This window comes from Onychostruthus taczanowskii, unplaced genomic scaffold, assembly GCF_017590055.1.
Source record: "Onychostruthus taczanowskii isolate IOZ18803 unplaced genomic scaffold, ASM1759005v1 scaffold8, whole genome shotgun sequence".
Lineage (NCBI taxonomy): Eukaryota > Metazoa > Chordata > Aves > Passeriformes > Passeridae > Onychostruthus > Onychostruthus taczanowskii.
Window position 1 is genome coordinate 8,575,833 of NW_024505892.1, and position 71,724 is coordinate 8,647,556.

General features: G+C 39.6%; 1 protein-coding gene across 1 annotated transcript; it reads right to left on the minus strand.

Moving 5' to 3' along the window:
• Positions 1 to 3,722: 3,722 nt before the first annotated feature.
• MOXD1 (monooxygenase DBH like 1) lies at positions 3,723 to 53,836 on the minus strand. Its single transcript, XM_041423879.1, has 12 exons — positions 53,518 to 53,836; positions 40,742 to 40,888; positions 39,206 to 39,373; positions 38,763 to 38,846; positions 20,921 to 21,100; positions 18,499 to 18,601; positions 15,740 to 15,906; positions 14,143 to 14,334; positions 11,444 to 11,503; positions 9,569 to 9,711; positions 6,819 to 6,987; positions 3,723 to 4,090 (listed from the first exon to the last, which is right to left on the minus strand). Exons 1-12 carry the CDS (start codon positions 53,800 to 53,802, stop codon positions 3,926 to 3,928), a joined length of 1,863 nt encoding a protein of 620 aa, XP_041279813.1. The 5' UTR covers positions 53,803 to 53,836; the 3' UTR covers positions 3,723 to 3,925.
• Between the last annotated feature and the right edge of the window lie 17,888 nt (positions 53,837 to 71,724).

Genomic DNA, 71,724 nt, shown 5'->3' on the forward strand with positions numbered 1-71,724 from the left:
TTTGCACCCTGTGCCTGCCTCAGTGCACCTTCAGGACACTGGTGAGGGGATGGAAATTGCTTGTGAGGGCATCCATGACTGAGGGAGACCTCTCTGGGGATGGGGGAAGTGGGCCAGAGGAGCTCTCTGTGTCACAGCTGTCATTTTCTTCTCCCAGCTTTACCCTCTGCTAAAAGTTTGAGAATGTTTGCTGTCTCTCCCACCCTTGTGGAAGACACAGATGTACCAAAAATCAGAAATAAGAGGCAAAGGGCAGAAGGAATGAAAATTCTTAAAATACTCCAGTAGTAATAATTGGTCTATAAATAGTCGCTTTCTGCTTGATGGGAGGAAAGAAGAGAATGAGGCCAGTGTTTCTGCTAGATTTTGTTTATTAAATTTGTGCCCCTATGGCATCTGGGATAATATGACCAAACAGGCCTATTTTAAACAAGCCAGACTCCCCAGTGAAATGAATTAAGCCCAATACCGTTGTACTCCCACCAGCTGGGATTCAGCCTCTCACCCTTGCACTGGTCCACACTTGCACCCAGCCTTGATGTCATGCTATGCAGCCAAGGATGGGCTGACATGGGGTTGTATGATGGGCCTCCAGGATGGGAAATGAGATCAGAGAATGACATGCTTCTCTACAGGGACAAATATTATAGCTGCGTAAACTCCAGTGTTGCTGTCTCAGACATCCTGCATCCTGTTCTTACTACACACATGCAAAATCCCAAACGGCTGTCGGTTTCGATGAGAGGGATATTTGAGGAGAGACACATGTTTAAATGGAAGATCTGTAATGGATAAATAATAGACCCAAAAGGGATTAAATACTATAAATAGTACACCTATAGATAGTCTGCAGGTGACAGGCAACTGGACCATTTTGTGAAGAAAATTATTAAAACAGAATGGGATTTTCAGCAACTATTGAAGAATGTAATCCACCAAATATTTAATCCCACTAAAATATTTATGTACCTGGCTTCTCACTATAAACTTTTGAACATTTTTTTTACGCAAAGAAAAGAATGAATGACATACTTGTTAAAATCACGTATTATGGGTAGTCACTTTTGGGCTCATCATCTACAAGTCATAGATTTTCCAGAGTATGCACATCTTCTCCTCCCCCATGGTCTGCTTGATAATAGTATTTACTGTATATGCTTTTAATTATAACTATTATGAATGCTTTGGGTAGAAAGAACATATGCTTTACTAGAGCTCAATAATGAGAGAAAACTAGAGTTTTGTGTCTGAGAGCTTTTTCTTGTGCGGTGTGACTAGGTATGTGCTTGTTACATGTTTTTCTTCAGTGACATAGAGTTAACCTGTGGCATTTCTCACTTTTATCCTTCTTTGAATTTTCAACAATTTCAGACTGTTTTTTATTTGTTTTCTGGTTTTAAGTTTCTGTAATAATGTGCTCACATCTGTTTTGGATTCTTTTATTTGGAAATATCCCAGAACTCTATCACCGATTTCTGGTTTTATTTACCTGTGAAGCAAAGTTTTCCTTTCCATTCCTCCAGAAATCATAAAACACTTGTGGGTTAAACAAAAATGAGTGTTTAGTGTATATGACAGGTCTGCCTGATATGCTGGCAGCTATCTCTCACAGACATCCTTTCTGAGCTGGCTTTGCTTTACATCATCTTGTGCCATACTGAATAGCAAAAACAAACACCCATCTGTTCATGTGTTCTTAGGATGGGTGCCCATGGAAAGGAAATCCCTGTAGATAGGAAACTGCATCGAATCAGAGAACAGACAGAATGGAAATTAACCATAGATCTGCTTTATATTTGTTGCAAATCAAGTCAGCCTAGTGTGGATGCTAGTAGTAGCAAATGAGACACAACACTTCGTGTGAAAGGGCTCCCCCGTCCAACACAAAAGCTCTTTTTTCATGTCATTCCCTGTTATTTTTCTGCTTGCTCCCTGAAGGAAAGCTGTTAAAACATGGCCAGATCAGTTCTATTGGGAATACAAAACAGAAAAACATAGCTCTTCTGGCAAGAAGAAGACACCTACATAGTTACATTTCTTTATTGAAACTTCAGGAACTTAATCCCAAAAAAACCATATGCTGTTTGGCATACACTATTTCCTTACCTTATCCAGGACCAAAGGGAAGAACGACAGAATATATCACTGTCCAGGTATATTTAGAGCAAATAGCTGCCCAACAATGATAAAGAATTTTCCCATGTAGGAGTTTTTCCTAGCCAATTACAGATACAGCATCAGGAAGATAAATCTGGCCCTATGAACTTTTACATTCACGGCTCATTTTAAACTCCCTTTATGCATAAGTTCTCTAATGAGATTGTTATAACTCCTAGAAAATTAATCTATCCTCCATTAAATCTTTCATCTCTACTTGAGACATCTAGCTGCTTCAGTGCCTCTCTTCTGTCACCTATCACATGCATTGTAATTTTGGCTACATGCAGAGGAGCCCTACCAGCTCTGCTCTTTCCTTTTTACTTCTCAAATTCAGAGAAGACAGCTGCCAGATCCTCTTCTTGTCTTCCCTCTTATGGGATATTTCTTTGCATAAAACAGCCTGCCCTGCTTAAGAAGAGGAACTGCATGGAGAGCTGATGTCTGTCGTTAACAGTTAATGAACAAAAATGAGCAGAAAACCATTTTATCTCAGCTCAGGTTCCTGATCTGCTCTGGACTCACCACACTGCACAGAAGTGCTCAATGTTATAAAGTGTACATAACAAAGCCTGTGTGCAACTAAGCCTACAGAGGTTAGTTGTAGAGCAGGTGTTGCAGTGATCAGGGAAGCACTCTCAGCATCCAGACTAACTTATTTTTACAGCCACACTCCAAAAATGTTTATGCAATACTGAAAAAATTATAGCTCACTGTAACTGCAGTGTGGCTACAAAAATGAATGTTTTTTTTTTTTTTTTAATGTTCAGTCCTTTTCTACTGTGTGGAATAATTTCACTGGGGAGCAATAAATTTTGTCTCTTTCAAGAATCTTCCCAACACCATCTGAGTTGAAAAGTTGCCAATTTCCAAACATAAATGAAACTTTGTACATATGAGACAGAAAAACAACCTCTTAATCAGCAGTTTGGCCTATTGCAATGCTCAGCATGTGCTAACAATAGCTCCTGGCAGGCTCAGTTCCCTGTGCATGGCAGAGCCTAAATGCGAGATAAGTTTTTATGGCTCCTGCTGTCCAGATCAAATCTAGAAAAGGAGTGCCTACTTCTCGCCAAAGATTTATTTACTGTGCAAATATCTTAAGACACAAGGAACACCCTGAACTACCTGGAATCAGGAAAAAGAAATGCCAGCCAAGCCAAAGGATTTGTACAGGATTCACTATGGGGAGCTTTGGGGTTCCGCCTGCGTTTTTCATCCCTTTAGCACCCATAGCTCCCATGTCTCAGGAGCTGAGATGGTTTTGCAGTGTGTTGCTCCCAGAAATGTCTGGACTGAAGGAATCCTTCCCATAGCTTTATGGCACATGTCAGCCAGACGTGCCCAAATTTATGTTTACAAGGCCTGTCCATACAACAGTAATTTCATTACCTGCAAATATCAACAACCAAGGTAAAATAATACAACACAGACCAGGCTGATTGTGGTTAACTAAGTTGCTTTTAGTTTATTAATTTTACTGATATACAGAGATGACTTTGAAACCACCACGTCAAAGAGGCAGGACAAAGTATAAGAAAATGGTACAGGAGAAGATATCAATATGCAATGTGTCAGTGTACCTACTGTATTTCATACATATTTTACATTGAAAACCAAAAACCCCACAGTTTCCAGAGGATGTACACGTTTTGTTTTGATACAGCAAATTTAGTTCATTAATAAGTAAAAAAATAAATCTACAATACCAACAGTGCAAACACATTGGAACTTGCATGGCATACAGAACACAGATGAATAAAAATTATTATACAAAGGACCCAGTGTTTCCTATGGTACTGGCTGTGATGTACACAATACACAACAGAGTAAGGAATAAACTGCAACTTAAACAGGAAGATGAACTGCATATTACTGGCTCTGTCTTGTATGGTCGCTCTATTTCAGGAGGTAAAGCTGTCATGCCTTGGATCTGAAATTAAAATAGCAAAAAATTATCAGTTTTGTCACATAAGATTAGAAAACTCTTTTTGCTCTCAAGATAATTGGCAGCTTGCCTGACAGTCTATTGATAGCTTTGTACTGGGGCTGTGACTCTCACTGTGGAAACATCAAGCTCAGTAAAAATATTAATATACTTCCTTGCAAATAATCAGCCAGTGTGCATATCCAACATTCTCAGCTTGAGAGAAGCAGTACACACTGGCATCCTCTCCAGTAAAGAAAGGTTAGACTTTAGCTGATTGATTTGAGTAGCCTTATTTTGCTTTATGGGGTTGTTTGGCAGGTTTGGTTGTTGTTTTCATCTTTCTGTCAAATAAAAATGAAAGCTGGCAGTGTCACTCTGCTGTAGGGATATAGGATGATATTTGAATGCATTCATTTCTGAGTGAAAGGCTCACACTTGCACGTACAAAACAGCTAAAATTGTGTACCCAGTTTTTGTTCCGTGGAACCACAGCGTGGTTGTGGTTGGAAGGGAACCCTGGAGGTCACTGGGTCCCATGTCCCTGCTCAAGCAAGGTCACAAAAAGCAGTGTCAGATTCTTTATACTGAGAATTTTTCACTCTTCCTGTAGAACTCAGTGCAATTTTATGGGATTTGATGTAGCTACATATTTGCTATGGTTTTGACATGAAATTAGAGACATTTGTGTACACTGCTCAGCTTGCTTTTCCTAAATTTACTCCCTACATGTTAAAGAAAATAAGCTCTGCAGAAAGTAAGCTCCTGTGCACATTTTTTAAAGTTTGAATGCCCACGTGTACAGCATATGCTTGCTTTGGGGATTTCATCTATGTTGCTATTATTTTGTATTGTAGAAATAAACCCTAACTGAATATTGAATTAATCTTAGCAAACACAGCACCAAACTAAAACTGAAATACAGACCAACTCTATAGAAAGATTAAGGTATTTTCAACTCAGTTCCTCTGCTTAAATTGTTTTCAGTCCTGTAACAACTCAGGGATTGTTTGGCCATTCAGGTTAAATTTGTCCCTAATTTTGATGAGGATGGTAATTTAAGTGTAATATCATTAATAGGGGAAGGGAAAGGAAGGAGTCCTAATCTTATCTTTGAAGAATATGCCCATGTAATTTGAAAAAGGAAACTATGATTAAGGAAGAGCTAAGAGCTCCCAGTTTCAATGAGCTCATTCTTTGACTACATCCTTTAAGTCTGAAGTATTGTTCCTTCATCCTGTACGATAAAGAGCAACAGCATTTTCCAGAAAGTATACCATTAAAAAAACCTTAGCTTATCCCCCTTGATAAAATTTCTGTGCTTTTCATCCTCTGGCAAATAATCAGTGAAAGGGTGGCTATGCAATTGCTACTACCCAGCAGCTGTAAATGTCAAGAAGTTTAACCAAAACTGGTGAAAAGTCACATGTACTGTCTGTCTACAACTACTTTTCACAGGAGGTCTACAATGGGACATATAATACCTAGAAAAAACCAGAACCTCTTTGATTACTTATAGCACACAGCATTCCTTTGACATCCAATGGGCAGAATAGTCTGACCTATGTTGGAAAAACCCAAGAATATGCTCCAGGAGTAGCAATTTCTTCACGACCTGAAAGGATTGTGTGACACACTATGTGGAAGCATGGGCTATCTTCTAGGGTGAGGAGGATGAGGCAGAAGTCCTTTCCTAGGAATTACTTCATCAGTAGTATCTCACAGCAGCTCTGCTACACTGGACTGAAATCACAATAGCAAATAAGCCAGTACAATGAGACTGCCTCTCATTCTGAACAGAAAATCTCAAAAAAGTAAAAGCCTAGAATTTGGAATCTGTAAAGGAGTTCAAAGAGGAATACATATTCTAAAGCATCCCTTTTAGGGATGATACGACATGCACTAACCATTCTTTTTAAACACGCATCAATGTTGAAGATGACAACTTTTCTCAGCAGTGTCCAGGTAAAATACCAAAAGATATTTAGAATAAATAATAATTTATTGGGGAATTATTTTTTGTCTTACAGGTTTTTTAATCAAGACAATAGGCAAAGTAAAATCACGGAAGATAAAATCTTACTAAGTTGCACAAAGGGAACAGACCATCCAATTTTATTTTTCTGGCCCAATGCTATAGACTATTCTAGGACCATTAAAAAAGCAAGACTTATTGCAAGAGTATTCATGCATTCAGTATTTAGATGTATGAATACTCTTGCAATAAGAGTATTAATTGTTGTCTACATGCCCACGTTAAGAAGGTAGATTCTTGAGGCTTCATTATACAGTCAATAAGCTTCCCCTAGAAGGTGTCTCAGAGAGGAAACCTGATTTAGGGATTTCAAATCATCTGTTGCAAGACCCTAATATAAGTCCCTGACCATGGAGGCAGCCAAAGCAGAACAGCTTCCTGGCATGGTCACTTCACCTGGACATACATGGCTGCTTTCTAACCAGTCCCAGCCCCACTGAATGACTCAATCTTCCTATTACTGATCCCAAGTGCTGATTAAAGCTCCAACTTTTCTATTCTTTTTAAATACTTCTAGAACTCAAGTCAGATGAAAACACTGGTAAAGCATTCTCATTATTTGTTATTTTATGTAAATGAAATATAGCTGTGCAAACATCCTGAAGATGTATAATCAGATATTTATTCACATGCATTGAAACATAGTAAATCAAATTAGTTTTGTGGCATTGTTGCCTCCTTTTCAGCACACAGACTTACCGACCATTCCGCATTATCTGTTTTTGAACATCTCACGTTCACAGGTAGTTTAAGCACAAGTTGATTATAGGAGAGACCCTCTGATCTGGACCATTTGAATTTGTTCATTGCATCCATAAAAGACAGGTTTTTATATTGCTTGGGACTCTTGATAATGAAAGGCCAAGTCCTAAAGAAAAGCAAATAATTACTTATAAAAAATAGATAAAAACTATCAAGTTGAAATGAATGGGGAAAACTTTTGGGGAATCTATTCAGAAAAATAAAGGCACAAGACCTATGTATATTATGCCCAGCTCACTAAGTTCTCTTTTCAACTAAAAACTTTCTTTTCTACTGAAAACTGATGCAGTTTCATTGACTTTGACAGACATGTGAAAGACTGTCAGCAGGTTAGTGCCCGCTGCCAGATGATTTTAGAAATGAAGGACTTCAAGAGTTACATTGCGCTTCTCTGATCACAAACTCAATGCACAAGCAATACAAAGCAGATCTTCTGCTGTAACTTCCTTAAAAAAAACAAAAACAAAAGAAAGCCACACCCTCTCCTAGGTTTGTCAGGCAAAGTTGCCAAGAAAACTTTGCCATTAGAAAGCTGCTTCCAGATGGTTCTGCCAAGCTCAGGTCAGAGCTGAGCCTAGCACAGGAGTTGCCCTGTTGTGCACTGATGGGCATTCTCTTGCATATTCCTACAAGCTGGCTGCAAGGGAGACCTGCTGCCCTGCTCTGAAGGATCTATCTGGCCAAGTGTGGGGGTGCTTTCCATGAACAAATGGGGACAATCTCATTTCCCACCAGCCAAAAACATGGAACGAGAAGGAATGAGATTTCATGTCTTTCATTTAGTAGAGGAAACTAAAAAAGTAACAAACAAAAATTAAAAAAAAAAAACAAGTAAACAAACACACACACACCAAAAACCAACAAATAGCAAACAAACAAAAAAACAAAAAAACAAAAAAACAAAAAAACAAAAAAACAAAAAAACAAAAAAACAAAAAAACAAAAAAACAAAAAAACAAAAAAACAAAAAAACAAAAACAAAAAACAAAAAACAAAAAACAAACAAAAAAAAAAAAACCAAAAAACAAAAAAAACCCACTTTTTCCATTGTTTCTGTTTTCTCCTTGTTTGACTTTACTGAGATGAACAAGGAAAAACATGGTGGAGGGATCAAACTTTTGCAAACACAAAATCAATACAGCTAGAGGAAGAACAGAAGTATCTAAAACTTTATCAAGCAACCTAATTAGTACTGTGATTGGAGAATCAGTTATCTTCTCAGAATACCTTAAACAGATCTGTGTTACCTTGTAGTAGGATGTCTCCCACTTGCTTTGGGGAAATTGCCTATGCCAGAGTTCTGCTCCACTCAACATCTAGGCATAGAGACTGTGATTTTAACCAAGTATTTTGGTACTCGGGCCACTATTATGGCCCAGTCACTTTTATCTCTGCTCCTCATGATTTAAACTATTGTCTGTGCCACCAGACAGAGGAAAAATGTTTTAAAGTGCCTTGATCCTACTCCCAGTTTGCATTTATAAGTCAAGAGAGACTTTGGAAGAGTCAGTGAAGCAATTCTAGTGTTAGACTGACACAAGAGAGATGAGGATCAGGTCATATATCCTTAGGCTGAGAGAGTTTAATGAAACAAGAATTGTGGATTAGGTCATAAATACTAGAGGCATTAATAATCTCCTCTTCTAATTACTATTCCATTTGTGGCAGACAGTCTGCATACTTACTCTATTCAGAACATCTTTATTTCCCCAGGCCAAATGTGCATTCTTTCCTTAAGTACAGTTATCATGAATGAACACTCAAGAGAGCATACATTTATTAGAATATTTTCTTTCTAAGCTCAGAAAGACTCTTTTAGATAGGACTAATTTAGAAACTCTGTTCTCCCTGTATTAAAAGAGGTTGTAAATGGAAATAGTGTGTAAAATTATGTAGGCATTGATTGCCCTGTGACTTCCTTTAAACTTTTCTTGAATATAAATTTCAGAACTAAGACCACTAAGCCTGTATGTCAAATTATTTTGCAATAATAGATTTATAAGGTTTATTAAGATAAACTGTATAGGCAAAGTTTTAAAATTTGTGATGACACACTATTAGTCTATCCATTTGATTTTAAAATCTTACTATTACCTTGGTTTAGTGCAACTAACAATACAAACATAATTTGCCTTTCACCACAAAATGTGCATTCAACTTTTATTTGTTTGATTATTTTTCTGTGCTTCATTCATTTGGGAACACTCCACTTTTGACTGTTCTCACTGTTTACAATCTCCTGTTGAGATGCTTGAATTTTAAGCACTATAAGGAACACATTTTTGTCCTCAGAATTCCTGTCCAGGGAAATTCAATAACCATGCTCACACACTCATTTTCAAATTATTTCTTATATATGAAACATTGACATGTTTTAATAAATTGATAGATTTAAAACCTTGAGATATATATATGCCTCTTTACAGATGTGGTAAAAAAAACCTCCAAAACAATGTGAACAGTATTATTTCCTTAAAAGAAGAAACTGCTTTTCTATCAGAGGAAAAAAATATGCAAAATAATTTGGTGGGGAAAATGGCAGCACAGCATATTGACCAAAACAAGTGGCACAGTGACTATGTTTCTTTTCTTTCTTCCACAAAGAAAGAAAAGTTGTATAAAAATGATCCAAGAATCCCACAGACAGAAACAGAGGTGCTGCACATATTCATAAAGATTTTACATACCTGACTGGTCGATAGATTTCCTTAACACCGATGAACTGGAGCTGTTCCATTATATCTGGAATACTCGCACAGCGGGTGAGGTTGATTCTCGGGTAATAGAGCAGGTATGACAGGCACATTTCATTCCTGGTGCTCAGACCACCCTGAAAATGGGATTTTTCTTTAATCAGGGTAGCACTGGAATCCCACAGATTAAACCACTGATTAGCATTTATATGCTAATGAAAGGTGTATCAGGAGGCCCAATTTGACAAGTTTATCTTGTACATGAGGTTATCAAGTAGCAAGAAGTTATTACATAATTAATTACAAAATACTCTGGAAGTTCAAGCAATAGCTTCTAAGTTAAAAGACATGAGAAAGAACACCTGTGAATAAAATAAGGCTCATGTTATATTGAAGTGTACTATCTGAGAAGTTCAGGTTTACTTTCAGTTGCCCCTGAGGTACTTAGATTTACCACGTTTCAGAAAAGTGGAACAGATAAAGAAAAAAATCTTTTAGGACAATTAATCTGTTTAATAAGAAATTAAAGTGAGCTTTGCCTAGTAAAACGGAGGCTGGGATGGAATATTAATCTCTACGAATTTAGGTTGTAAGTACATATGCCAATAAAAAGCAAGAAGGAAAATAATTATTTACATTGACAGATAATGTTGACTCAAGAAAAAATGAGTATCATTATAAAATCAGTTGTTAGAATAATATTTCTAGTTAACAGAAGAAATAGACTCTTAAACAGTCATCCATTGAGAACCATGGGACAAACAACTAACTTAAAATTAATCTTGGTAAACATGGACAAGATTATAAACTGCATGTTCCTAAATCCTGGGTAGGAACAGTTCCACAAGTCTCATGGAACCATAGGAATAGGAATGGAGAAAACAAAACACATGAGCCAAGAGTTAGTGTGGACACCACACAGGAAAACAGGACAAACACCCAAAAGCCTTCATTCTTGCTCTTTTGCTTTTCATTAAATAACTGCATGTGCCTATATGCAATGCATTATTCAGGGAGAAGTACCTCTTTGCTCTCTGGATGCCAGGAGCAGTTCTTCCCTGCGTAACAGACAGCCCTCAGGTCTCACTTCCCAGAGGTCTGGATCCAGCCACTACCCAGGAAGCAGAATCGGGCGCTGGCACAGGCAGACATATCCCTCCCATAGACACAATGGGTTTGGCATCACTCTATGTGTTCCTAGACAACTGGCACAGTCCAGCCCATGTCCAAGTAGCCAAATTTACTTCCCCTCCAAAACCCAGTGACTGCATTGCAATGGCCAGTGCCTCTGTTAACCTATGAAGCTGCTTCTGGGAGACTGTGCCAAACCAGAGCTGGACACCCTCAGTAGGGAGGGGTGGTTTCTCAATTCCTCTTCCCAACCCAAAGGACCTTCATTCTGACTGGATTCTATGTTAGGCACAAAACTAAATAGTTGAAAAACCTCCTGATCACAGCTTATCTAAAAATCAATATAAAAGAACTGGCAATTACAACTCCAGAGAAAAATGCATAGCAAGCTCATAAAAATAATTCATTAGAGTACGCAGAATTTGCATGTTAATACATGTTGTGAAGAAAGCACTCCTTATACCAGAAAAGTTTGACTTCTAAGGATTTTTTATGAGCTGACGTGCTTATTTTTACAAACTAGTCATATGAATGCTTGAAGCAAAAGATCAGACTAAGATGGCAATAGCCCAGATGACTTTAACACCTAAGAATCTATGAAAGAAAAGACAATAAATAGCTGTGTACACACAGACATTAGCAAGTAAATTCACTTTTTTAAAACAGGGTTCTGTGAAAAAGGTTTTAGTCCCCAATATTATCTATGTACTTATTTTGATCCACTAAAATATTACTTACCCACGTCATGCGAATTCGGTCCACAGTACTATAGTGGCATTCTGTGACTAAATTATCCCCCTGAAATACAAAATTTAGGAATTTCACAGTTCTGAACTTTATCAACACCGGCTTCAGATAACCACAAATGACAGCAAACACTTAAGTAATAAATATCATAGCAGTGGATATGACTTTCTCAAAGAGTGAAGGATTAGGTAATTGTCATATGTTAAGGCCTTGGCACTTAGCATTCATATTATCCCAGATCCTCAGGGATCCCCCATGGATTTAAACAGAGTCTTATTAAGTGTTGTCTGGATTCTTTTAAAATAGCAATGAAGTTACCCAGTTACCATCCAATTTTCTGGAAAATGATATAGTAGACAATGTAAACAAATGATTCTTGCTCCAAAACTCATCCAGCGCTACTTTACCCAGGCTAATTTACATTGCCAACTTCAATAAAAATATTTGGCAAAAGAGGAAAAGAAGGCTTTCCACACCACAAAAACAACTACATCTCTGCCAAGCCTGGGAGTAGAGGAGTGGCAGGCAAAGACTTCACTACATTGACAGATATGTATGGGAAAGGCTGTATACTTACCTTCTCAAGCACATACAATTAACTTTTTGGTGTCTTGACAAACTGATCTACAATTTGGTAATAGTTTCACTCCCTGTACCTAATCAAGTACAAATCCGAAAATCACCGTGATAATCAAGTGGATTTTTTTTGTATCATCGTCTTGCCTTATCAACCATTACACTTCCCTAAAAAAAAAACAGATCACCCTTCAAAGGCTGAGAATGTCTCCTTTCCTACAGGCTGTTTGTCCAGATCAAGACTGGCACAATCTGTACTCCAGACTGCTGGAAGAAGGTGCATCAGCCTCATGTCAGCCAAATGGAGACAGAGGTTTCTGAAGCAGCTTGAGTTGGCACAGTGTCACTGCTTCCAGTGGGAATACTCTGTTCCTGTCAATGAGGTCTCTGGCTCTCATATCTTACAGACTGGATAACATTCACTACATTTGTTCCTTCTGCAAGACTAGATCTGCTGCTTCCAAATGGAGAAGAGAGTGCTACTATGTGAAGAAAAAAAATAACCTGGACTCCACAAGCTGAAAGAAGGCTACACTCTTGGGAGACCTTATAGAAAGAGAGAATAACAAGAACTTACATGAAAACTCAAACTATTAGTTAACTGATTAAACTGTTCTCTGAATTACACCAGATGATGTATGTAAAGCTGCACTGGTAGTTTTGTATAAAATGAAAATGAAAGGCAAAAAAAATGGTTCTCTTCAGAGAAAGAATTCCATCTTCTACTTGAGCTGGCTTTTTTGTCATTTTGCTGATACTATCAAATACCTTTTATAGTTTTTCTGGTGTCTATTCCCTTATGTTCTTGAATTTTAAGAGGCCCTCTGTTATAATTGCATGAATTTTCCTAAAAATATTACAGGCTTTCTCTGCAAACCTGTCATCTTCTGCCAGCCCTCTTCCTAAATCCTTCAACCTTCTTTCCTGAAGGAGGTAACTTTGTCTTTGAAGCCCATAGACTACAAGCAATTTGACTTCAAAGAGTAAATTCTGCACTTGAACATCCAGGTTTTGCTGTAGAAATTAAACTATAAAGATAGCATTTTAGCTTCTGGTATTTAAAGTACAAATATCAAAGTCTAACATTTGATGAGAAGAGAGAAAGGGGCTTGAAGAGAAGCCCCTGAAATTTACACCATGGGGCTCCTGACCATACTTGAAATTCAGTCATTTCAATGTTCTTTTCAGATCCGTCTCCCTTAGTGCTTCCAATTGTAAACAAATTCAATTTTTTGATGTTTTGCAACTGGCAATTTAAAAACATGCTTGTTCACATGTACCAGGACAAGCTGCTCTCCTGGCCAGATCTGGAGCACCCAGACTTTGCAGCACTAAAATTTCTGTCATCATGCCAAAACTTTAAAAAAGATACTGGGTGGAACAAAAGAAGAACGAATAATTTTTAAATGAGTGGCACACAAAAAAATACAGACTCTTTTCATGCAATACCTATGCATAGCTGCTGCTTGATAATATAATTGTAGTTGGAATATTTCTACATGTTACGTTATTTTCAGGAATACAGTAGATAGAGCTGTATGATTTCTTCTTTCAAAGGGTTTTGTTTACTAGTGAAACAGCAGGTAGAACATGAGGATGGAGTTTACTCCCAACAAGAAAAAGTGTGAAACAAACAGAAAACTTGGTTGTTTTTTAAACATGTTTGTAAGGCTGGATACTTGCTGTGTGCAAATACTGAAGATATGCTAATGGGTCCCACAGCTCTGTAAAGCCATAGAGAGGCATTTCCATTATTCATTTTTCTGGGTTCATGAAGATGGTACAGCCCGGCACACAAGGGATTTTCTGATCTGCTTTGTTCAAACAAAATTATGTGACAGTAAAATTCAGATTATTATAGATATCAAGCATACCCAAATGATTGGTGATTTGGTGAACCAAACCAGTTCTGTCGTGATTCATGTGGACACACCTGAGACATTGGAACTTTAATGCATTAGTGACTCTGTGATAAATGGAAAAATTAACAGAACATCCAAGAATTCTATTATGCCAGGCTAAGAAATTCTTTGGCAAATTTAATCCCAAAGGTGAGAAAATGTTAGGCACATTATCTCTTAAACACTTTCAGGAAAGAATTAAGAGTGCCATACTGGCAGGATGGTTCTTTCTTCATTCAGGTACTGAAACTCCTGGAAGTTGAAGTCAAACTCATCGTCATAAGCAAGCAGCTTCTGCTCCTCGCCGTTGTGGAAGTGGCGCATCCTGATAGCTCTGCCAGCAAGGTGAGCATGCAGAAGTACCGCAAACACCTGAATCCCAGCAGGTCTCTCAGCACCCAGAGCCTGGCCAAGAGAAACCAACACCATCAGCGTTCCCAAATGCAAAGTAATGTAATGCATTCTACAAACAGAGTGAAAATACATTCATTAATGCATTTTGAATTCACTCAGTTTGCTGAAAAATGCAGTCTGGAGTAAAACCAAAACTTTTAGTGAAATTCAGGGTTTATGTACAAAAAAGGCTAGGGTTTTTTCTGTGATTATTTTTTATAACAAAAACATGGTTTTACTTCTAACGCATGCATTTTTTAAAATGAAAATCAACTGGACTGCAAATAATTCTCTATAGTTTTAAGACTTTCAAGGGAATCATACTAAAACCTGCACATTATTTTGGTGCTAATGGCTGACACTAATGAATGTAGATGTTTATTGTGAAAATTAATTTTATGCAGTTATGAATGATGCCAAGAGACACACTTTAAATTGAGAGGCTGTAGTTGTAATATCCTCTGCCTTCCATCTTTAAGTGAACTGGTAGGGAAATACTGTAAATTTACATACAGAAGTTTTTTCCCAGGTCAAAAACATTTGCAAATTCACTTTTCCAAATTGACACAAATCTGACATCACTCCCATTCTAGCTGACATCTACTGATGTGAACTTTATGTTGAATATGCTCAACTTCAATTCTTGTTCAGAGCTCAAGGTAGAAATAATCTGTCATCACAATAACTTTCAAGAACAGCCTTAGGTCAGAAGCCTCAGGACAATGGATTACTCAAGAGCTTTAAGGTTGAAATGCCAGGACAATACACAACATTTAACACCACCAAGAAGAAATCTATACTTTGTATCTAATTTAGCCTTCATTGTAAACCATATTATTAATTCAACCTTTCCCTACAGATGACAAAGTATATGAGAATCTCCTATTATACAGTCAGCACAGATTTTAGACAATACTTCCATTGACTATGGAAGTAAGAAATGACTAGAGATATTTAAGTTATCTTAATGAAACCAAGAACTTAATAAATGTAAAACCTGTTCAGGCCTTCAGCCACAGTGTCTGGTGTAAGAATACCTTTCAGGCTTTCCTTTCATCATTAGAAGCGTTTTGCACATGCCCAGGTCTGAATTAGTCTAAACTTTTTTTCTGGGCTAGCTATTCCAAGTTATTAATAGCTCTGCCATGGAAAGCAGTGTATGTTTACATATTGAACACAAAATAAAAACACTGCAAGCCCTGTGGCATCCATTATTAGTCAAATAAATAAAGCAGCCTGAGCAGTGAGCACGGCAAGTACCCAGTTAAAAAAGACAACATTTTGGAGGACAACATGTACCACCAGATGTATTTGCTCACGTCTTTTAACTGTAACTATCAATCTTCCCAAGAAGTTCAAGTGACTCTTCCAATTATTTCCATGAATGAAAACCAGTGGATTCAGGCAAGGGACATACCTCTTCCAGACATTCCAGTGTGCAGTGACCCTCTGACACAAATTCAGGCATGCCTGGTGGGATATTGTGGAAGAGGCTGACCCAAAGACCGGCTTCAATAACCCCAGCATCGTATTTCCTTAAAACTGGAGTATAAATTAGCCTCAAACCAGAGTTATCTATCAAGCCTGCAACAAAAGAACACACTTAGCCATGGATAAAAATCAGGTTTTTAAAGGAAAAAAAAGCCCAAACCATATTGCTTCATGTTTTTCATGCTATGTCATAAATTTTCTCCGTGAAAATCAAGGAATCAATCTCAGTATTATGGAAATGAGTGAAACCATTTGCAGGAAGTGGTTTTTTCTCTTTAAAATTTTCAAGCCATATGTTGTCTTCTAGTTAAGAATTTTGTCTATTTCTTCATCTTGGGTCCTACCATTAATTATATTTTCCCTTTGCTTTGGATTGCGTGTTACATTGCAGACTACCTGAGATGAAAAAATGCATCCCTTTTACAACCCAATCAAGAGCGCATCAATTAAACATGAAAATTGCCTTACTAAACCCCAGACTTGTAGAAAATACCCCCACCTTGAGTGAAGTAGACAAGAGAATTACAGAGTACTTTAATGTTGCTCTGACTCGAGGACTTATCTTGATTTCAAAAATTGGTTTAAAGAATCAAAGCCTGCTGTTTGGAGGCTGTGTTTTTTAAGAGTCAAAATAATGCAAATCTATTTTGTTCACCCACATATGTGTTTGTTTATGCATCTATTAATAATTTATGTTGTCTTTATCATCTAAATGCTTAGAATACTTGCCTTCTTTTAGTCATTTTTATTTGTCAAGATATATACAAAAAATGATTAATTTGTGTTTGCGCAGGAACTAAATTCTGTTAGTTCATCTATTCTTTGTAATCTCTGTATTTTTGAATAGTTACTGAAATAATTTCAATTTTGAAAATGAAAAATGCAAAAAACATATCAAATATCTCAGAGAAGGTAGGATGCTTCCTAGTGACCTATATTAGTCTTCTGAAAAACAAAACAGACATAGCAGTGCCTGAAGCCAAATTTTACATCAATATGATATCAGCAGTCTATTTTAAGATAAGCAAATGGCAGAGGGACAGAGCAGGGACTGTTACACAGTCACTAAAATATCTAAGACGGAGTAGTGCATATAATTATTAAGGAACAAAGGATATGAACTATGCATAGCCAATTAAGAATAATAATCAGCCATGAGACATTCTGCAACATATGAATCACATTTAAGGTGACTGTGTCCCACAACATCCCAACTTTAGCATTTGGGAACCATACTCACTCCCTTCCTGGAGTAATTTGTACAATCTCATCAACTTGGCTTTTTTCCTTTTGCTAGCTCTGCTTCAGAAATTGTTAGATGTTGTTAATGTCTAAATGTCAGACACGTTTATGTATGACATAACTCTGGTATGTCAGAGTTTCTGATAAACAAAAGAGGCCACCTTTCAAATGAGAAGTGAATGTTAAGGACTATGAAACCAGAAACAGAGAAACCATCCATGTTAAACTAAAATATATTTCACCTCCTCCTAACTGGGATCCAAAAGTCACTACCAGTCTGAGTCACTTAGGAAAACATTACTCCAGGTCACAATGTGAGGCAAACAGTGCAGCCTTTCACCACAAGACCCAAACTGGGAAAATGCAGGCGCCAAAACACACAAATGAAGGTCATCCAGTGGCAGGTTTGCTGTTGTGTCAGGAGAACTCATTTGTCCCCACCTGGAGCAGATGGAGCACCCAGGTCTGCTCTCTTGCACTCCTGGCACAATCTTACAGTGTGTATTTTGCCAGGGAGGAGGAGAAGCATGACCTGGATTACAAACACCCTGCTCTTCCTACACTGTCTGAATTTTCCCAGGTCTTTTGGGACTGTCCCAGCAAGGCACAATTGTTCCTATTGTTTAAAAGGAAACAAAACATTATCAGTTTTTCATATGTGCCACTTCAGCTAAACCAACACTATCATACAGCACAGTCAATTAAAACGATGGATTTAGGGACACAACCAAATCAAAGAGACAAACCAAAGGGCCACAGTTTTTCAGCATGTGACTTCTTGGGCTTTCATGCAACATTTGATGAAAAATCATACAGTATCTAGAATGCAAATGAAGTTGATTGTATCCCACATGCTGAAAGCACAGAGTCTGTCACTGAATTAAAAAAATTAATTAATTTAAAAGATGAAGACGGGAAATGACAGTAAGGCAGAGTGCCATAGCCCACACAGCAAATTTTATTTTAACACATGGGGGTGTAAAGAAAGGCCAGTATACTACGATGCATTGGGTTTTACTCAGTTCAAAAAGTATCTTTCCCAGAGGCATCTTCAAAGATCCCCTGATTTTCCTGGGATTTTTTGTTTCTTCCTTTTATTTCTTCTAAATAAAAATTAAATTCAGGAAGAACAATGTTAAAACTATTACAAATTCAAAGCTTATCTTTTAAGATAAACTGATTTTACCCAGTGAATGGTCTAGACACCTGCATTTATACTTCTACTTCAGAAACTGTCCACTGTTCAGGTAGATGTACATCTAAAAAATACAGGAAAAAAAATCAATGGCAGTGGGAAAAACACTGTGAACCAGGAACTATTGATCAGGAAAAAATAACCCTCAGCTTTTTATTAGCTCTGTTTGCCAGGCAGTGCAGGGATTAGCACTTGTGTGTAATACATTTTCCAGTCTGGCATGCTTTAAAGCCTGTGAGGCTACAAACCTTCTGTCTCTGATGGATTGTCATAATGCACCTCCATAAGGACGAACAGAGGGTCGGCTGCTGTGCCGATGGATAAGCCAACATGAGGAGGGTAGGTGAAGCCCTGGAAACCAATACACACAGAAATCAATACAGAGTTAAGGTATTTTTTGCCACAGTTAAGAGTTAATTTCTCTTTGTAAGTACATTGACTCCTTCTTGCAATGACATCATCACATTTATGACAAAATTTACAAATATCACTTCTTTTACAGCTTTCTGAACATGGCGTTGTGATAAAATATACCTATTATGTGCTCAACAAACTTAATAACTATGTCAATATAAAACAGTAGATCTAATGCTGCCCAGAGGACAAGGTTCTGGGCAAACTAGTCTAACTTCACCTCTGACCCTGCTTTGAGTAGGAGGCTGGATTAGAGACTTCCTGAGGTCCTTTCCAACCTGCATTATCCTGTGATCTTATGATTATTTATTCTGTATTTATTGTTTGAGCAGAAAAGGAAATTTCCATTTTAAACTTATAAACATTGCATCATCAACCACTTAGTCTGACAATAAAACCCTTATGAAGAAGCGAATCAACATTTTAAATGTCCCCAGCTTCTAAAAGCAGTAATTTCCAGGGAATACTGAGGTTGCATGTAATTAACTTGCTTTTTGTGCACAAGTAACTGTATTCTAAGTAAAATTATTTGAACAAAAAAGGTGATCTTTATGGCTATGTTTCCACTAGCAAGCCAATAAAGAAGTAGCTTTGCATGGTGAAACAACTTGTGCTGGACCCACTGCCCCCAGTGATGCTCCTCTGGAGAATCTCTGGTCAGGTCCCATTGATTGCTAAAGGTGCTGGGTTCACTCCTGCACATTTATTTTGGCTTCATCCCAGAGAGGCCTGTGCAAATTCCCAAACCACTCATGACGATAAACAAAACTTTGTGAGTGGGGATAACTGGGAGATTTACTTCAAAAGCTCACTCCCAATTCAAACCAAAATACCACTATCTCCTAAGTGAACTCATTTACCAAATTCAGTGTAATTGAAATTAATCTGCACCATTTTATAGTATATAGTTAATATTTTAACGTGCAATTTGACATCCTAACTTTCTGAAATGTGCAATTTGAGATTCCAACTTTCTGGTGCTTGATGGGCATTAGTGAATTAATTGGAATAATAAATAAATAAATACAGTAAAAATTATTATCACCTTCATTCTACATAAGGGTAAGCTAAAGTTAGTGAAATGGATACTTGGGCAAACCAGAGTGTAACCCAGATCTGTCAGATTCCTCTCCACAGATCTTTAACAGCAGGATCATCCTTGCAAAAACCTCCATAAAGCTTGTCAAATGATAACTTATTTATATGAGTTTTTAATTTCACTTAGATTAAGGCAGTTAAAAGTACAAATACTAGGTCAGAGCATAGCTAATGGCAAAAATGCACAAAGCATACACCAGGGGTAGTGCTCCTAGTGGATTAAACTTTTGATGGGTCCATGTAACTACTCTTGCTTCCTCACATTGCGGCATTTGTAGCTGGTTTTGGACTGCAGGCTAGCAAAGAAAGGTTCCAGAAAGTATCATCACCCCAGCCCCTCTCTATGCCCAAACCATCATTTGGGTGGGCACACAGTGAATCAAGGGTGTAAAGAGCTGGGATTCTTCTGGTAGTCATGCCGTGTTATGTCAGCTGAAAGCATTAACTTTAATGCAGCCTAAATTAACATGAAATAAGCTGCAAACACAGCCTGGGGTGAGCATGGCATCGCAGCCTGTATTTTCTGTAGATATGCCCCACTGCCATATGTAAAGTGGTCCTTATGCTGGCCCTGCACTGACACAGGATCTCTCCTACACTGAAATGATGTTTCTTTGAACAGGTAAGAAACTTCAGAACGATATGCCTGAATGGGGCAACAGTGAAACCAGGTCCTTGTGAGGCACCAAATTAATTAAATTAATGTATAATTTCATTTGGAAAGTTGTGCCTCTGTGTCTTTCGTGAGCCACCTACAGACACTGCTTTCCTTTCTGTCATTATCCACAGGTAGCAGATACTGGTCATTGCTAGAGGCACTGTATTTCCCTGTCAGATGAGACAAGCTGATACAGCAAGAGATTTCCATGCTCCAAAGCTATCTTTCTCCCCTAAGGCATCAATTCCTTTTCTACTATTTTCATTACTTCTGGTTGTCACTCAGGATGACCACTGCACTACATACTTGAAAGGCCAAGAAAAGGTTGAGGACTCACTGCTGAGGCATTTAGGGATTGTGATCCCTTATCCTTAAAACCAGGCAGATTCATGTATCCTGAAAACCAGGCAATCACTAATATACTAGGAAGAAATTTCATGATGATAAACACACTCAAAAAGCCCCATTGATGAACCATGCTAGACAGACATTCATCCTACCTCTCCTCCAATGGCCCAAGCAAAAATGACCGTCTCACATGTAAGAAAAGAGTCTGGCATGTTGGGGTGGTAACACTCATGCCCATAGTCCAGAACACTGTCATTCAAATTGTTGCTGCACTGGTACAGGAGGATATGGTGCACCAGGTTTTCGTGGCCTTTCTGGATCAATGGCTTAACCTGTCAATGGCAAAATTAAAAGGAAAAAAAAAAGAAAACATATCTCAATGTGACTATTTCAATGCAGGTATGAAGACAGGACTAAAAAATCTATAGTACTTTCATTTTAAAAGAGGAGACTTGTTACTCTGATTGTACTCGATTGTACCTAGCTTGAGATGTAACCCCAACATTCTGCAAACTCAAGGAGTGAAGTTCTCAAAATTTTCATTTTGCCCAAGTGCATCAATGAGGGTCAGGAAAAGCATTCAGCATCTGGACAAAACCTCTGTTACAATCTTACTTGTTCTCTCTTCTCCCATCCTAGTCTTGCATGGCCACTTTTCTTTCTCCCTGCCCAATCTCGTTTAGCCACATTCCAGCAGGAGGGGGAATATAAACCAGCTGAAAGTGTGTTCTGCTGAACCAGCTTGGCGTCTGAAATACTCAGAGGTTTTCATCCCTGTTTCTGCCTCTTTTGTATTATTTCAAATTACAGCTGCCCATAAATTCTGTATATCTAGAGTGAGCCTAGAGGTATACCCTACATTCCTCAGCAGCTCAAAATGGACTTTGAAATTTTTTTGACATGTACGAGAAATTAGAATTTATTTTGTTTTAATCCACCCAGTTGTAAAGACTTTATTAACATGAAGTCATTCTTGAGAGGTTGGGTGCTCCAGCCTGTTTGTGGCAGTGATGAGCTGGAGGGCTCTCAGTGGTGCCCTGCTGGCCCCAGTATAATTACACCACAGAATTTCTGCATAGGCTAAAATTATTTAATTTCCATGTAAGTGTTCACTCCCTGTTTGGATGGGTGATGTTAAATCGTCTCTGTCAGAGATGATATCCCTGGGGCAAATATGAATACTTCTGAAAATAATTATTTTGCATTTAAGAATTATCATATTTCACAAAATATAAGCATATAGAGAACAGTATTAAAATGAAAGGGTTTTTTTCCCTTGCTTTTCCTTTCAAAGATTTCCATTCTATCTACCTTCATGTTCAATAAGATAAATATTAATATTTTCACAAGAAAAGTAAAGGTTTGACATTGCAACTCTTAAGATGCAGGGCGCCATGCAGTATTGCATTTCAGTATTAGGAAAGAGATGGTTACTTTACATAGGAAAAGAATATATATGCATCCTAAATTTGCATCCATTTCATTTTGCAGGCACATTCATGTGCTACTGGAGGACAGGAATAGGGTAAGCAGGAGCAGTTTACTACATTATTAAAATATTGTCAACACAGTTTGTCTCCCTGCATTTTTTTCTAACCACTAGATCAATTACAAAAGAGGAAGGGCAGGAGGCAGCAGCCAGAGCCTGTGTGCATCACAGCCACCCTTGCTGACATGAATCTGCAAAGTACATTGGAGCTGGGCTCTTGGAGAGGTCAGATGCTGCTGAGTACCTGCATGTCCACCCAAGAAGAGCACAACCCACTTCACTGCACTTAGAAATCAGTGGAAGGATGCCAATTGATTCAGATGCACCAAAGTTTTATTCTGGAGGCAAGACTGAAATACTCCATAGGGGATCATCTGTACTGTTCTCAGTAATCCCTGTTTCAGTTAGCATTACCATCATTGTGAATTACTGCAGGATGGAAGTAAAAGGTATTTTTGAAGATGAGTCAGGTTTTCCGTGGAATAAGAATGTATTCCCCAACATATCAGACTGAATGACAAAGATTCAGAAATCCATTCCAGCTTGATGTTGCTTCTTCCCTCTTCTCCATCACACACCTGCATATTTATCCAAGTACTGCAGCGCCCAAACACAGTCATAACATGGCAGCTAATACATTAAATAACAAAACGTACCTCAAGATTTTTGAAGCTCTGCATACTGTATACGTTAGTCAAGAAAATGGCTGTGGGAATATTATCCCTCTATCTACCAAGAAAAAAAGGGAACTTTTGTCCCAACATGTGATAGTTCTGCCTGCTGCTACAAGATCCCAGCACCTGCTGTGCTTACAATCACTACTTCAAAACCAGCTTCCCCTCAAAACAATGGGACATCACCAAAATTAGAAACTCACATCCTGCCATTGGTTTTTTAGTGTCAGTTACCTAAACAATTACAGCACTTCAAAAAGCAGTTTTGTTCAGCTTTCTTTAGTGAAGAAAAGAAAAACAAAAACTAGAACAAATCCTTACACATCTTTCCAATGCATCTTGTAGGAAAACTTACATTCTTCAGATGCATAAATTAATAATGAAGAGCAGCAGTGAAGTTATGCTTTTCATACATTTTTACTACAACCTGGTTAAAAAGAAATTTCTTTTTCCCCTTTTACATAACATATAAATAAGAAAGAAAGAAAATATTAGAGAGGTCAAAATCCTATTTTAAAAAAACTTAGGAAAATATCATTAATCCTGCATTGTTCCAAAATGCATAGAAATATTTTAATGGCTAGGTCCTTAAGGCTCACAGCAGTACTGCTAAATGAAACAAGAGAAGGAAGCGGACCAGAACCCTTAGACATTTCTCTGATCTGGAGAATAACTAACTATATTTACTTACTAGGATAACTTCAGCAGAAAAGAAAATTAAAAAATACAATCCCATATTCTATTGTAGTGTTTAACTGGAGCAGGGGTTTAAATATGCCATTCTACATCCCAGGTGAGTTCTGCCATGTTTACTCAGCTATTGGCCATTTTAGCTTATAGGAAAGATTGGTTATTTAGGCTGCCTCACACTTCCTCTCTGACTTTCCACAAAGTACATCTGTACAGATTACTTTGCTACAAGCCAAAAAGAAATTTCCAAGCCTCATTTTTTTTTCTCAAATAAACAGTCTTGTTTTCTGGCCAGCCTTACAAGCCATGATGAACAACTGAGTTTCTCAAATAAGGGGCCAAATTCAGGAAATCATTAATGTGTTCAGAAGTGCACATATGTAGTCCTAGGTGTGTAAACTTAGTTGCTAAAGTAGGTATCTATAATTAAGCATCTAGATCAGGGTGACCTGTTTACCAGAGTACTTGTAGCCTCAATGAATGATAACACAATTTTCAGAGCTCTACTTTTCCTGGTCTCCAGTCACAATGATAGGGGACCAGCCCTGAAAAGTCACCAGGACTGGTTTTTTAATTTGTGCAACTTTTAGGATACTTATGGAAAGAAAATAATTTGAAGTGGCACACTAGGGCAATTTCAGGAGTGAAATACACACAAAAAACGTGATAAAAACAGGTATGGTACATAATATTCATTAAACTCTGCAGATTTAAGTCAACAGCTAATTTTTATTTGGATGTTTATTTATACACAGCTTTGTTTGCTCTCTTACGACAGGGAGACTCTAAAATGACACTTGGAGCCAAGCAATAAGGTAAGCAATAATTGAGTAATTTAGATGGAATGTAGTGAAAATGGGAATCCACCTTTCATTTTCATTAATTATGAAGAAACCTGTGACATTGAAATGTATTTCCTTCCTCTGTCATTGTCACTTCCTACCCACCTCTTGTTAGCCAAAGAAGTCAAGAAAGAAACTGAAAGGAGACTAAAATGGAATATGCATATAACTATCTATCTTCCCCATTTTACCTCATTCTTTGAGGGTCATCTGTGGAATTTTCACTGTTGCTGACATGCAAGGAAGACCCAGCTGTCAGGGTTTATCTCTTTGCCGTGTTTTGAATAAGCCTGCAGAGATACTGCACCACCAGGCACCTCAGTGACTTCTTCCCCTGCAGGCAAAGTGCATTTTCTGCTTGACATTTCCTAACTGCCATGGGCATCGAGAACAAAAGCCCTACATCCACTCTACATCAAAATGCCCAAAGTGTTTGGGATTGCAAAAACATAAGTGCATGCAACAAGGCACAACCTCTCCAGTTTTTCATAAAACCTGCAGGAAGAAGATCATGATTTATTATTCATGATTGTTTGCTTTCTGCTTCTTCGTCTCCACCCTTCTTGAAAGCTTGGCCAAAAAGTGTTTCAAACTGAGCAATTGACATACATAAACCACACTCCCACTAATACAGGTAAAAAATAATGGATGTAATATAAATCCCCAGCACTTCTAATCAGGGCTCCCAAGGAAGGAGGTATTTAAAATGTTTCACATTCAAATGTAAGTGAAGGTACTGCCTTCTGCAACCAAAAATATGGGTTACAGTCATGGTGCTTGGTTTGTACTCATCAGGCAGGCTGAGAGGTTTTACAGAGCTCCCTTCACGGTACTGAATCTCTGAGGACTTGTGAAAATGCTGACTTTCAAAAAATACAAAATAAAAAAAATTGTAGTCATTACAATGTTAAACCAGATGACATCCGTGCTGTTCACCTCTCATTTTAACAGAAGCCCTGTTTTAGTCAACAGGTTGACATCACATGAACAAAGAAGATGTTTATATCTGCCATGTCTGGCTTACTCATCCTCAATTTTTCTTCCTGTCTTCTCTGTTTCCTATTATCACTTTATCTATTGCAGTCTAAACATTGTCATATGTTTTGGGGTTTTTTCCTTATAAAGGAAGACAAGATTTTAACATAACAGTGCCTTGCATCTCAAGTTGATGATAAGCAGGGTCAAGATACTAATGTGTGATGTATTAAACAGGAGGAAAATGAAAACAGTTCAAGTGGTCTAAGTTAAATTTCCTACAAGTTAAAAACATCTCCAGAAACCTTGAAGTCTTTCTTGCTTATTCCTGTTTTTCTACCTTTTTATTTGCTCTGATTTCTTTGATGGTAATAAACATGGTTTGTTCTTTATGCCTGCTTGTGCAAATGAAGAAAGATATTCAAATATATCCACAGTCTCACCACTGTGTCCCTATTTAGAAAATAAGGCCCACCAAATGTCAGAAAACAAAAACCTGACTTTATACATGGAAATAGCAACAGGTTTCTGATCTGCTTGCAGCAATGTTTCTACAATAAAATGTCAAAAAAAAAAAAGATTTTTATTTTTTTTTTTTTTGGCTCAAACAGGTAGTTCCAAATTAATCTTACATTTTAAAGACAGGATGGTGTGATATATTGCCATGTAAATGATTCTGAATAAGACCTCAGCCTTACACAACACCTCATGTAGGCAGTGGTGACACAGGGAAGAAAATGTAATTCTTCAGTCTCAAAATGGAGAGTAAAAATTTGATTTTTATGCTAGCACTGCTACATCTAGGAAAGTTTCATTTATATGAACTTGCCATGTCTCTGATTAACTCAGAGCAAAAAGTGATGGCTGTGAAACTGAGTACGGGCTGTACTGAAACTGAGTACTTGAAAATTTTCACAAAAGACCAAGTTATAGAGTCTCTGCACTCCTCATCAGGAAGAACTACTACATGCTTACTGATTATTTTGGCCTTTGTACTTCTTTTGAAAATGCGTACCAAGCATATATATTTAAAAAATTATCTGACTTAGAACTTTTTCGAAGGGTGACATGATTTCTTCTCGTTAGACTTCATCGAGGTTTTTTCTGAGTTTTTTAAAGTGTAATTGTGAAATTATCAAATATTTATCTAAAACATCACCTTTAGGATTTTAGATTTTTCTTCAGAAAAGCAAATACTTAAAATATTTGGCTTTATAAAGTTAGGTCTTTTTCAGAAAAAAACCCCTATATATTCCAGAAAAAAAACCCTCTCAGTAATATGGCTTTATTTTCCTATAAATATTCTGAAAGAAAACCACCAGACATTTGTTGCCTAACACTGCTTCTTGCACAAAACCCAGAAGTGTGCTGAGCTAAACAAGAGCTGGAAACATGCCTCTAGGCTGGGGTAGATGTTGAAGTCCATGACTGCAGGGCAGACCAGGATTTTAGCACTAACAACCAAACAGAAATCTCATGTTACCAGAAGAGACTGCCTACACCAGTGTCACATCTGGGACACGAATCTGCTGCAGACTTTCAGCCCAGGGTAAAGGCATTTTGGGGTCAGGCAGAGACCACCCTCCCCATGCCTCCACCCTACCCTGTCTGTCAGAAGGCATTAAATGAATGCCACAGAATAGTTAGAGCTGAAAGAGACACTTCCAGTGCTCAGCTGGCTGCAGTCTAGCGTGGACTAGCTGTTCTAATCTTTCCTGAGATCATTTGCACATACACAGCTTAGTGCTCATTTCTGTTTTCCTCACCGTACAATCTAGATCCTAAATTCAGTCACCACCTCTAACAAATCCCTCTAAAACATTCTCCATTCCAAGTTCCTCCATTCCAAGCTTCTGAGTTTATACTGCAACACCTAGAAAAGTGTATATTTTGGTGAGTTAATTGCAGGAAATAGAGCAAAGCCACTACTTCTGGTTCCCTTATGGTCATCAGGGATGATTACATCTGAGGTACAACAGGGAGCATTACTGCTTAACTTGAACTGTCCTTCAAAGGTAAAACTGTTAATACAAATTCTCATGCACATTTGTTGTACCTTCAAGCTGGAGAAAAATCTAACCTGAGCATTTAGTCACAGCTCTTGATTTTTGTATTTAAATAAAAACAGAGATGTAGACACAAAAAAGGCCCAGGCAACAGAAACCATCCCCAGCCCTAATCTCATAATATGATTAGGTAAGGTTTCCTTGGAGGATGGAATTTTTCCAGACTGAAACTTCTATGCAATCTAAGGCATTGAAATTTGTGTGATTTGTATTTAATATGCGTGAAGGGTTTTCCCCCTGCCCCAAAGTGAGATTCAAATAATAATTTTAATTTGAAATAACAATATTATCTGATTGATTGATTGATCGATTTAAGTTGCATTGTTGGCATTTGGTCTTTCCTGGTTTTGGGTTCTCTTTTAAATGTAGAACAAAAATTCTAACATAACTGAGGAGGAAAGGCCCTTACCACATGAATGGAAAATCTTATTCAAAGCATAGATGTTTTCTGTTCTTGGTGTAAAAAAAGGATTTGTTTACTCTGTGACTTTGTCGTTCAACAAAGGCTCTCATTTAGGTTTTATTTCTATAGAGTATTAAGAAGTAATTACCATACCTCTGTTTTAAGCTTTAGAATTTTCTATTGGAAGAAAAATATGTACTTTCAGGTAAAATGTAAGGGTTGCTGTGCTTTTATCTCGGAGAGAAGGCAATATATCTAAATTTACATAAATCTTTCTATCCCCATGTAGTCCTACTAAAAATTATACTGTATAACCAGAATTTCTTCAGAACAACTTAAATATTTTAATTAAGAAAGAGGAATCAAAAAACACAATAAACAATAATCCCAAATGAGAGTTTAAAAATGAGAGTTAGAGATGGTTTTAGGACTTCTTGTTCTCTCTGTTATCAGACCCATTCTTAAATTTTTATTCCTAATTAATTATCTGGAACTCTGCCACTCATAAGGAATTTCGGACTTTAAAGACTTACAGTAATTTAGACTAAATCCAAAAGAAGTTTAGCTCAAAGAAATACCAATAAAACATTGTTTCTGCCTGACATACGCCTGAAGATTTAAGATAATGCATTTAGTAATAGTTAAGAATTATAACCCTGAGGAGCAATCTCATAAAGAGCTCAGGTCAAGCACAAACATGTTTCTTTTGGTTATGCATCCTGGCAGTACTCTCATTGTACTCCCAAGCAGCAGAGCCACTGGCAGTGGTTGCGGTCTTCAGGATGACCATATTCCCTCAGCACAGTTGACACACTTCAAGCAGAATTAATTGGCAATTCATCATAAACATCGTTGCTTCCTTATGAAAACAGTATCATAAAAAAGTTATATGTAACCAAATATGTTTCATGTCTAAGGCCAAAATGGGTAGCCAATAAAGAGCTTATAGCTATTCAAGAGGAATGCACAATTTGAATAGCATAAATAATAGTCAGTGAAGGTGCTCCCATTTGTTCATGCAATCACTATTCTTGCACAGTAATGTCTATTTCTTTGAGGGCAAAATGGCAGAGGTTTTGATTCTATTGTAGTAGTGCAAAACAATCCCCTCGATCATGCAGCTAAAATAACACTACGCTTTTTCTCCTCCTGCTTCGGAGTGAGCACGCAGCTGTGCCTGAAGACAGAACACATGAGAATTGACAGTGTCTCCCTTTCTTGTTTTGCACATGCAGAAGTACACTATCAGGAAACACATTTTCTGAAAATGACATGCTGACTTCTGTGAGAGGCTACCAAAAAGGACCATATGTGAGAAATGCCTTAAGTGTTCAGATACTCCCACAAGAGCCACTGACTTGCACACCCTGGTGCCTTCAGTTTGAAGGGAAAGCAGGGGATAAAGTAGGCACAAGGCTCCTGATTTTGACATGAGAGCCTCCAGAGCAACACTCAGGAACTATTGCTCATAACCCTCTAAAAATGTATATCTGCAGGGTTAATATACAAATGTAAGAGGGCTTACAAATAAGCAACTAAGTAATGATCACATTAATACTATTTCCACATTTTTTCACCCAGAGTCAGATCCTAGTATACCCTTTTGCAGGAGAATCCATCACCCATCAACTTCATCACTCATCATCACTTGCAGGCTATTTTCAGGGGTTATTTTCAGATTACACAGTTCTTTCAAAGTCTGCATTAAAATTATACCATAGCAATTATGTATAAACCAAAACTGTGATTGGCACTTCATAAAACAGAAAGACACAGTTTCAGTCCCAGCAACTTAAGACACAGTAATGGAAAAGTCAGCAGCGCAGGAAGAAGGGGAAAGGAGGTTATAGTCAGTTCGTCACACCTTGTTTGTCCCACTGCTCAGGGAGAAGAGTCTTCCTCCTGCTCCAGTGTGGAGTCCCTGTCATGGGTGACAGTCCTCCATGAGTTTCTCCAATGTGAGTCCATCCCATGAGCAAGTGTTCTCCACAAACTGCTCCAATGTGGGTCACTCTTCCACAGGATGCTGTCCTTCAGGCACAGCCTGCTCCAACACAGGTCTTCCACAGAGTGACAAGTCCAACCAGGAAACCTGTTCCAGTGTGGGCTCCTCTCTCCATGGGCCTGCAGGCCCCTGCCTGGAGCCTGCTCCAGCACATTTCCCACAGGGTCACAGCCTCCTCTCAGGCATCCACCTGCTCCAGTATGGGCTCCTCCAGAGGCTGCAGGTGGATCTCTGCATCCCTGTGATCCTCCATGGGCTGCAGGGGCACAGCTGCTTCACCATGGTCTGCACCAGGGGCTGCAGTGGAATCTCAGCTCCAGCACCTGGAGCAGCTCCTGCCCCTCTTTGTTCACTGACCTTGGAGTCTGAGTAGTTGTTCCTCTTCTCACTCTGCTATTCACTAGCTACAATTACATCTGCACAATAACTCTTTCTTCTTCTTCTTCTTCTTCTTCTTCTTCTTCTTCTTCTTCTTCTTCTTCTTCTTCTTCGATCTGTTATAACAGAGGCATTCCCACCATTTCTGATGGGCCCAGCCTTGGCCAGTGGCACATCCATCCTGGAGCCACCTGGGATTGGCTCTGCTGCGCATGGGGGAAGTTTCGGGCAGCTTCTCACAGAAGCCACCCCTGTTTTGTTCACTGACCTTGGAGTCTGAGTAGTTGTTCCTCTTCTCACTCTGCTATTCACTAGCTACAATTACATCTGCACAATAACTCTTTCTTCTTCTTCTTCTTCTTCTTCTTCTTCTTCTTCTTCTTCTTCTTCTTCTTCTTCTTCGATCTGTTATAACAGAGGCATTCCCACCATTTCTGATGGGCCCAGCCTTGGCCAGTGGCACATCCATCCTGGAGCCACCTGGGATTGGCTCTGCTGCGCATGGGGGAAGTTTCGGGCAGCTTCTCACAGAAGCCACCCCTGTAGCCCCCCTGCCACCAAAACATAGCCATGCAAACCCAATACAGTCTGCTATGTGTAGGCATGGTGGAGAGGCCTTTTCTGACCATTGACTGTCTATTTTCCCACTGTTGCTAATGTGGAGTTTATGAATCCATGCTTTGTTCATAGCTGTGACTACTGCATACTGCAAGTGAAAGCAAGGAAGGACAGAGTCATAATATCAGTTTCTGGAAACTATCACCAGTAGCTGGGGTTGCACATGAAAAGATTGGTACTGAAGAGAAATACTTCAATTAGATGGGAATAGAAAGTTCTGTTCCATTTAAATACCATTGGAGCAATTTATTTTGCCTTATTGAAAATTTGCTTACTATTCTGCTACAATGTGATTTATCTGAATTAGAAGGTTGATCTTCAGAAACAATACCAAGATGCTAGCAGAACCAAGCTAGGTTTGTTTTGTGGTCCATACACACAAGCCCCATCAAGAGAGATTTTACTACCTATGAGCCTGCTGTTCTGGTATTTGCACAAAAGATGCTTTGTAACTGCTCATCTAAGGAGAAATGCTGTTCTGAAGTGTTTTGTTGCCTGCTGTGATAAGAAGTGCTGGATGTTTGTCTGCAGACAATTTTCTTATCTTTTCAGTGCATCACCTCGTCATAGGTTTACTTTCAAATCATATAGAAAGCTAAGGATAAGGGAAAAAAATAAATACATGGCACAAGACAAAATGGGGTTTACTAATAGCAATGGTGTCCTGAAGATCACCCCAAAAATTCTCTCAGAACTGGGAGGTAAAACACAGAGATCTTCACAAAATTTGTACTTTCCCCTTTCCCATGCTTGCTTTTGGTCACATTTTTAAAAAAAGGCTGCTGTCATCTGACTTTTATTTAACCAAAAAATCACACAGCACACATACCTTCCTACCACCTGCTGGCATGGTCAATACATTGCCATAATAGATGGATGTTGTTTTTATTTAGAAAGCAAAAATCTAAGAAAATGGATTAAGTTAACTAGACATTCAACTTTGCTGATGACAGAAGCATGCCAAGTATGGAATAATTAATGCAGTAATAACTGCATAATTTAAGAATTCTTTTAGTTAAGATACACAAGTGAAACGAAAGAAGACTACCACAAAATAAAAATATGTAAGAAATATAAAGTTTGGTAGGACAGCAAAATCTGAGGTCATATATAATTTAATTTGTGGTCACAGAATGGAATAATACCTTAAATAATTTTGCATTTGAAAGAGTTTAGCAGAATATGAGAGAATAATGCATTTCTGTTATTTCCTCAGACAGTGCTTGGGAAACTTTTAATTTTCAGCCCGTTCAGTTACATGAATCTTAGCACTGCAAAGCCTAATGGGCCAATTCAGGCTTGCACCAAAGAGCCAGCCCTGCAGATCAAAGGGCAGATAGCTTACAAGCTCTGCAGCATAAGATGATTGTTTGGTTGCCAATCTAATTTACTGGGGCTGAAATTGCTTTGTAGGGGAATGCATGGGAAAATATAGAACATTTGTTTATGTCAGGCTGCATGATGCAATTTGCTAGAGTTATCACATTTAGCAAAATGTAAAAGTTCAGGCCAGAGTGTAACAAGCAGTTACTGTCTGCTATCACTCAAGTTAAAAATCAGTGCCCTCATTTAGGTACTGCAGGCTACAAGCTGCCCTTCTGGCTTCCAATCAATCAGTCTCTTAAACTGGAGTCCCTTTGTACTTTCACACTGGGGTCTTTGGTATTACCAAAGCATTCCACTGTCAAAAAGCACAGTCACCCTTGGCAACATGTTTTTTGGAGTTTTTACTTCCTTATCAGTTTGCCCCAAAACAGAATATGAAGATTAACTGGCAGCTGCTGGTGTGTTCTAATACAGACCTTTCTTTAATTGAAAAGAGGCTCCCTCTTCTAAGGAGATCAGCAATGGAAAACTTTACTGCTGATATAAAAATATGCCTAATGTAACACTTCTCAGCTAATGCTAAATAATTTGGGGTTTTTTTCTGCTTATATGATTAGCCTGTTTCACTAGTCACATCGTAGGCTTAGTGCCAAAAAAATTACACAGGGCTGTGGTTGAGAGAAGATCATTTTCCCCACAGGCAAATTTTTTTAAAAGAGTATTATTTTGCAATTTTTGCTTTTATCACAGTCTCTTCTCTCCCCTGATCTTTTTGGTTGAGATATATCTCCCCTGATTCGTTCATCTGGGTGTTACTTATCTAACACAGGCTGGTGGTCTGGGCTCTCTCATCCATCAGTGGAGAGAGAGATTGAACCATACACAGAATGCTTGAGCTCATACATTTCTGACAGCTCCTCAAGGATGATACAAACAGTGAGTTTTGCCACTGTAAGGTCAATTAAGCAGCTGGCTCAGGCCCATAGATAAGTCACGTTAGACGAGAGGAAGCTCCTCTCTATGGCTGAAAATTTACAGTCTTTAATATGTTGCCTGAGTATTCATGAGTTGTACTGAAGTGATACTGGACTTTGACCACACAGCTTAATCCCCATTGTGGAGCTTCTTCCCCATTTCAGCAGAGCTAAACCTGCTCACACCATTCTCATAAGCAGGTTCAAATAATGCACGCGGAAGGACTGCTTCATACAAGAACCAAAACTTCTAAGAGCTTACAAAAGAGCAACTACTATCCTCCTTTCCAATGCCGAATGCCCTCTAATAGATGTTCCATTTAAAAAGTTCTCTTCCAGAATCAGAAATATTTTATGCTCTTGGGCACAGCCACATCACAGCATTTCTGCTGGTATTTCTATGACTATACTAGTTTTGAAACTACCTATGAAGTTTAGAACTAAGGAAAAATGAGTTATTCTTAGAGAAAAGACATGCAGATACAACAAAGTGACCGTACTACCCAATTTTGGGGTTTATTTTACATAAAATGTTTTTCCTACTGTTGGAGTAAAATTCAATATTTGACATGTTTTTGACTAGGGGATTATTACTAATAAATCCTAAGGAACTACTTTTCCCGAGAAAAACACAGTGTTTTTAAAAGAAGTTAAGAAAACATAGGGGAGAAATTTACAGTGTTGGAACCAGCACAGGCATGCTATGCTGAAAAGTTTCACACAAATAGATTACGGCATGTCTGGCATGTAGGATATCCATACCAGTCTTTCATCAGTATATACTCTAAATTTGCAGTTTACACAAAGCATTAAACAATTTGTCAGGTGGAGAGGGAGACTATAGGTCTAAAGGATTCACAGAAAAACTAGACAGTAGAAGAAACATTGTATCTTAAGGCTTTTTAATTGCAGCAGAAAAAAGAATCAAGCACATGGAAGACTTGATGTAAATGTGAAGACAGAGTCATGAATCCTTAGCAGATGCAGTTATTTGAATAAGCAATACAGTTAAACTGAAGTGACAGAAGACATGGAGTATTGAAACCTAAACCAAAGATAGTAAATAAAAAAGAGCTGCATCTGTAGAACCACAAGTAGAAAAAGAAGTTAAGAACAAGCTTTGAATATAAAGCAAGAGCTGTGTTTATTGAAACACATTATTTCTCATTAATGTGAAACAAATTTTCACTTTCTTGCTGGTGGTAAACATCTTCATGATGCCTGCTTACAGCGAGGAAAAAACAAACTCAGCAAATAGGCTGAAAAAAACCTATCAGCAAATAGTCTTACAACTTGTCAAAATAGAGACATGTCAGCACACACAGATCCACACACAGTGGCAATCATGAAAATCAGACACCTCAACGGTACAAAAATGACAAGATTTCAAAAGATCCAGTCAGCTGCCATTGAATAATTTTTGTTTCAATTGAATGAGCAAAAAGAAAGAGACAAACCCATTTACAAAGGGGAGGATGCTGCAGAGACCCATTTTCAGGGTGTGCTCCCAGGGATGTTCCCCTGTCTCTGTCAGCCCTGCTCCCAGCCTGGTGCAGTGGTGTCTCTGCCTGTGTGGGCTCTCCACACCCAGGAACAAGTCCTCAGCATGGCTTTAGAAGAGAGACAGAAACATTTTCATCCAAAGGTAGGTGTGTGGACCTGCCTGGATGTCTGCTCTACCAGTGGATCCCGCTCTCCCTCCTTCTGAGAGGTCCTGCTGGAGTGGAGTTTCTTCCTGAGGTGCAGTTCGCGAAACCAGAGAATTTTCTTTAGGAATGTGATTAAAGGGCACATTAAGGACCAGTCAGAATAATGACATTTACAGAGAACTGCAAATAATCCCAGCAAGACACAGTCTTAAACACATCACCATTAAGTCTGGGCTAATAAGTGGAATGCTTTTTTCTAAGAAACCTACTTCTGAGAAAGCTCCCAGCTAACTTCTGCATGTGAGAAAAGTGAAAATCCCTTGGGTAGTGAGCCTGAGGCACACACCACTGCCTGAAGCTCAGAGCAGCAGAACAGGTCAATGCACACATAGCTGCAGGTGGAGTTTGCAGACAGGCAGCTGTGTGCTCTCCATGTGAAGAGCAGCCAAAATCCACCACTCTGGGACCACTGCAGGGCCATCCTGCAAATATCTGATTTGAATGCCTGCTATTACCTCCAAGCAAGCCCTTTCATCTGTTCTGCCTATATTATTTTCAAAATTTACCTATTGCCCTTATAATGGGTTCTGTTAATAGAAAATGCTCTGGGGAGAAATCCTGTAGAAGTTTAATAAATTTTTAAGGAGCCACAATTCAGCCAGGTAGGCAGTTTAAAGCTGAGGAGTGATGTAAACCATTAGAGCCACAAAACCAGCTCAGAGCCTGGTTTTGGTTGCTTTCTGCACCACTATTGTTACTAATATGCCCAGCTATTGAGAAGCTGTCTTATTCTGTTTCATTTCTTAGCAGGCATGTTATTATGAGCTGTCTCTCCGTAGGATCTTGGAGGCATTAGAAACAGAAGGCATCGTAGGGACATGTAGGAAGACACAATCTCTTCCCTGAGGAGAATGTTGCAAGAAATGCGAAACAAAAGAAGACTTAACAGAGAAGTTCTAAACCTGGCTGGGTGTCCCCCTATTGCAGTGAAGATCTGTTCTCCCTTGGTAAATGCAGCATAAGGGGAAATTACTTGACTATGTCCTTACTCTACCTCCGATTACAATCTTATCTGTTGCACAATTTACATATCATGTAGAGCAGCTCGATCAATGAAAATATGCTGTTTCCCATTACCTGTGATTCCTGGAAAGTAGCATGAATATTATCTACAGAGAAAGAAAAGACCTAAGGTCTTGCATAATTTATCTTTGATTAATACTGAGATCTCTTGCACTGGTTATTTCTTCACCTAGTGCAAACAGAAGAAACTAAAACACTACTGCAGGTGAATCCTGAGACCCACGTGTTATCAGGTAACCAGCTTTGGCACCATTAGATTGTATTTACAGAACACTTTTGTAAATACTTTAAATATATTCTGGTTTTATAATATTTTTTAGATAATGCAACTTTAACAGATTTTAAAAAATCCTTTTAAATTCAGAATGTGGTATTTGTTAACCAGAGACAATTAAAAGTCTTGAACTCTACCTTTAATGACAGGTCTAATTTTTTCAGTTTCCTTCATTAAAACATCATGCTTTCCAGATGAAACTGATATTTAAGAAGTACTTTATTATAAAGTGCTCACAGCAATTTTCAGGATGGAAGAAATGGCAGAGAACAGTGGAAGGTGGGAAAAAAATTCCAATTGTGGCTGATGCACCTACTTGAGACCCCAGATCACCATCAGATTTACACATCAGTGCAGCTAAGTGCACACTGTTGATGGCACACATTGTCCACCAAGTGCCAAACTGAGCAGTTCAGCGCTCCACAAAACCACACCGGAGCACAGAAATGGCCAAAGCCAGCTCACATGTACACTACTGAAGTAGACTAAATTATGCCACAAGAAAAATTTGTACCATGTCTACACCTCTTTTTTTCTGTCTGTAAAAATGAGATGTGTAGGTTTGTGTGAAAACTGTGCTGCAGAAGGAATCCAGAATCAATATCTATGTAAGTATTTAACTAACCCGGACAGTTTGATGAGGCCAGAGAGTTCATCCGCCCTCCCCTTTGTGAAACTCAAGCTCTGTTTGCACAGCTAATATCTTCCCCAGTAGCCATAAGCCCCATCCTTTGTGCATTAGTAGGCTTTAGGAAATGTTTAATCAGTTTGCAAGAGCACATAGATACAATTCCACAACAACCCTCTATGTGGCATCTCAAAACGTCACGTATAGGAAAATATAAGTTGTGCTGCTGAAAAGAAAGGCTAAGGAAGTGTTCCTACTTAAATCTACTTTCTTTCTCTATGCATTTTTCTCTCTCTAAAAATTTTTAAGCAAAAATATGAAATTTTCTTGCTTTTGTGAAGATGGAAAATCACTGAGGATTCTACTCTAATTTTTAACTTTATAAAAAATATGTTGATTTGAAAACATGATTTCTAAAACTTCAATATTCTTTATACATTATTGTAAAAATAAACTATAAAATTATCCAGAAAAATCAGCCGGTGTATTTCTGAGCTAAAATCTTGTTTCAGCTTCAACCAAACATTATTTTTTAAAGACTGAGCAACTGTATGTGCAACTGTAGGTGCAACTGTATGTGGTCAATGCAAAGCATTTAGAAAATAAATTTAGGAATTATAAATAATGAATACTTCTGGGGAACCTTTTAGCAGAACAGCAAATATCTACAACTTCCACCAGATTTAACATGGAAAGCTGGATTCTGATACTACCATTTTGAAGGTCTCTCACTTGAAAGCAGAAAACTAGGGATCTTGACATACATGCTGTAACACAATTCTCCATTTCATACAGTGAAAGTAGCTGTCACCAATATCAAATGTGATTAAAGATCAAGTACCTGAAGGCACAAATTTGGGCCTTGCAATTGTTCATTCTGATAAAGTACAGAAACATACAATATTTCAGAGTAATTATAGGTATTTGTCATACTGACATTGAGAGGATATGTTAAGTTCTCTGAATTAATTTAAAATTTCAATCTTACTGAATACACTGATGACTGATAATTGTAACAAAAAAGAAGAAATAGAATTCTACACTTAATGCATTTGTGGGTTCAAAGAAAGAAAAATGAGGGCCAGAACTATCTCACTGTGCTATCTTCAGCATATTAGAAAAATAAGAATTTGTTGTTTTATAAGGTCTTCAGTATATTGCTTTTGGGGTGAAATGCGAGAAGCATCTTTCCTTCAGCACTCTTAAGCTTTCAATTTAAAACAGAAAGAAAAGTTACAATATGTGTTACAGGAAAACATGTTTATGCATGTGGGTTTTCAAGTCACCTAGGATCCTGCTGAGCCTTGTGTGAATGTTTATTCATACATTTTCATTATTTTTAAAATAAACAACAATGTTAATCTCTTTTTGAAATAATGCTTAGGTTTGAAACTGCTAAAAATACTGGCGTGTGTTCTTATGTGATGTACCCTGGCTCCACATCGGTCATCACAAGAAAGGTGAATGGAATCAAATAATAACCTGGCCCTTTATTAAAACAAACATCACCATTTAATTATTTTTTACTTTAAAATTACCATCTGTTTAAACAAATTCATTAAATTCCTATATAAAAGTAGAAACCTGATGTAATGTGCTTAAAGACAATTTTATTTAGTCCTTGCCAGAAATATTTACAGAGAGAAATAATTTTCAACCTCATTTTCTTAGGGGAGAGAGGATGAAGGAGAAAAGAACTGCAAGAAAGAGAGTCTGTCACTGTTCAGGGCACTTGTCAGGGCACACCTGAGCCAGGTTCTGGGCTCACATATGCAAACACTTAATCCATATTTGTGAATACAAAAAGAGGTCTTGTTTTTCCTCCAGTAAGCAGTGAAAAAAACTTCAAAAGTGCAAGAACTGATTTGAAGTGTAATTATTATCTAAATTCCTCGACATTTCTGAGTCTGGATTACTCACCTTTGTCACGTGATGCTTTTCATGTTGTACAGGAATCTTAAACATTTGGCACCAATATGTTGTGTCCTTGTCTGGTACAGGCACCTGTCTTAATAAAAAGGGCACAAACACAGTATTATCATAGAATCACAGAATGGTTTCGGTTGGAAGGGACCTTAAAGGTCCAGATCCAGTTCCAATCCCCTTGCTTTGGGCAGGAACACCTTCCACTAGACTAGGTTGCTCAAAACCCCGTCCTTTTAAAACTTCCAGGGATCCACAGCTTCTCCGGACAGCGCGTTTCAATGCCTCATCAACATCATAGTGAAGAATTTCTTCCTTATGTTTAATCTATAAAAGTCACACTACTCATTGTGTAAGTCAAGGCTTTGGCTACCACCTTATTCCTGTCTCCACAGAAACCTACAGCATGGAGGTTTCTACAGCATGTAGGAGTAACTTACGTCTTTGTTTGTCAAGTCAAAGTAAGGCAAAGAGGCAGATGAAACTTCCTCTCTCTCAGGGTTCAGCAACCGCAGGCTCTTTGTACCACGATTGGATCCATGGTAATTCTGACCCGCTTCTCCCATGTCTTTGTGGTGGTAGGCCCATATCACCCGCACTGTGCTCTCCTGAAAACACACAGCAGAATGTCCACAAGGGATAGAAACAACACCTTCCTTACAGTTCCTATAATTCCTACAATAGCTTTGACATAAGTGTATTTAAATGACAATGTACTCCAGAGGAGCAGCCATCTACCTACACAATTTGGCCTTTGAAATAAATAACGTTGTATACTCAGTGGGTTAATTGGAAATACACATAAATTAAACTGTTCTCTGATAGATTCCTCCCCTAATGGTGTGAACAGATGTCATATCTTCAAACGGCAGAACAGTCTCATAAAGAAGTAGCCAACTAAATGCACTACAGACATTTTCCTAGAGATGTTACTTATTTGATCAGCAACCAGAATGTTTCCCCCCCAGACATTTTCCAGGCTCAAGGCTGTGAAGATGTGAATACCTTCACTGAATTGTTGTCCTTAGATACTATGGAAAATTAACATTCAATTACAGGACAGATTTACGTCTTAAAAATCAATCTACAGCCACTGCACAGATCAGCTCTCTGTAAACCATTCTCAGATTGCAATAATGACCCTTGAGACAAAGTGCTATAATAAATCCTGAAGTGCCTCAAAATGCTAAATTATACTGAGAACTTGGGGCAGGTGTACAAACCAGAGATCCACTGGGAATCTGGTGGTTTATACAGGTGGTGTTTGCTTCCTGCATTTTCAGCCTCTCATGTTGCTATAATTGCATATATTGTAAAAACACAGATAATGAATATAGTGCTTTACTCCTATACTAATGCTTCCAAAAGAGGCAGTAAACAAGCCAAAGCATAGAAAGCCTTGCAAATCTCTCTAACTTTTCTGTCATTTCCAATACCGAAGTCATCAGCTTCATGTAATTTAAAATTATATTTGGGAAATAGCACAGCAATCCCTAGGGCAACAGAGGAATTTACCATGAAAATTATTTTACCATGGAAAGTTTTACCATAAAACTTTTTCACTTTTAGTTTTGAATAAAGTAAAACAAACAGACCCTTTCAATATATCTTCTCCAATTTTTTAAAAAAATCTGTTACAAGTTAGTGCAGAATCTTAAAAGTATTTATCATTTTGGCCTCTCTTGAATGGTTATAACAATGGCATATAGGACTTGGTGGCCCAGAGGTTTCAATCCTGTGTACACTTGTTAGAAATTACAGAACATAATGTATTAAAGTACAAAAACAAAGAAAGCTGAAATTTAAACATAACAGTTTAATAAAACTAATGCAAGTATTTTACCTGAGCAAACAGATGTTTTGGAAAATTAATTTCTCTAATTCTGTCCTTTTACTAAAATGATATTTTAATTACCACACACATATTTATCCTGTGTTAATACTTCATCTGTCTACATATAGTCAGAGACTCTTACCGTTATGCTCTTGTCATTTGTGTCACAAGTGTGCAGCTCTCTGGTAAAAGCCAGTATTGTATGTGTACTGTTTTCCATGGCATATTCCAGATGGTAATCCTGTTGAGGGTCCTTTTTTAGTACTCTATTTTCATCTGTAAAATAATCCTATTATAAAAGAAAGGTTGCCCATTATTAAAATCTAATATTAAAAATGAAACTCAGTGTCCAGTACTGAAGCCTTTTTCAAAACATGTAAAATTCTGCAGTGTCAGTTTTTAATTAAACAATAAATTTGAGGTGGCACTGAACTATTTTTCATACAAAATCTCCAAGAAAGCAACTCTCCTCGACAAACAGCTTAAAGAATGCTTCAAGTAATTTTAGCAACATGCTGCCTGTATGTAACTGCAGAAATAAAGGTTGGACTCAGCAACCAAGAAGCTTTATTCATCATAACTAGGATGTCATGAACTCCAGGAGACATTACAGAGAGAATGAAATTCACTTAATATTTGCATCAACAATAGTGTCACTCCTTTTTTCCACAACTTTTCCTATGTTTTTTTTCTTTCCCACAAAGAGCAAACCTCTTGAATGAACATTGACTGGAACCAGAAACCCTACAGCTTAACTAGCACGAAAAGCGCTCATTTCATACAAAAGCTGCTGGGATTAGGTTGAGGTTTTGGAAGAGGCAAGGGAGCTGTTTGTAAGAAAGATGCTTCCCCTCCAGGGTTCTGCAGAGACCCAGCACAAAGGAGTAGCATGGCAGCAATGTCAGGTCATTAACCTCCTCACCCCGGATTCCTGCAGCTGGGACCCGTCCCTCCCTCTCCTCCCACCCTGGCCACCTAGGAAGGGCTGGTCACTGCCTCAGATGCACCTCCTCTGGTCATCCTCCTTTGAGCTTTAGGCTGTTCCTGCCTGGTTTGGGGTGGGGAAGGGTCTTTTAACTAAGCAATGTATTTCTTATGCCAAAGAGGCTACTGGCAGACACCATTAATTGTGTGGTGTCTTTGCAAAACACTGCAGCACTGTCTGGCCCCAGCAGCCATTTATTTCTGTATCATGTATTTCTGCTTGGACCTCTGTTCACTTTTCGAGATTTCTAGCTTTCCTTTCATTAAGGTTGAGGTAACGGATCTGAAAAACAGTAAAAGGTTATGCCCAAGTATTTTGATAGCAGTAAAAAAATAACTGAAACTTCATTAATTCACTAAAGGGTCATTTAGGAGCTGTAATCTTAAACTTCATTCCACCCTAGAAATCTGTGTGTGGGCAAGACACCAGAGAGTTCTTCTTTTCCTGTCACCACTTCTTACAAATACAAATGATTAAGTACATACATGAGAGAATAGGCAAATGGAAAAATAATCACTAAAAAGAGCGAAACACAGGCCTGGGACCTGAAAGAAAGTGAACTGATGAGTTGTATTTATTTAGAGAAATAACTTGGATTTGCAGTTTTCCAGACAGAAATAATAAGACTCGTTTTGCAATGGTTCTTTTAAGATAGATACTTTATGGGATCAAAACCCTCCACTTTTACCATGCATCAGAACTTGGAAAGAGGCAGTGTATTGCCTATACATAATACAATTCCTCCTCTGAAAACACTCTTCTGTGGAATCTCTGTTTCCATCTTCTAGTAAGCATTTGCCTGGACAAGAATTGTAACCTTGTGAACATCAGTTTTTATTGAAGTGCGACATCTTTGCTTAAACGCTACCTCAAATTGGAGGAAGACATTTTTAGTGAACACACCCACACCTTGAAATATTGAGGAATACAAATTCAAGAGCAGCTTTTGCTCATGTGAACAGACTCAAAGTCTCTGCCTGAAACCAGTGTGAAGGGAAGCTGAGAAACATGAAGGAAAGGTGAGCACACGCAAATGTTTTGTGGTGAACTTCACCATTTCATCACAAGTCTAGAAGACACAGCTCTAACCAGAAAAAACCCCTGTGTGATATAGTCCTGATTTCCATGAGCCTGAGGCAAGAATGCAAAAATTATGCAAAGAAGTTCTGTAATTGAGGTATAAGCCCAGATATGCCTCGATAACGTGGTTGTCAATGTAATTATCTCGCCCAGCTGGATGATAGTCATAGACAGGTCACATTCTGGCTCACCAAGAGAGGCCCATTTTGTGGCTGCTGGTGAATGTTTTGCAGAAGGTGGCCCCAGATCCCAGGCCCCCAGGGAGGACCAGGCTGCTCCCCATGGGATGAGAACTGTACTGGGCACTCACACTCCTGTCTGCCCAGGCAATGGCTGCCAGCCCCTGCTGCCAAAAATGAACAGAACCTTGCTGATTTCAGTGATTTCACCTGAAATTATTTGGTCTCGATGTAGCTAATGCTGTTTTTATTTTCTTTGTTGAAAATTATCCAGATGCTCATCATAAAAATAAAATCAAATTATGTCACCCAAAAAAGCCACCAACAAAATCCTCGAAAACAAAACAAGGAACAACAACAAAAAAAACAGCAAAAAAACAAAAAGCCCCACAAAACTCAAAATTTGATTGCTCAGCCTCTCACATGAAAATGGCTTGTTTTCCAGTTTTAAAACAAAATAATGCCATGTTGTCCAGGAACCATATGAATTTCTCTCTTTTCACACAGAAGATTTTCAGTCAACCTATGTAGACTTTGCTCAATTTACTCATCAGAGCTTAAAAGCCTTTATGTTTGTGTATGAAACAGAATTTCACAAAAGGTTCTCAAAAATGGCAACAGTGACAATCTGTGATGCCACATCTTTTTCAACCACAATCTGGAAAAGTAAAAAAAATGTTAGCTATATCTATTTGGATCTATATGTCCATACCTTTATATATATTCTATGCTTCCTTTCAGAGTAGAAAAATAAAAATACAGCCCTGCTGCCAAAAGTCCTGATGCAAATGCAATCAAAACCATCATATTTGGACTGCCTACACTCAACTCTTTTGTCTAGTCAAGGAGAAAGCTGTATAGCCCTGAAAACCTTTGAAATGTGGCAGTACAGAGGATGGATCTACCAGAGCCCAGAGAGGGTAAACTGGGCATTTGAGCTTCAGCTAAACCAAGGGAATATAAATTTAGTTTGAAACTCTATCAGTTCCAGACTACTATAACACAGAGCTCATCCAAATTCACAAGTTTCACTTATTTAATTATTTAATTCTGTAAAGAAAGAACTTGGATGTTGTAATCCACAGCATTTCAGTGCTTTGATATCTATCACAGATAGTTCTAAAATGGGCTTCGTACTGGAACAGTTTATCCTTCCTAAGAAGCAGGAAAAGGCTCTAACATGGTAGAATCTTTTTCTACACAGATCTGGTTTTGCTACCCCACACAGTTAGCTAGAAAATCTGTGTCTCTTGTAGGGTAGATTATACTGATACAAGTCCCCTGAATTTCATGAAGTCTCAACAGATCCACATTAATTGTCAAGGCCTGAAAACTGGATTTCTGAAACACTCACATGTGTGTGGATAAACCCACTATATGGTTTTATGTACTGATTCTGTACTTGCATTCAGGTTCTCCAGTTTCTTATACACACAAAAAATATATATCATATGTTTAAGGAAGATAAAGTTTTGGAATTACACATCAGCTTTCCAGAAGTATAAGAATTAGTGAAAGAGAAGGATGAAGTGACTATATTTTTCTAGTATGAAAGTTTTTGATTCTTTAAAGACTAAGTGTTTCAAAAAGTGTTTCAGAAGTGTTATTGCTCATGCTACATGATAACAAAGATGTCTGTTTCAGGATTTACATATGCAAATTGCCTACATGTGAAGCATTTAAATTTGCTGTACTCCCTTTCATAATATTGCAAAAAATGGCATATTGAACTCTGGACTAAGTTGTGCAATCCATCAAATAATTAAGTATCTCCTTTCTCACATTACCTAAAAGTTGAAATAACATATGGAAAATGAAAAATCTTCCTGACATTACAAGATATTTTACGGTCTTTTCCAGATGTGAGGCAGATCTTATTATACTGTTTTTCAGATACCATTAGCCATTCTCCTTCTTAAAAAAATATTTTTTATATGGTATATATGGTTTCTGATTTCTGTTCCACAAACAGTCAGGGAGAGTAATTTCTTAAGGATGTGAAAAGACGCTGGTTTCTCCTTTGAGAATGCAAGCACAGCTGCAGAGGGAAGCCTGACCCCAAAAGCCCCACCAGCTGTCATCACAGACTGAAACAGGTGTTTATGGGACTCCCTCCCCAGATCTTTACAATGTACAAGATTGTTTTGTTTATGATATCAATTTCCCATCCTAAATTATATGTATCACCTTTCAACCTCAAGGAGCATAAAATAATTCTCTGATTGTGGCCCCATCCAGCAATTGCCCCATGGGCTCAGCTTGTGAGAAACTCAGCCACCCCAATTCACATGTGCTGCCTTTCTCTAACTGGGCCATCATTGCTGTTCCAGCAGCAGCCTAACACTTAAAAGTGGAAAAAGGGACAAGTCAGGAATGGGAAATGGCAGGAAAACAAGCTGTGTTTCCACCTGTCCTCACTCATGTTCTGTAGCCAACCCATGGAATTTGAAAGATCCCTGTCCTGATTTATTGCAAATTTGGGAGGAAACTTCCAAAGGAGTTCCTCTAGAAAGCAGATTCAAGTGGCCTCTCCCACAACTGGCTCAGGAAAAGATTTCCTGGGAGAAAAGTGGGAAAAAACCTGTTTATTTAACAAGTAAAGTATTCACAAGCATTAAAAATTTGAATAATTTCAAACAATAGAACCTCTCACTGTTCTGAAGAGATGGCAAATTTAGAAAGTCCTTGTTGTGGCTGTAGCTTGGCTTGCTCAGTCCCTTATCCATCCCTCCTGTGCTGGAAAATGCCATGTCCCAGACCCCAGTGGGCCACAGGCGTGAGCTCATGGTGTTTTTCAGGATTTTTAGGTCCAAAGCAGGCTCAGTTCCAAGAAAAAGAAAAGCCACAGTCCAGGGAACTTCTCTGCCTCAGCTAGTTAAAATCTAGCTAAAAAGCAAAGGAGAGCTCTCTCCATGCTGCAGACACCACAGTGAGCAGGAATGCTGATGCTCTTATCTCTGTGTTTTTGAATACAGCCACCTGAAACATTCCACCACTTCTCCTTCTCCCCACTCCACTCTCAGATCTAGTTTTAAAGGTACCCAACTTAATATCCAGCATAAACAGAACAGACGATTGGGAATACAAGCATCATGAAGTCACATTAGGACAATCCCCAATTTCCAAGCTGATGCCAATGACCAGGACCAAAGAGAAACTTGGCAAAAAGGATCATGAAGCTGAAACAAAGATGAAAGTTAGCGTAGGAGAGGATTTATCTTAGTATAAATACGCTGGATAAATTGCTACGGTAAGGAAAAGAATGGAACCAAACATTTGTTTGAAATAAGCACCAAGTTATGCCTTTCTGGGTTTCCAAAAAAATAACTGTGGTTAACATTTCTCTTTTTTTCATTGTTGCATTCAATTTAAATGGAATCCTGCTGCTCAAGGTTCCAGTACACACTAGATGTTACCACCTAAAAGAAGCTGGTTTTACACTGTATTTGGCAAGAATGAAACAGAGCATGAGTTTACAAATAAGCAAACCGAACGGTTTTGCAACCTCAAATAAATTTCAGTTTGAGTTTCAGGCAAAGATCTTACTACGGGCTTATGCTGGGGAAAAGCAGAGCCCACTCACAGCAGCCAAACATGAGGCAGGAGCCTGAAAGCATCGCTGTTCTATATAAGAACACCTTGAGAGCATTCCAGTTGACTGAACCAATCTTGAGATTGGCTGCAAATGAAAAAATAACTATACAAAGGGTACAGAAACAGCAATCAAGTAGTTGCAGTAAGTTCCTAAAGTAACTGGGATCAGTAAGTTCACAGCCACTGCCCCATGGGCAGTCTGTTTATAATTAATTTATTAGTTTGAGAGGGGCTGGGGGCATGTTGCACTGGTTTTTTGTTCAGGGGTTTTTTTGTTTGCTTCTGGTTGTTTGGCTGGGTGGGTTTTGGGGGGTTGGGTTTGGGCTTTTATGTTTTGCTTTTTTACCTACACAGCAGATTAGCAGAAGTGATTCAGTCCTTGCTAGGAAGCCTGGATCTCAACCACATGGGTAGTCTTGAGAAGCTGTACACAATTTCTGGTACAACTCCAATTAAACTGGTTGACACACACTAGAGTGTGGATTATTTACTTCACGTGCACTAGTAACTCTGACAAGGACAGAAAATTTTTATCTCTAGCAAATAATTGTGTGTGTGTGTCTGTAATTTAAATGCAGACAAACATATACACAAAGACACACATTTCCATTTGTGTATTTACAGAAACAGATAATGCCTGTATATATGTGTACATGTTCATATATTTTCTTCACAAAAAGAGGGCTTGTATTTTTTTATACATGAAACACAATTATTTACTTAGACATATGCCTTTTCTCATTCAGACTTGAATATACTTCTGTATATTTCTTATACAAGAGAAGGGAAGAATCCTATTGTCTTCTTATTTTCCTTATACTTCTTATATTTAATTGTTATACTTCTTTCATGTCATATACTTCTTATAGAAGTGTATATTCACTTGAATACACTTCTGTATATTCCTTATATCCAGTTAAATGCCCAGGGTGGCCTAGAGTTGGCAGCGGCATCCCTTTGTTTTTGTGAAATTCCTTAGAAGTAAAACATACCACTTTGCACACAAACGAAAACACTGAAGTGTGGAGATCTGTCTAACTTAGCACAAGAAGGTGTAAGAGGCACTAGTGGCTAGAGATTGAAATATGACTGTCCTGGTTTAGGGAAAATTTGGAAGGAAACTTCCAAAGTGGTTCCTCTAGAAAGCAGATTCAAGCTGCCCCTCCCCGAACTGGTTCAGGAAAAGATTTCCTGGGAGAAAAATGACAAAAACCTGTTTATTTATCAAACAAAGTATTCACAAACATTAAAAATTAAAAATATCAAATAAAACCTCTCGCTGTTCTGAAGAAATGGCAAATTCAGAAAGTCATTGTGCACTGTAGCTCGGCTCGCTCAATCTCTCCTCAGTCCCTCCTGTGCTGGAAAATGCTGTGTCCCAGGCCCTGGTGGGCCACAGGCGTGAGGTCCCAGTGTTCTTCTGGATTTTCAGTCCAGAGCAGGGCGAATCAGCTCCAAGAAAAAGAAAAGCCACAGTCCAGGGAACTTCTCTGCCTCAGCTAGCTTAAAAACACTAACCAAAAGCAAAGGAGAGCTCTCTCCTGCTGTCTGTGCTGCAGGCAGCACAGTCTGTGAGCAAGAATGCTGAAGCTCATCTCCATGTTTTTGTCACCTTAGACAATCCACCACTTCTCCTTCTCCCCCCTTCATTTCCAGACCTAGTTTGAAAGGTGCAAAACTTATTTCTGGGCTAAACAGACGAACAGGGATACAATTCAACATCATAAAGTCACCCTATGACAATGACATTGCATATTGACATGGGAAATCTGACATTGTGGTGGAGTACCAAGGCGCTATACAAGTCTTTACATCAAGAATAAATGTTAATTTAAGAGTTTATATTCCAGTTATATCAGAAAATACAAAGCTAGATTAAAGGTTGTCCTAACAGAAAGAGACTAGAAAAAACATGTAGCAAAGTGTTTTAAGGGAAAGAAAATCAGTAAGGAGGAGATACTGCACGATACAATCTTAGAACTGCACTTTATCACAAGGAACATTCCTTACAGAGGAGCCACATTTATCCAGTACAAGTTTTCTGGGTTTAATTATTTTAATTACTTCAATTATGAGGAAGATTAAAAACACTTAGGGGATTTTCAAGCACAACAATTAGGAATACTTGTTCCCAAAATTTCTGGATCTGCCTTAGAAAATCTCCCTTCTTCCCTTTCCTACTCTGTGGTACTTGTTTATATTGGGAATTAAATCAATCCCCTCATTATTTTAAGTCTTTGCATCACTCACAGTGGCTACAATTCCATATTTTTGGGGAGATGTGAGAAAATTTCATTTTCTTGGTGTTTCCAGAATCCAAAGGAGAACAAAAAAAAAAAAAAAAAAAAAAAAAAAAAAAAAAAAAAAAAAAAAAAAAAAAAAAAAAAAAAAAAAAAAAAAAAAAAAGAAAAAAGAAAAACAATCCAAACCAAACACTTGAAAACAGTCCCCTGAAGGCCTGCAAATTACAAGCTTCAGAATTCTTCTCATCTTTTGTTCACCAACTGTTGCTTCCTTGTCCTAACTATTGTACCTCTCAAAGGGAACTACAAAGCACCCAGCCAGTGGAGATGTACACTGGAGTGTCTCTTTATGCCCCACATTGAAGCCAAGAGGGAGACATTAGTCATCTGGAGATTCTGCCCCAACGCCCAAAGGCATGAAATACCTCCAACAAAACACCGACTGAGATATGTCAGTGTGGCACTCGCTTCGCAACTCTCTCTTGGTGCCTTTCAAGTTGTTTTCTAAACACTTCTTTTGTTGCTGTTGGCATGAGTGCACTTAAAAGCGGCATATCGTTAAGTACTGAAAATGCTCACTGTTTTTCTGTCCTCTAAAATCTCTTCCAAGTACTTCCCTGTGAGCAATTAAGCTAACTCTATGGGATACATTTGATAACAGATATTCTTTAGTTTGGATGACAGTTAACAAGCAAGGCTCTAATGAATAATAAAGTACTTTTTAGTGACATACAGTCCCTATTCACCCTGAGTAGGGACTATTTTTGTGCAAGTTCAACAGAAGATTCTAACAATGCAAGCCTCTTGTATAACTTGCACAAAATAGGCATTCATCAAGGAGGATTACTCTCCCCAAAATGGGGCTCTCAGCAGCTACGTGCTGTGGGTGGGGATGCACAATTCCAGACAGGGGTGGAGACCAAGGAAAAGGCATGGGTCTAGCAAGAAAATGCATGCTGTGTCAATTCATAAGCACAAAAGAGATGCATTAGGAGGAAAAAAAAAAAAAAAAAAAAAAAAAAAAAAAAAAAAAAAAAAAAAGATGCAAAATCTGAGGCTGCCACAAGATCTTGTATGAAGAGTAACACATGCTGCAAATGACCATGGAAATATTTCAAGGTAACATTTTGCTAAGAATGAACTCTCCTAAGTCCAGCTGCTCCCTATAGAGACAAAGACAGCTCCCAGCTTTCCAATACTGACCCCCATTGGCATCTTCTTGTTCTCAAACATGCTCAGCCAAACACCACACAATCTGCTGCTCTGACACCACAGGCTCTCAGTAATGTGTAAGAACAGTCTGTTCACTGATCTTCTTTTCCTCCTTCTGCTCGGTGGAGGTGCCTCCCTCATGACAAAGCACTAAGTCATGCATGTATGTATACACATACCCATGCTATGTCCTCCCAAAATATGCTAAGGTTCCCATTTCAAGTATCAAACTTCTTAAATGTTAGGACTGTAAATGTATAATTCCCTGATCATTCCAATGCTCTTCAAAAAACTTGTTCTTCTCCTTTCATGACATAGTAACACTTTCCATCTTGATATATTTAGACAAAACTAAGCCACAGGCTTCCAAATTGTTTTAGCCTTTCCTTATGTCAGACACCCTTTCTGATTAAATACAGCTCCAACACAGAAAAGCAAACCAAAACAAAGAGCTCATTGCACCCAAGTTCAGGATACACTGAAAACTGAGAAAGTAAAATCCAACCCAGGATATCCAGGACTTTGAGTTTTTTCAAGGCAAACACTGCCTGCTGATGGTGGGAATAGCATTTACTTGCTCTGAGAAGATGAGGAATAAATGCCAGAGGAAATATTTTTTCTCTTTTCTCTGAAAACTATCTGGCAGTCTTCCTCTACCCCAATGCATGGACCTTCCACAGACAGGATTATGTGCTTTTACCCCAGCTGGCAGCTGTAGTCTAACTATATTTACATGTTTATTCCCAGAAGAGAACTCTTACCTCTGAGAACACCTTCTATTTTTAAAGAAGGTGAGAGAATTTGCGGGGGGGGAAAAAAGGCAAAACTGACCCAAGGGACTAGCAATTTCAATGCCCACTTGAAAGGCTATAAAGGTGTTTCAGAACATCTGAACGTCAGGCCACTAACAAGCATCTCAAAACTTTCAAAGAAACCAAAAAATGACCCCTCTAAGAGTTTAGACCACGATGCACATTTTCCAACGGATGGTCATGGAATAAAAACATATTTCTAAAACCAAAAAGAAAAGTAAGTTCATTCATTAGGGTGTACATATTTCATGGAGTTCAGCTAGGCATAAAACCACGTACTTTCAAGGATGCTATCTATGAAAAAATCTTTTTCAGCAGTAAATAATCTAAATTATGATGATATACACTTAGCACAGAATGTATTTTTAAAATATTAACTGCATTTGTTTGTCCAGTAAATTGAAGAATTGGATATTATTGAAACAACATCCTAGAACAATTTGTTCATTTTCTAGCAATCCCTGCTGCCTGACCAGAAAAAGCCTCTGGACAAATTTTGTTTATCATTTTTGTTCCTGGCTGTTCCTTGTTGGTGCAAGTATGGAAAAATTTTAACTGAGCAACTTTTAAAAAACCTCAGTTCAGTTTAGAAAGAAACCATGCTTCCTAGAACTGAAGAAGGAATGGTGATGGAGCAAGCCTCAAGTGGCAAGCAAGCGTAACAAAAGTATTTCTTCGTACCTATTCAAAAGTGCAACAAAATAACTCATAGCTCTTAGCATAACAATTTATGTGCTAAATTAGTGCTTCAGGAAAAATATCAGTAGGTTTCTATTGGCAGGCATTTGCTACATCCTTTTTTATTTGTAATAGAATATTGGTGGATAAAACCTGTGGAAGAGTAGAGCCATTTTTAAAGATATTGAAAACCTTCAAAGGGTGCTGAAAAGAGTCACAAAAGTGCTGGGAGTGCTGGGGGAAATGTTCTGTAATGCTAAACAATCTATATATTTAACAAAAAAAAAAGAAGAAAATGGAGCAGTGACAATTGTCTCTATTGCAGCATATAAATAACTTTATGAAGGCGGTATGCAGGGGGAGCAGAGTTTTTTTAATATAGTAGAGAAAATGCATAGCTGAAAGCTAAACCAAGAAAAACTAATCCTGGCAATCAGAAACATCAGAGACTCATTATTGCCACAAGCTATCCAGGGAGGTGATGGATCCTCCACCACTGGATGTTTTTACACTAGGTTTGGATGCCTCTCTAAAAGACTTGTTTTACCCTAACGGGATCTATGAACTAACAAGAAAAAAATCTTGGGTTTCTTTTAATGGTTAATAGGTGTGTCTTCTGAATTGCAAAACCTTTCAGAAAGCCTTTCATTCTGTGAGTGAAGAGCTCACTGCTCAATGAGCAGCCTAGAGTGGGTTTCTTCACTATCATTAGTCTTTTATTTATGCTTCAAGATAAATTATCATTTTGAAATATGGAGAAAGCAATATTCTGAAAATCACTGGTCTGCACTTAAGGAAGACAAATATTTGCCTAAACTTCATACAGCAAACAAATGGAGGAAAGAAAAAGTAAAAGAAATTTTTAATATGAAAATATTTATACTAAAATCTCAATTCTTCTGGAAAAGTTTTGGTTTTACAAAATCTTGACAAATAGTAGGGGGATCATATTATGCATTTTATTTTCTTATGGTAAATTGTTAATAGAAAATTCATATTCTTATGGGAAAACCCCTTAAATTTAAGCAGTAGCTTCAAAGATCTACTAGCTCTAACATAATGAAGGAAAGACCGATGACTTCTCCTAGACCATACTCTAACAACCACTCTGCTCTTAAACTGCATCTCTGACTTATCATTCAAGCATCTGGGGATGACAGCTTGTTGTTCCAGACCTGATTGCCCTTTCTGTGGGACAAGCTGCCCCTGCTCCCCTGACCCCAGAGCAGCTCCTGCCGGCTGGATCTCAGGTTGATGAGAGGGTACCAAAGGTGTCTCCTCCCCTCCATGGCTCCTACTCCACCAGCCACCAGTGCCTCTTGGAGGGGATGACCCAGCAAGGCCTCTGTTCCACACTCCTGTTCCCAGACATAGCCCTGACAATACCTGGACTACTCCAGAAACATCCCAAGAAAATTGTGCCAGTAGAGTTGGGCACCTCTGAGCTCGCTTTGCCAGACCAAGGACATGTACCGGGAGTCCTCCCAGCGATCACTCTGCAAGTCCTTTCCAACATCTGGGGCAAAACACTTCCAGGTGAGGAGAGGAGGAACACCAAGAACAGGAGAAGCACCAGCTGTGCAGCAGCAGAAGGGGACATCAGCAGGCTTGGAAGCTGGTGGGATGTTGCCCTCATGCCGGTGGGATGAGAAAGAGCGAGCTCAGGCGGCACCAGGACGGCCAAGCTCCACCAGCTGTTGGCAAGGCGAGGGGAAAGGTGCCACACCTCCCTGGGAGAGACTCTGCCCTCCCACCCCTCTGCTCCGCGGGTCTAGGCTCAGCGGGCAGGCAGGAGAGAGTGCCCAAAGGACAGAGAATAGGGCTGTTATATCTTCTGGATAAACAGCAAAGAAACCTGACACCTTTAACGAAATCTGTGTAGAAGTTTAGAGGGAAGGTTGTGGCAAGGAGTGGATCGAAAAGAAGTATCTCCTCCAGGGGAAAGGAACTCAGAAGGATAGGGATAATCCGAAGGGTGGAAAGAAGTAAAGAGGTACAGGGATGCAGGACAAGAAGGCTGCAGAAGAAACGTGGGGCAGGGACAGAAGGGCGTCCCGAGAGAGGGACAGCGCGGGCAAGGTGGGCGGACAAGGGGGACGCGGCTCGGCGGTCGAGGGGAAGGAGCAGGGCCTTACCTGCAGGTAGGGCTGGCCCCTCTCCACGCCCCCCACCACGATGTCGGCTGAGGCCATGCCGCCGCTGGCCGAGAGCCCGAAGCCCACGTAGCCGCGGGTGCGCACCTCCAGGCGGAGGGCGAGGGCGCTGCCGCGGCGGCCCCAGCGCAGGCGGTAGGCGCCCGCGCCGTCCAGCACCGCGCTGTGCGGGTAGCTCCGCGCCGCTGCACCGGCACCGGCACCGGCACCGGCCCAGGCACACAGGAGCCCGCCCAGCACCAGCGCCCAGGGGCGCAGCCGCCGCATCCTCTCGCCGCGCACCAGCGGCCGCCTGTGCGTCTCGGCGTGTGCCCGGGCGCGGTGTGCGTGTGCGGGGGGTGTGTGTCTGTCTGTGTGTCTGTGTGTCTGTGTGTCTGTGCGTGTGTGTGTGTGTGTGAGGAAGGGGGGCCGGGTGCCCCGGTCACCCCGCCCCCGCTGCGGGCGGCACCGCGCCGGCCCCGTCGGGGCAGCACGCCCTCGGCAGCGCTTTGTTCGCTCCGGCCCGGCCCGGCCCGGCGCTGCCTGCCGCCCCCCGCTCCCCCCGCCGCCCGTCGGGGCCGGGCCGGACCCCGCCGCGCCCGGAGCACCTGCCGTGCGCTCCCGCGGGGGCTGCTCGCCGAAATGCTCGGAGTTCGCGTTAGCCACCCAAAAGCCTCCTCCTGACCGGGGAAGCGGAGGGAAGGCGGTGGACGGGAGTCCTCCCCGGCCTCCCCGCAACTCTAACTCCGCTGGAAGAATTCCACGGGAGGAAGCCCGGAGGCAAACGAGCGCTTCCCCACTCTCGGCCGCCTCCTCACTCAGTGCGAGCGCGCGGTGCGGCGGATGGATGGAGCTGAGCAGATCCCCCGTCGGGAGAGTTCTTTTTGCATTTTAAATGGAAAACGAGGAGCTCCCGAGCGATTTGCACTGAGACGGCTGCAAAAGCACATCTCAAAACCGCCCTCGCGTCCCTTGACACCCCCGCAGCCGTCCCCGGCGGCACCGCCACTCGGCCAGCCTGGCCATGCGGTCCCCCACGCTCCCGCAGCAGAAGCTGCCTTCCCTTCCTCTGCTCGCAGCACCACCGCCACGGCGGGGGCGAGAGCAACCAGCAGCAAGATGCTTTTGGAGGAATGTTCCCCAGCCCTCTGCAAATCTGGACGGAAACAAAAAATAGCGTGGCACCCAAAACGAGAAAGTTAGGGACCACAAGAAGTCATATTGACATTGTGATGCGAGGGATACATCAAACTACAAAACAACTTTTAGAAAAGAAAACTCTTATAAAAGGATAAGCACCTAAAATTACTTTTTCCTAAGGCATAATAAGAAATTAGAGGAAAAAAATTAAATACTGGTAAAATGAAAGCAATCTTTAGAGGGAATAGATTAGTGTGACCATTCTTGCAATTATAGCAGTAACTTCAAAGGTACAGACTCAAATTACTGACAAAACAAAAAATTGTGAGATGCTTAGTGTTTAGATTCTCTTCTGCAAAATTGTTAACACCTGCAAGTGGATATAGATTAATTTAAGGAGAAATTGCTGGTGCGTGATAGGCCCTATCAAGGCCAAAGGTGTGACTTTGGCACCTAACTGGGGGCACTAGGCCTTTGCAAAATTGAGTGCTAAAGGAGGGATCCTTAGGACAGTTCCAAAAATGCACATTTATTTTTTCTGAGGGCAAGGATGATGAAGGAATGAAGAATGTTTCTTAAATGCAGATTTTTTCTTAATTTTCTAATAAGACTGTGCATTATGTGCCTAGATGACAGAAACCCCTAGTTAAAGTTTCAATCACATGGAGATGACAAACTCACTCTTCAAAAGAATGATTGAATTACACAAAATTGCTGCCTTTAAAGCACAGCAGTGGTACTGAAGTCCAACTAGTGCTTCCCAGAGCATGCATTGTAAAAGCATTTATACAAAAGCATTTATGCAAAATGCTCACTTTGAAGTACTCCAGCATGTCTCAGTTTGGTAAGGGTGGTGCTGATGACATTTTAGGAGCCTGTAGACAACATGGGATGTTGGAGTACAGGGAGGGATGACGGACTGTTCTACACAGCATGCTGTGCTACACAGCACAGCAGACAGAAATAGGGTTTCCCAAATAGCCTGGATGCAGATGCCATGAGGGAAGCAAAGCTGAAGATAGGTGTGCACTGCAGAGGCTGTCAGAGGAACAGCTGCACACCCCCCCCAGACAACCCTGACCCCTTCATGTCCAACCCCTGTTCCTCTCACAGCAAACAGGCACAGAAAGAAAACTCTGATGCACACAAACTTGTGGTTGGCTGGGATCTCCCCAGTCATTCTGCCAAAAGCCAAAGCAGCAGGACCATCTAGTCTTGGACATACCGCAGTATGTCAGGCAAGACAAGCCAGAGTTTTGCTGTAGTGGGGCTGGTAGAAGTGGTAACACTCATGGGAAACAGCTGTGCTATTTCTGGTGAGCTGCAGTGGCCATGGAGGGTGGGCAGTTCCACCCAGCATGGGAGTCCTGTGCTGGCAGAGCCAATGGCCAGGGCATCCCTATTCCCTGGCTCTGGAGCTAGCACCAGATTGCTCCTGAGCTTTACTTTGCCTATGCGGAGAAAATTGGCGTTTTGGAGGCTGAGAGTAGGAATGTAAGCAATTCTTGAATTCTTGAAATCTCCTGTGGGACTATATGATTTTGTCTGTGCAGAGCTCAAGGGTCAGTCTGCTGCTTCTCTGCAGCTCTGAAGTCTGTACATCCCAAATCCCTGTGACTTTCTACCAAAACCTGGTGGTGGTGCTATCCTGTCTTCCAGCAATGCACCACACTCAGCAGCACTGCTCACCCCATCGTGATGGCAACGTTTAGACTAGTAGAAGTGCAGGAATAGCAGTCCTATTGCTTTCCAATTTCCAGCAAATATTTTTCCATTAAAATAAATCATCCTAACAGTTTTACAGAGCTGCACACTTGATCTACAAATACTGTGACAAAACCAACCTTTTTCAACTTGCTGCTATTTATAATCCCAAGAACAATACTCATGTAATAAAACTTTCCTAGTAGAAGAGGCACTTTGTGGGTAGGGCTGCACAATTCCCAAAACTCACATTAAGAGACTTTGGCAACTTCACCAGAAATTCTTTGGATGGTTAGGAGACCAAACATATGAAGAAAACACAGTCTAAATCATTCTAAATCTGATCTTGGCCTATAAGTAATGCTGCTGGCAGGAGCACAGGGAGACATCAGGTTACCACCTTCTCTGAACTGAACCTCCTCTTCTGGAGGAAGGCAGTCACCTAACCAAGCCCAGAGAGATTCAGCAAGTGTTTTTCTTTTTAAAAAACTCTTACTACCATTACTAAATACCAGCTTGTCCATTGCTCCCTCAAACCATTGCATGACGTGGTTCATATATTGAAGTACCGATTAAAAAGTCACAGAATCATAGTCTGTGTTAAAGATTGGCTAATTCCAACTCCCCTGCCATGGGCAGGCAGACATTCCACTAGACCAGGTTGCTAAAATCCACATCCAGCCTGGCCTTGAACACATCCAAGGATGGTGCGTCCACAGCTTCTCTGGGCAAGCTCTTCCAGTGCCTCACCACTCTCACATGGAAGAATTTTTTCCTAATACTTAATCTAAACCTACTCTTTCAGACTGAAGCTATTCTCCCTTGTCCTGTCACTACATGTCCTTGTAAGAGGTCTCTCTTCTTCTCCCTTGTAGGCTCACTTGAGGTACTGGAAGGCCAAAATTAGGTTATCCCTAAGATGTCTCTTCTCTAGGCTGAACAATCCCAATTCTCTCAGCTTTTTTCTCATAGGGGAGGTTCTTCCTCCCTTGAATCTGCTTGGTGGCCTGCTCTGGACTTGCTCAAACAGGTCAATGTTCTTTTTGTGCTGAGGACCCCAGAGCTGGATGCAGCTCTCCAGGTGGGGTCTCACCAGAGCAGACAGAAAGAAGAAATCCCCTCCCTGCTGGCCACACTGCTTTTGAGACAGCCCAGGATACAGGTGGATGTCTGGGCTGTGAGTGCACGTGGCTGGGCCATGTCCAGCATCTCACCCACCAGCACCCCTAAGTCCTTGTCAGCAGGGCAGCCCTCAGTCTGTTCATCCCCCAAACTGTGTTAATACCTGGCACTGCCTCGAGTCAGATACAGCATCCTGCACCTGGAATTGTTAAACCACATGAGATTCCCTTGAGCCCACTTAAACTTGCCCAGATTCCTCTGGGCATCCTGTTTTTTAAGTGTGTGCTTCTCTGCTGTTGCAAATGAAGATTTGGCCTGATCATGGGTAGTGACCCAACATCTGGTTTTTCCCTGCTGGTGTATCCTGGCATTGAGGTGTTCTTGCTAGAGAGCAGTCCAGCAAGAGCTGTATGTCCTGTCCATTTGCAGGATTTCTCAAAGGCATAAAAAGGTTTAGTTTCAGCCTATTTCTAATGTACCCTGTACTATGTGGCATTCTTTGAATTAGTTTCCTGCTGGCTTTTCTCTTATGCAATTTAGCTTCCATGTAGGAAATGAATGAATATTGAGCATTGATTTTATACTAATAATTAATGCAAAGTCTTATAAATATTTTTTGCAAAGTAGATAGCCAATAGCTACATCATCTTTCTAATAGAAGGCAACAAGAATTTTGCTCTCGCCTGTGAAATGTAAATTAATCACCTTTTATTTACCTTTTTAATGTAATGATTTTTGTCATTGGAATAACCTCCATTAATCCAGATTTTGACATCAATGCAATGCAAAAGGGTTAGAGAAGCATCTTGCAGATCCAGCTGGAAGCTTTTTACATTGGGGTAATGCCTATGCAGAATAAAACCAGCTTCACTGACAATCCAGTTTGTGTTCAATGTGGACAGGGAACTGAGAGCAGGAAAGGTTTTGGGTTGAACTGGATGTTGTCTTTGGAATGCTGAGCCAGAAGGATGGGTTCCTAGGGAACATTACTGCCAGCAAAGGTAGAAGGAGTTAGAAAACTGTTCTGTCTTGAGCCAAGTCCATTGCTTCAAGAAGAGCAAGGGGAACACATTCCACTTCTGTCAGCATCAAACATTTCCTTGGGCACACATGATAACCTGTCTGCTCTTAAACATGTTTTAAAGTATGTATCTTAAAGAAAAAAACTTCAAATTTTGTTTGTTGCCTTAACCTCCTTAACTAAGGTGAAAGAACAAAGCACTATGCATATTTTATTAATGTTGATTAAAGATGCACTGGGGAGAATAGCAGTATAGCCATGGAAAGGTAGCATAAGTTGTGTATTGGTTTTTAAAGCTTTATTCCCATCTTGGTCTTCCCCTGTTCTTTTTCCCAAATACTTGAAAATTGTTTTTACATTTTAAAGTGGAAAATGCCTACAATTTAAGTGATCACTGTAGACAGAATAATTGTATGAACGTTTTTAGAATTTTTTAATTCTCATTCTATGCATTTTATGTCCTTGTTTTGAATTTTTTTTTCTTTTGCAGGGAGTAGTAGAGAAGAAGACACAGTTGGTTTTGCTTTCAGATAGGCATACTAAGGAGATGCAAATTCTTCTTACGAAGTGATATCCATTAATCACCAGAGCTGGAAGCAAAGTTTGAGACCAGTGAGTACAGAGGTGAACCATTTCTACCTTTCTTTCTTGACTCAGCCTGAATTTGGCTCAGGTTGGGATAGATTTGGAGCTCTGCTGTGCTACCGACAATCTACATTTTAAAAGTTCTGTTAATCTCAAACTAGTATAAATAAAGACTAGTTTGCTTTCAGGTGTTCTTATGATGAGTTTGGACTCATGTCTGTTGATGTTTTAAATTACTTGCCTGAGGAGACAAAAATAAAATCATTGTTTGAAAAAGAATATTTATCCAGCCCTGTGCTCAGGGCAAAAGCAGAGTGATTTAGCTTTCTTTTCCTCATCAGCAGGCTGGTTTCTGCAGACGTTGCCAAATTTCCAAATACCTTGACTCAAGTTCATAAAAACTTCTTACTTCTCTTGGGAGAGAAAACTGGAGGGCAAGAGTTTTATTAGACCAGTTGGAAAAGCCAGAAGGCTTTACAGCAAAGAGTTTCTCATTTCCCTTGGTTGTGGTTGTTGTCTTTTCCCCTCTTTTACGAGCACCTCTGCAAAAGGAGGCACTTAGGTGCAGTGTAGTCCTGGGCGCTGATTCATAGCAAGTTCCACAAGCAGATACCTCAGCAATTCTACACAGCAGATACCTCGGCATTTCTACACAGGTGTGGGAAAGAATTAATTCTCTTTCATTTGAATTTAACCTAATTTCAGGTTTTTTACTTTTCACTGAGTGTATCTGCTCTGGTGCTGATGTTCTGTGAGGAGGAATAGCTTTTAATATATGTACTTTTAAGGATAAAGTACCATTTTAAAATGGTTGCTTATGCTTCATATATATCTTTGTTAAGCAGTCTGTCCATCTGCCACACAGGACATAGACATTTTAAATGCTTTTTAGCTTTAGTTATTACATATAGAGATATAGATATATAATACTTACATATTAGGAAAAATATTCTTTATTGTGAGAGTGCTGAATCACTGGAACAGGTTGTTCAGAGATGTGGTGGATGCCCCATCCCTGGAAGTGTTCAAGGTCAGTTTGGATGGGGCTTTGAGCAAACTGGTCTAGTGGCAGGTGTCCCTGGCCACGACAGGGGCGTTGAAACTAGATGATCTTTAAGGTCCCCTCCAACCCAAACTGTTCTATGGATCCATGATATTTGCTGTTTGCTCCTCATCTCCTATCAGCATCTAAGAGCACCCTCACTAAGGTAAAAGCAGGAAGCTAAGTGCATTTCACATTTCCAGAACTCATTAAAAGTCTTTATCTGAGTAATTCACTTCCCAGGTAACCATTAACTTTCTGAGACCACCTAAGCCAAACCCTGACTCATGGCAGGATCATCTTTTTCCTGTATCAAACCTGAGAGGTGTCTGCCTAGCCTTCCAATTATGATGTCTATCAGTGCAATTTTTTTTCTCTTCTCCTTTCTCCTTCTCCCTTTGGGTAGAATTAACTCTAATCCATCATCATTCCTCCTGTTAGAAGGCTGTGGTGGGTGGCTGACCTTGGAAGCAGCAGTTTAGGCCCACGACTGCCGTTCTGCACCTATATATTTATTTGACAGTGTGGAAGCCAACACTGCTTTTGGAGGGGAGGAAGGCACTTTCTGGTCCCTACCTCTCACTGCCTTGTTCTCTGTCTTGATCTCGTTCAGAAAGCAGCTGGTGGATATAGGTTTTCAGTGTGATTTTTGCAAGAAAATGAAGAGCATCCTTTCTGTGCAGCCTTCACAAAGCTCAATAGGCATCCAGTAGTCTAAATCTAGATGAACAATCTCTACCTTATTTTTTTTTCCTAATTGGACAGATGGATTCAGAGAGCATAATTGACCTTTGGGTTTAGTCTCTCCTCTTGTTTATAATGTTAAAATTAGCAGAACAAACACAAAACAGAAGGAGAGCAGGAGGAGGAGCTTGGTGCCTTTGGGGGCATGGGTTGCTCTACAGAAAGGGAGAGCATCCCCATGCTCTACCCTCTATGCAAACAGCCTGCATAGCCAGTCAAGGCTATAAATGCACACAAAAATAAAAAATGTAGCAGTAAGAGGGTGCCAAATCTCCGCATCTTCTGGACAACCACAGAAACATCTGTCTTTCCCACAAATTAAGATTAGCTTGCAGTTACTCCATCCAAGGAAAACGTCTCCAGAATTTTTCAACACAGCAAAATATTGAACCCAAACCTGTTTTCACTGGAGACAGTGGTAAATTCCTAATGCAAACAGGAAAAGTAACCTTTCTTTAGAGAAGGAGGATTTTTTTGGTGGAAAAAAAAATTACCCATCTCTAAAAGTTTTAAGCATTTTGATGAGTTTTTTTTTACTTTGAACTGATGGAATACATTTTGTTCCTGCATATAAAACACTCCCATCCCTGCCCCCAGGCACTTACACACACTCAAGATGACTTGTATTAAAGCAAAGAAAATTCTGTTGAAATGTGGAGTTTATAAATAAATGTATGCATATAAAGTGTACACAGGTTGAGGGATGAGATTCTTGCCTGCTGAATCGATGGTGAGTTTAATGTAAGATTTGCAAAAGATGATGTTCAACATGGCCATCATGAAAATGTCTGGACATTTCTCCTGAATTTGTTCAGTTGCTTGTCATGGTCATGGATGTTTTTGTCAAGTTTACATCTAGAATGACAAGCACTGCTATTATGAAAGTGAAAGGAATACGACAAAAAGCAATGAAATTAAAAATCCTAAAATTAACAAATGATAGCACCTATTGACACTGGATCAATAACATTCTGGGATACAACAGCCTTGAGAAGGAATAAAAAAATTCAGGACCAGAAGATCAAGTGTAAAAAAAAAATGAAGCCACAGGTATATGATAGAAAAAGTAACCTGAAAGCTGTGATGCTGAAAGAAACTGACCCTTGGAATTAACCCTTGGTATTAACCCTTGGTACTGAGCAAGAACTTCCAGTGTGAAACAATGAGACAAAGTAGAACCAGCTCTGCCACCAGGGAAGAAGACAAGAATTGATGTGCTGTGTCCCCTCTCCCAGGATCCACAGACTGAAAAGGCAGTTTGATGTTCAGTCTGGTTATTTAAGAGTTACTTCAATAGAATTATTTATACATTTGTGTTCTTGTTCTTTTATGAAACAGCTATGTTGAGGATACCAGCTATATTGTTGTTACCAATACAAATTTTACAAAACACTGACATTTTTTCAAAGACACTATGCAAGTCCTGCAGAAAAACAGTAGGTATGATGGACAGACATCTAGAGTTTTTGAGAAAGTTGAATTCCAGACTACTGCAGATTTTTTCTTCTAAATATCAGGAGAAAAGCAGCTGTGTGATGCTCTTTTACAGGCACTACAGTACAGATTTACAGCTGCCTGACATTCCTAGGCACAAACTTTTTCTAATTAGGGCTCACTTCACCAAAGTTGGAGTATTCCAAACATAACTAAACAAATCTTTGCTTGGAGCCTACAATATGAATCCAAAGCATGAATACATGTTATTTCAATTTTTGGTGATGACAGGTTTGTTACTATACCCATGAGAGTGTAGCCTGAAACTCAGACTTATATAAGCAACCTTTGGACATGTGGCTGTACCAGCTGAACTCAGTAACCATGGACTGTTTGTGGGGACTTCTGGGAGGAGCTGTAGTCAACACTTTCTGCAGGTGATACCACTTTGGGGTCCTTGCTTGATTTATACGTATCTTGTAAACAGAAATTTCTTCCCCAGTCCATGATTTCTTTATGATACAGCATTTTGAAGACAAGTGATGTCCTGATACACTACTCTATCAGGAAAATAAGCTTTTTTCTTTCTCTTCTTCTTTTTTCCCTTTTTCTTCAATCAGAAGGAGAAAAATATCACCATAGTGATATCAACATTTTCTTCTGGCAGCATAACACTCTGGAGGTCACATATCTGGCCCCATAATGGCTCTGCTTTAGAAAATCCTGAAGGAGTTTTAGTGTTTTAGATCTCCTCAAGGAAAAAAATTAATTCAGCATCTTTCCCAGGCGCTCTGGAAGCTGGAAAAGGCGGGCACAGTACACATCCATCTGTGGTCACAACCTCAGAAGGCTCATTTGATACCAATGCTGTTGTTGACCTCTTCTTTCCAACCTAGATACACAATGTGTCATTTTCAGTAAGTAGTGGCATTTCACAGACTTTAAATCATAATGACTTAGTTTTTTGTTTAGTTTCATTCATCTCTCTCTATTCTTACAAGCCTGACTTTGCAATAGCCAAAATCTCAGTTTTCAATTAAATAGAAGGTCTATATGTGATGAATTTTAGTTTGTGGGTGCTGTACTGCAATTTCATAATGCTAAGTATAGACCAGAGTCTGACTCCTCAGCATTTTCAGAAGCATCTGTGTTATTTTAACACCATACTCTTGTTATCCCTGGTAGGATGTGAGGTTGCACTCCAAACCCAGACTTCCCTGCAAATTACTAGTTTATTGCTCACAGCCTCTTGTTTGGGTTTTCTCTGTGAAGTACCTCACTGCCAGCTCAAGGGATGTCCACAGTCACCTGTTTATTCTTCCAGAAAACCTGCATCTGGACTAATATTTTAAAACAAAAGTTCTTTAGGATTTTCCAGATAACATCTGCAGATCTTGAGCAGATCTTGCGCTGTGTGTCACCAACCCTTGCTCTTACATCTGGTGGGAAAAAAAGCCAGCAATAGAGTGATTGGTGTGGAGCTTGTCCAGGTTGATCTCATCCTCATTTGAGGGAGAAGACAGCCTAAGTAGGAATGCCACAGCATCTCAGGATTCAGTCTGTACTGCTAGGCTGTTGCCTGAGTTTCAAGCTGACCCTTTGGGTTTGTTGATTTGCCTTATTGGTTTGTTGGATTTTAAAATAAATTATTTCCCCATCACTACCTCAGAAGCAGCACAGCTCAGAGGTGGAGTTGTCACATACTTGTTCTCATCCAAGATGACTCCCATGCAGCAGCCCAGACTAGCCCCAGTCCTGTGCCATCCTGTAAAGTCTTCTTCATCCCCTTGCCCATAGCATCTTTCATGGAATAAACACTGAAGTTACCTTGGCACCCATTAAAAGCAAATCAGTACTATTAGCACCATAATGACTAATAGTCATTAGGCACTACTCAGCACAGTGGGAAGTATTCTGTAATGAGTATCCATGGAAAATTTTGCAACCCTGCATAAGTAGAAAAAACAAAACAAGCGACTCCTAAAAGGAACTTGTGTTAGAACTGGGTTAAATGATTTTTTAAACAATTTGCATTATCCTTTCTCATTTTGATTTACAAACCTCACAGGTCTTTTTTTCTTCATCAGTCAGATAAAGAAAATTTTATCAGACAAATGGTTTCCTGGTAAAGCATTTGAAAATGTTGTACTTTTTGCCTTCCTTAAATGCTTTTGGTCTGATTTTGTTAAGGACCTCATCAAAAGATCTTCTGTGCACCTACATGACAAAACCTAATGAGGAAAGACACGGCACTTAGCCGAGGAACCTCCTCCCTTCTCCCTTTAGAAACAATTTCTGAAGGCCAGCTCAAATTCGTGTCTCAAAAAAAAAAAAAAGAAAAAAGTTCAGTTGCCTGATGAAAATATTCGAGGTGTCCTTAGCATCAAAGAGCAGCAAATCAGATTAGCATAAGATTTTACTACCTCTTCCATACCAGCCATAGTATTTTGTACACACCTTTCAAATTATATCAGTCTTGAAGAGTCATGTCCTTGCATTCCTTTGGGGATTGGAATTGTTGCATACAAGCAGAGAACACAGCTTGGGGCAGAGTTATTGTTAGAAACATCCCAACAGAATGGAACAGGAGTATTGGAGATATGATTTTGGTGCAAAGGAATCACGTTGAAAAGCACAAATGAACAAACTTGCATAGGGAACACCTCATATTTCAACAGCACCTTCCTGGCAGAAGAGATGGGGCATAAAAGTAATGACGAACAAGAAGTAATTAAAATACAACACCCTCTGACTTTGCAACCTGAAGGATGTTATCAAGACAAAAATATTTATGCCTTCTTGATATTTTGAATATGATTGAATAAAATATCTGACTTAAGTATTTAAGTTTTTGAGACTGACATACATTTGTCTCATAACAACTTGTGCATAGCCAACCTGAATTATGGCTGTATATCTCAATTTCTTTATATTATTATAATGCCACTACTTTGGTGTTCTTAATCCTTTTGCAAACCTTCCTAATGTGTCCTGATTCTGCTCCAGCCCTCATTGCATTTTTACTCCAAATGCAGCCCTCCCAGAAAACAAGAAAATAACTGGCAAGTTAATAAAAGTTTAGGGAATTGACCACTTCCCTAGAGTCATAGCCAAAATGACTCCACCAAACTACTGAATTCTCAGGAATCAAATGAAACACAACATGCAGAAGAGCTCCTGTTTTTCCCCTCCCAAAGCCATAAAACAAGAACAGTAAAGATGGTTTTTCTGGCTGTAGAGAAGGCTAGCTTCAGAAGACTATTCATAGAAGAGTAATTTCCAAAATTTGAGACATCTGTACAGTCAGCCACCATTTACTGCCCAGAACAATGTTGCATAGTGTTATTCAGTACAACCCTCCACAGTCACCTCCAGTTTCTCAGACCTACAGTTGTTATGTTTGTTTCTGCCTTTCTCTGTAGCACAAGCTATAGAAATATCCTTTTCTGTCTCCCCTACCTCATCCTCTCCTCTCCTCTCAAATATTTTTCTTACTTTCCTTTAGTCTTGTGGTCTTTTTGTAATATTTCTGGGTTTTCAGAACTCTTCTAGTCTATGTGCATGGCTTACAAAATATCCCTTTAGCTTTTTTTTTTTTTTTTTTTGGTAGAGCTGTGTTTGCAAATGGATGAATCATAAACCTCATAATTTTCTTTTTTTTCTTTTTTGAGAAATAATTTCTACCTAAAATGCAGAGGAGTTGAAGTTTAACTAGAGTGTTTATGGATATCTTATGTCCAAGGGGAAAGAAACTTGAGGTCAAACTTCTATAGTCCTGGCAATGTTCAGACGTAAATTTGGGACTGCGGGTGGGGAGAGGAGATGACAGGAGGGTTGTCTTGCAAGGAAATGCTTGGCTTACTGAGAACTTGCCTTTTTTCAGGTGCAGCTCCGTCATAAAATTAGAACTGCAGGGATCAAATAACAAAAAGTCTCACTCCAATATCTGCTAGAATAAACAATCTGAATTTTTCTCTTTACTGGGAAGAGTGTGCTAAGATCAAGGCTATAACTGGTTGAGAAGTTCATGGCAGTTTCTGAATTGATAATGTCAAATTGCTTCATTACTGAATGCTTTTGACAGTGAGTGAATAAAATGTTTGTTCCAGCCTAGAACTACTGACTTGTAAAGCAATCAGTAGCCAACCTAATTGACCTTATTTGCAGAAAGTCATCACTTTCTGTGGGGTGGGCACAGCCTTAAAGCAGAGCTGGTTCTGCCTGTACAGGCTGCCAGGCAAAGTCTGGAGCAGAGGAAAAGTTGCCAGTACAAAAGGCAAGATCAGGACAAGTCATGCTGTGTTGCTCTTTAAAAAAAAAAATTACTTCCTGTTTGGATGAATTGACACAATGTTAAGACCTGATTACGCTTATTAGAGAGATTCCTCTGCCCAAACTAAAGTGCAGGTGAGACAACGTACCAAAGTCAATAGTACGGATTTTATTTCACAGTAAATGTCAGGTGGAAAGAGACAGAAATAGAAGAGAGGGTGAGAAACAGATAAAGTAGGAAGATAGCCACCACCCCATGGATCCAGTGGCATTCTGTTGCTCCTCTTCACCCTGCTCCCAGTGGGGACCCCAGGAAACACGGAGTTCAATGGATTATTATATGTTCAGGTATATGCAGGAATGCCCCAGCACCTCCTCCCTGGCAGGGAGCAGACCTCTGGTGGAAGGCCTCAGGAATGAGTCTGAGGGTCTTTGATGGTTTATGACCCCTTCTAAGACATGAGAACTGCCTCCTTTACAACTGAGCCAAAACTCCCCAAACACCCCAAAACTCTCCTCCTCCCCCTCAGCTGGCAGGACAGTGTGTACACCTGGCCTTAGCAAATGAATCTGTGGGCTATGGCCTCCCACTGCTGCAAACAGGCAGAGCTGATTTTCTGGACAGCTGCTGAGCTGACTTTCCTTGTGGATACATTCTTCTCCCCCAGCTTTGTTTACTTCTCCTTGGACCTGAGATAATTAAAAATTAGTGATGCCCTGTTCTTTTGTGTGGCAACTCAGGTGCCAGATTGCCCTTTTCTAGGGATGCCACTGTGGGGCAGATGAACGATAGTGGCTCATTGCTGCAGACATCTCCCCTCCCCCTAGAGCTTCGAGCCTTGCAGTCCCTGCTTGGGAATTTACAGACTAGTTTGTAAACTAACAGAAACAATACAAATCAGGGACAAATGGTCTAATTCTCTATTTAAAGTTCTCTGACTATTTTAAATAATGATTTGCTGAAGACATCAAAACTATGGCTGATACATGATAAGCAACTTGTTTTTGTCATCTTACAAAGACAGTACAAATCTACTTTTTAATAAGCATTTCTGATCCCCCAAACTTCTTCAGCCTAGTTGTCAGTGGCTAAACTCCAAGATAATAGTTATTCTTTATCTAATTGTAGAAAAGCTGTTGGAGAACAGAATATTAGACAAAGAGGCATCTCCCTATTTCAGTAATACCATGGCAAAGATGTTCTTGAAGACCCAACTTTGGAGTTTCAGTTTCCTCTGCATTGAGAACATCTGTGTCTGGGAGAGGGGATGGGTGGGAAAGGAGCAAACATGGTGCAGATGGCAAGGAGTGATATTTACCTACCCTCTCCCCATGTCACTGGCTCATGTTCTCCTTTAGAGGAGAATAGATCCTCTTCTCATCCCTGCTTACCTCCTTTAGATAAAGGTCCATCCAGCCTGCAGGACTTGGGAGCAGCTGAAGCTGTTGCTGAGGAATTCCCTGTGGGTCTTGGAGTCCTTCCTTCTAAGATGCAAACTTGGCAGCTACAGTGAGCTCCAGCAGCTTTTATGAGTAAAGGTGGGAAGGTAGATTATCATTTATACCTCCTGGATTACGCAGTGTGCCTACTCCTTCCCACCCTTATTACCTCTCAGACTTCAATCAGCACTGCCAAACACCAAACATTTTCTGCATAAACATTAAACAAAGGAAAAACATTACAACTCAGTCCAGAATAAATCTTGAAGAAGGAAGGAGGGGTGAAATGTGCTGCTAGTGACTTCCAATTTTCTTTGTGCTTATTTTTACTTTTCCCCTTTTATATTTTTTAAAATATGCAAGACATATTTTGAAACGTGAGAGTAACAAAAAGAAAAAGCTTCAAAATTATTATTTTTCTTGTGCTAACAATCATTTTAATCTAGGTTAATTTTTGTCTTAAATCAGAAAAATATATTTTATCAGCAGTAGCAAAGAAGTGTTGTATTCATATACAGAGATATGACTATTAAAGAACAGACACTTATACTGAATATTTCTTAGGATATTCTTGCAAATGCAGAATCATAGAATAGTTTGGATTGGAAGGACCCTTTAAAAGTTACCTAGTCCAGCCGTCCTGAAATGTGCAGCGACATCTTCAACTAGATTAGGTTACTCAGAGCCCAGTTCAGCCTGGTCTTGAATGCTTCCAGGGCTGGGTCATCAACCACCATTGTGGGCAACCTATGCCAGCATTTCAGCACCCTTATTGTAAATAATTTCTTCCTTATATCTAATCTAAACCTACCCACTTTCGGTTTAAAACCATTTCCCCTTGTCCTGTCACTACACACCCTTGTAAAAAGTCCCTCTTCAGTTCTCTTGGAGGGCTTCTTCAAGTACAGGAAAGCCACAATTAAGTTTCCCTGGACTCTTCTCCAGGCTGAACAAACTCAACTCCCTCAGACCTCAGAAAAGAGATGCTCCAGCCATTTTGTGGCCCTCCTCTGTACCTGCACCATACCCACAAGTGTGATGCATTCCCCTTCACGAGTACCTTTCTGATATTTGAAATAGTGATACTTATGATGGGAGCAAACCAAATCACTACAGCTGTGCTTACACTAGACATTCAATACGCCAACAGGAAAAGTTGAGAATGAGTTAAGAAACAAGTTACAGCATCCCTTGTAGTTCTCTGCCTCTAAAAGTTGAAGATTTTGCTAACTTTATTCCTGGATTTGTGGAGTTCTTTAGTATTAAGCAAACACAACTCCCTTTATCATAGAAGGATATCATGTATCAGGATACATAAAGTTAAGTAAATGCTTTGTTATATGCATTCTTGAGCTACAGAAACCTCTGTAGCATTAGGGGCCCCCTCAGACACCCTTTGTCTACAAAGACAAAGATGCCTGGAAGCTGATTGCTTTCAGATATTTATTCTTGCAACTCTTATATTGCAATAGCATCTAGAAAGGCTCTGCAGGTGGGCACCTCATCAGAGGATAATTAGTCCTCATTCCACAACAGCTTTGGGTGAGAGCTCTGGACTTAATTGCAAACTGAAAGGGAAAGCTGCATGGTACCCACTTAAGCACCACTTTGCACCACAGGTACCATAAGAAACAGAAAGTCATCAACCGTTGATACCCAGCAGCAAGGAGATCTCTGCACTTTCCTCTCTCACTGGTGCTCTTGAAATCATCAACGAGGTTCAATCAGAATTAAGCAAAAGCAAAGCAAGTCATGTCTTTCAAATTTGATACCCAACAACAGTGCTTGAAACATCCCAAGCCAGTGATCAACTACAAGGGTATTGGTGCAACTTCACAAACAGATCATGTCATTCTCTCCCTCCCCCCACCTTTAGACCCCTTACTCCTTTTTTTCATGCTTTTAAGCTACTGATATCCAAAATCTAGCCCACCCCTCTGACACCAAACATATTTGCTGACAATACACACACATTGTGCGGGTGGGTGACTTAAGAAAGCTCCTAGGTATGAAGTTAGCTTGGGGATATTGCATACCCCAAGCTAACTTCATATTATTCTGCTGATTATCAGAACAATTTAAAAGGGTACAGGGAGAAAGAAAAGAAAAAACTTTAAAAAGCTGTGCACCCCTGTGATTTTCAGCTCTTTGAGAAAGTAAGAAAGAACAGAAAAGCACCCTGGTGTGGGGTTAAGATAACTACAAAGGAACTATTCTTAGCAGGTTCCTTCAGTAAAATGAAGGGTGCTTTGATTGCATTTTTTGGCCTTCCTAATCTGACAGATATTGATGGATAATTCAGAACAGCCAAAATCCTTGTTCTAGAAACACTGACTCATACATGTTACACCCAGATGTTTTATTGGGTTCTTAATAGATAGCAAAGCTTCCTTTAAATACTTGGAAGTTGCATTTCATACATTTAAGAGTGTATGCATGTAGAGGAGGAAATCGATAGAGAGAAGCTCCATTAAGAGCAGCTTAGAAAGGAGTATTTATGTCCCCCCACAATAACACTCTAAATACAACCCCTCCCAGCATGTTGATTCTGCCTAATCCAGTTGGAAAATGAACAGCACCAAGATCCTTAATGTGCAATTAGGGTCTTGCAGGCTGGTCTCTCCAACAGGTACAGAAGCTTGTGTGCAAACACTCCAGCACTGACCACCCCACCAACCCCTGGGGTGGCGGCAGCAGCAGCAGCAGCCACCATACCAGCCAGAGCTGTCCCTGCGACTTCTGAGAGCTGGCCCTTTGTCTCATCCAGAGGTAAAGGGCTCCAGTATTCCACTTCCACCAGGATTCAAGGAAGAATTCCTTAATCTGAGAACATGTGGGGGAGGCACCCCCACACCACAAACAAGAGTTTTATTTTAATAAATCTTGAATGAAAGCAAGCAAGGCACCCACGGGGACTCTCAGCAGCACTCTTCTCCCTCAGAGTGCCCCAACCACTAACACCAGAGAGCAGCTGAACGCGCACATGACTCTGAAAATAAAGAGACAATTCCATGTGGGAAATAAAGACATGCATACAATCAGACACAGAAGAGCAGAGACCGCAGGTTGCAGCAGGGGTTTGGGAAATGCAATGCTGTGCAACTTGCAGAATTTCCAAGTTATTTGGCGCTGCTGCCCCAGCCTGATTCTCACCAGCTCCTCATAGTGGAAGCTTTTATGTACTGGCTATCCCACCTTGCAGTCACTACTGGACAATCTCAGTAAAGAGAGTATTCATCCCTTTATAAGGTAAACAATCAAACAAAATGGTAAATATACCATCTCTTCCTAATACAATATTCTTCAAGGTATTATGCATTTTAGTAGAGAATCCTCCTAATAGAAAACCAAACAAGAAGAACAAATGCAATGTAACTAGTATCAAGCGTAGACAGAATTTCTGATCTGTCAGGACTCAGAGGTGAAGTTCTGCTGCCAAAGAGTTCTTTTCATTCCTCAGCATGTCAATGGAATCAGTCACTGACAGAGGCAGATATGAGGTATTGCAACAGGGAAAAGATTCTTCTGGGCAAATAGGATTAGGTCATCCTTCTGTGCCTGTTTGCAGTAGCACAATGAATTTGTTAAACATTAAAGCCAGGAATTTTCCAAAGCCAGTTTTAGACAGTTCACTGGTAAGAAAGCTACACGGCTAAAATGTTGACTGCTGTTCTAGTTTGGTCTGGTGTAGTCTGAAACCAAAAAT

Coding starts and splice junctions, on each gene's coding strand:
- MOXD1 (XM_041423879.1), bottom strand. CDS start 53,802: ATGCGGCGGCTGCGCCCCTGGGCGCTGGTGCTGGGCGGGCTCCTGTGT. Junction 15,907..18,498: donor CAATCCATCAGAGACAGAAG/GTTTGTAGCCTC, acceptor CTTTTGTTGCAG/GCTTGATAGATAACTCTGGT. Junction 9,712..11,443: donor ACCGAATTCGCATGACGTGG/GTAAGTAATATT, acceptor TCCCATTTTCAG/GGTGGTCTGAGCACCAGGAA.